The sequence below is a fragment of the Arachis stenosperma genome, chromosome 3 (assembly GCF_014773155.1).
Source record: "Arachis stenosperma cultivar V10309 chromosome 3, arast.V10309.gnm1.PFL2, whole genome shotgun sequence".
NCBI classification, from domain to species: Eukaryota; Viridiplantae; Streptophyta; class Magnoliopsida; order Fabales; family Fabaceae; genus Arachis; species Arachis stenosperma.
The window spans coordinates 57007322-57079410 of NC_080379.1; the positions used below are offsets into that span (position 1 = coordinate 57007322).

General features: G+C 36.0%; 3 protein-coding genes and 1 long non-coding RNA gene across 4 annotated transcripts in view; 2 read left to right on the forward strand and 2 right to left on the reverse strand.

Moving 5' to 3' along the window:
* Positions 1-908, forward strand: part of LOC130969338 (uncharacterized) — a 2638-nt gene extending 1730 nt beyond the window's left edge. The window contains exon 2 of the long non-coding RNA XR_009081848.1: positions 1-908. This exon is cut by the window's left edge and continues 527 nt beyond it. This is a non-coding gene — a long non-coding RNA (uncharacterized LOC130969338).
* A 15696-nt stretch (positions 909-16604) lies between these two features.
* Positions 16605-19409, forward strand: LOC130968889 (protein TIFY 10A-like). The gene is made up of 5 exons (XM_057894372.1): positions 16605-16990; positions 17444-17621; positions 18089-18408; positions 18516-18573; positions 18959-19409. Exons 1-5 carry the CDS (start codon positions 16825-16827, stop codon positions 19062-19064), a joined length of 828 nt encoding a protein of 275 aa, XP_057750355.1. The 5' UTR covers positions 16605-16824; the 3' UTR covers positions 19065-19409.
* A 22616-nt stretch (positions 19410-42025) lies between these two features.
* LOC130965478 (FCS-Like Zinc finger 13-like) lies at positions 42026-43337 on the reverse strand. Its single transcript, XM_057890238.1, is given in 3 exon segments — positions 42026-42178; positions 42181-42296; positions 42523-43337. Coding segments are annotated over 3 exon segments (816 nt in total). The 5' UTR covers positions 43149-43337; the 3' UTR covers positions 42026-42104.
* Positions 43338-49305: 5968 nt separating this feature from the next.
* On the reverse strand, positions 49306-50205 carry LOC130966157 (uncharacterized). The gene has a single exon (XM_057890925.1). The coding sequence runs from the start codon at positions 50203-50205 to the stop codon at positions 49306-49308; it is 900 nt and encodes a 299-aa protein (XP_057746908.1).
* Between the last annotated feature and the right edge of the window lie 21884 nt (positions 50206-72089).

A 72089-nucleotide genomic window follows, 5' to 3' on the forward strand; every position in this document is an offset into this window, starting at 1 on the left:
GCCCTATGCCGTTTATTCTAACAGTCTTGAAATAGCTCCCTATGAGTTGGGCATTGATAAACCACTATTTTATGATTCATATTGTGTTTAATTGTGTGGTTTTATCAAGTCTTTGCCCACTTATTCATATGATTTGCATGTAATTACAATTCCTTCCTAAAAATATTCTATGATTGAAAACATGCTTTTTTGGCTTTTATTTTCTTTTATTTAATCCTCTCTTATTACCATTAGATGCCTTGATATGTGTGTTAAGTGATTTCAGGAATTATAGGGCAGGAATGGCTTAAAGGATGGAAAGGAAGTATGTAAAAATGGAAGGAACACAAAGAATTGAGAAGATAACCAGCGAGAAGTCACGCGGTCACATAATTGACGCGACCACGCGAAAAGGAAGAAATCACAGTGACGCACTCGCGTGCCTGACGCAACCGCGCGGATTGGAAGCTGCATGAACGATGCGAATGCGTGGACGACGCACACGCGTGGTATGAGAAACGCTGAGTGACGCGAACGCGTGGACGACGTGGCTGCGTGACGTGTCCGATCTGCAGAATTTCAGAAGTCGCTGGCAGAGTTTCTGGGCCAGATTTCAACTCAGTTTTCGGCCCAGAAACACAGATTAGAGTCAGGGAACATGCAAAGACAGACGACAACATTCATTCCGCATAATTTTTAGTTTTTAGATCTGAAATTTACTCCTCCCCTAGGTTTTACTTACTTGAACATTCATAATTAGGATTTTGAAGATTTTGGCTTTAGCTTTTGAGAAGAGTCTACCTCCGGTACTAGTCACTATAGTCTGTTATTTACTTTTCATTTATTCTTCCATGTTCTTAATTCCTCCAGAGTTGACATTGGATTATTTTCACAAGTTATTAATATAGACTATTTTTATTTTCAATTAATCCCTTTCATTATTATTTATTATGTCTTCTTTCATTTTCCCCATTGATTCTGTGTAGTTCCATAACTTGATTGGGAGATGATTGAAAGGAAACCTTGAGTTGAATCACTCAAGAGAGAAATTATAATTGGATTTATTGTTGGATCACCCTCGAATCATTGACACTAGTACTTCCCAAGGGAGAGGATTAGGACTTGTGACTAGAAACAGCTTTCCAACTTGCTTGACTTTCCTTTACCTAGTAAGGGATAACTAAGTAGAGCAACTTCCAATTATTAATTAATCTTGAGAGTACTTCAACAAGAATAGGGCTTCCAACTAATCTACTCCCAGTCAAGGCTTTTATTTAAAATTAATTAAATTCTCTAAATTAATTTCCTGTTTATCAACTCAACCATTTTTGAAAACACCTGATTGATAAAATAGCACACCTTTCTGCAACTCGTTGGGAGACGACCTGGGATTCATACTTCCAGTATTTTAATTATTTCAATATTGTGACAACCCTTCTAAATTGATAAGCGGATTTTCGGCTGGTTAAGGACTGTACTTACAACGTATTTCTATTAATAATTTCTTAACTCGCCAATTTCCGCCACATCAATTTTTGGCGTCGTTGCCGGGGAGTTACAACAGTGTGCTAATTTATTGATTAGCATTTATTTAATTGCAATTTTTCTTTTTATTTTGTTACTATGAGCTGTACATTTCTTTCGTTAAATGACGCGTTCACTTCCTGATCCAAGCTTGCCATTATTTGACCCTGAGATTGAAAGAACTATTTCACGTATAAGGCAAGCTCGGCGTCGGCTAGTCCTCTCTGAGGACGAACCTGAAACGTCATCTAAGGAAGAAATAAGCTCCCTCTCTACTGATCCAGTTGATTTACGTGCAGGTGACATGGCAGCACCTAGGAGAGTCACTATCCAGGAGGAAGGAGCCCTTGATTTTACACTACAACCATTCCAGGCACACCACCCAACAGTGGCTGTGCATTTTGAAATAAAGTCTTCGCTACTCAACTTGATGCCCAAGTTTCGTGGCTTACCTGCTCAAGAGCCTATCAAGCACCTTAGGAATTTTCAGACTGCTTGTTCTACTGTTAAGCGTGATGGCACTGATGAAACTTTCATTCTGTTAAAAGCCTTCCCATTCTCTCTTGAGAGAAAGGCAAGAGAGTGGTACTACACTCAACCCGGAACAACTGTTTCCAACTGGGATACGCTTTGAAGAGAATTTTTGGAGAAATTCTTCCCAGCTGAGGTTGCCGATAAACTGAGGAAAGACATGTCCATGATCGTTCAAGATGAATTTGAGACTCTCTATGAATACTTGGAATGCTTCAATAATCTTCTAGAAGCATGTCCCCACCATATGATTGACAAGATAGTGTTGCTCGGCTACTTTACACAGGGCATGAAATCTCAAGATAGGATCATATTGGAAGGTGCTAGCAATGGGTCTATGAAAAAGTACAAGACTACGGAAGAATCATGGCAATTAATCAGCGACTTAGCTGAATCTACCAGGAATCACAGGCAGAAACAAAGTCGGTCAAGAGCTGTTGCAGAGGTACCCACTAGCAAAGAGACTGCTGCTATAGCTCAGAGCTTATGTGAAATGACTAACTTGCTGAAGCAGATGCAGCTAAGTCAACAACAGGCTCAGCAAGTTCAGCCTTCTCCACTACAGCACAGCCAGCAGTTGGTTCCACAAAGAGTATGCAGAATCTGTGTAGATTACAGTTATTATACTGATGAGTGTCCGCAACTCCAACCGAAAGACCACACTGTAGCAGCCACTCATAACTTCTATGACCGCCCCAATCAAGGGTACAATCAAGGTGGCAGCTATAACCATGGATGACAGGATAACTCTAACCAAGGCTGGAGAGATAATTCTAACCAGGGTTGGAGGGACAATCATAACAGAGGAGGCAGAGATAACAATAGAAATCAGAGGTGGAATAACAATAACAACTTCAGGCAGTAGAATCAGAATCAGGCCTACAGAGCACCTCATCTAAGACAGCCTCAAGCATCTCAGCAGACCTCTCAGATCACTTATCCCTCTTTATCTCCTAATAATGAGTTACTATAATCTATTGATCAGAGACAACAGGCCATGGAAAACAACCTTACTTCTACTCTGAATGGTTTAAATTCTACTTTGTAAGCCCTTGTCTCACAGATTGGATCACTGAACAACTCCAACAACCAGTCCTTAAGCTCTGGTGGACTCCCCTATCAACCATTACCCAATTCAAAGGGTGGCATTAATGCCATCACCCTAAGGTCTGGAACCACATTGCAAGAGAAAAATCAGGAAGAGCCAAACCCACCTAAACACGCCTCAGCTGAAGAGGTAGTGGAAATAGAAGATGTTGAGGAAGAAAAGGGTATACAGGACATGGCTGAGGAAGAAGACGCTAAATCACAGGAAGAAGCACCAAAGGGCACAGACATTGTAGAAAACGCCATTCCTATTCCATTTCCACAACTTGCAAGGAAGCCCAGGAAGCAATTGGAACCTAATCCCAAAATGGTAGAAATATTCAAGAAGGTTGAGGTAACTGTTCCCCTTTTTGATGTTATTCAACAGGTACCTAAATACGCATAGTTTCTAAAGGATTTATGCATACATAAAGACAAAATTAATGAATTAGAAACTATTCCTTTAGGTAGTTCTATATCTGCTTTAATGGGAAATATACCTGAAAAATGTAGTGACCCAGGCCCATGCATGGTTAACTGTACCATTGGAGGTGTGATATTTTATGACTGCATGTGTGATTTAGGAGCATGTGTTAGTATAATGCCTTTGTCTGTATATGATGTTTTGAGGCTCTCTCCCTTAAAAAGGTCGGCAACTCGTTTTGTGTTAGCAGATAGAAGTATTATTACAGTGGCTGGAGTTGCTGAAGATGTATTAGTGGGTATTAAAGGTCTCACTTTTCCCATTTATTTTTGCATCCTGGAGATGCCCCAAAATGACTCAGAGAAGCCATCATCAATCCTACTCGAAAGACCTTTCTTGAAGACCTCGAAGTTCAAATTAGATGCTTTTGCAGGAACATACTCTTTTGAAATAGACGGCCGAGTAGTAAGCTTCAATCTGAATGGAGTTATGAAGTATCCTCTAGAAGATCATTCTATCCTCCAGTGTGACATCATAGATGAAACCGTAGCTGAAGTTCACCAGGAGGAGTTTGAAGAGAAGTACATAGGACAAGGTCCGAGTGTGGGGAATTTTGAGGACAATGAAAGTACTCTACCACTGCCACCAGCTCTAGCCAATCCAGAGCCTGACCATGAACAGAAGTTAGAATTGAAACCCCTCCCTCCACACCTCAAATATGCTTACTTTGAGGACAAGCAGAAGTTTCCAGTTATCATTGCACGGGACCTCACTTCTCAACAGGAAGAGCAGTTACTTAGTGTGCTGAGGAGGCACAAGAAAGCAATTGGGTGGAGTTTGGCAGACATAGTAGGCATCGACCCTCAAGTTTGTGAGCATAGAATATTTTTAGAAGAAGGAGCAAGACCCGTTCGTCAACCCCAAAGAAGGCTGAACCCCACTATCTTAGAGGTTGTCAAGAAAGAAGTGACCAGACTATTAGAGGCAGATATTATCTACCCCATCTCAGACAGTGAATGGGTGAGCCCAGTACAAGTGGTGCCCAAGAAGTCTGGAGTCACTACAGTGAAGAATGAGCATGGAGAGCTCATAGCAACCAGAGTACAGAACGCCTGGAGGGTCTGCATTGATTACAGGCGTCTCAACCAAGCCACTCGTAAAGATCACTACCCTCTTCCATTCATTGATCAAATGCTGGATCGCCTGTCAGGTAAATCACATTATTGCTTTTTCGATGGTTACACATGCTATTTCCAGATTCATATAGCCCCTGAAGATCAGGAAAATACTACTTTTACATGTCCTTTTGGGACTTATGCCTATAAGAGAATGCCCTTTGGCTTGTGCAATGCACCAGTTACTTTCCAAAGGTGCATGATGAGTCTTTTCTCTGACCTTCTTGAGGACTGTATGGAGGTTTTTATGGATGATTTTAGCATTTATGATGATTCCTTTAGCCTTTGCTTGGATAGTTTATCTAGAGTACTAGATAGATGTGTCAGTACAAACCTTGTATTGAATTTTGAAAACAATCCCGCTACGTTACCAACAGCATTTCTGCCAACATCTGCCAATTCTTATATATAACTGTGTTTAATGGAAGTGTCTTTGTGGATGTGTCTAATAAAAATATATTTTTTATAGCTGTTTTTAATAGAAGTGTCTTTATAGATATATTTTTTAGATGTGTCTCTTTATATATGTGTTTAAAATATAATAATTAATCATTGTTGGCAATAAGTTGGCAGATAATATGTTGGTACCCTATACTTTTCCTTTTGAAAAATGTCATTTTATGGTAAGACAAGGAATTGTACAAGGACATGTTGTGTCTAATACTGGCATTTCTGTAGATCCGGCAAAGGTGGATGTTATTTCTAGTTTGCCTTTTACCCCTCCTCTGTGAGGGAAGGAAGTTCGTTCCTTGGCCATGCAGGATTTTACCGAAGATTCATTAAGGACTTTAGTAAGGTATCACTTCCCCTATCCAGGTTACTGCAGAAAGATATCGAGTTCGAGTTCAGCGAGGATTGCAAACAAGCGTTTGATAAGCTGAAGACCGCCCTGACTCAAGCTCTAATTGAGAGAGGACCTGACTAGAGCCAGCCATTCGAAATCATGTGCGATGCTTCCAACCATGCAGTAGGAGCAGCGCTGGCTCAACGTGAAGGTAAAGATCTTTTTGTCATTGCTTATGCGTCTAAGACTTTAGACACTGCTCAGTCTAACTACACTACTACTGAGAAAGAGCTTCTTGCTATTGTTTTTGCTCTGGATAAATTCCGAGCCTATTTACTTAGTGCTAAGGTAGTAGTGTATTCAGACCACGCAGCTCTGAAGTATTTATTAGCTAAAAAGGAATCCAAACCAAGGCTTATACGTTGGATACTGCTACTACAAGAATTTGATTTAGAAATAAAGGATAGGAGTGGTAACCAGAATCTAGTGGCAGACCACTTGAGTCGCCTTGAGCACATTAAAGATGACTCCACTCCTATAGCTGATAATTTTCCATTTGATAACCTACAAGCAGTATCTGAGGTAGTCCCTTGGTATGCACCTGTCGCTAATTATCTAGTTAGCCGCACTTTTCCTCCAAACTTTACTAAGCACCAAAGAGACAAGCTGAAAAATGAGTCTAAATATTATATATGGGATGACCCATATTTATGGAGATGTGGCGCTGACCAGGTAATTAGAAGGTGTGTGCCCCAATCAGAATTCCAGTCCATTTTAGAGGCCTGTCACTCATCTGAAAGTGGAGGACATTTTAGCCCTCAAAGAACAGCTAGAAAAATCTTAGACTGTGGATTCTGGTAGCCTACTCTTTTTAAAGACGCTGTTGAATTTTGTGAATTTTGTCCCCAATGCCAAAGGTTTGGTAATATATCCCAGAGGGATGAAATGCCTCAACAAATTATGCTTTTCTGTGAAATTTTTGATGTTTGGGGCATTGACTTCATGGGTCCATTTCCAAATTCTAATGGCCACTTTTATATACTGTTAGCTGTAGATTATGTTTCTAAATGGGTGGAAGCAATTCCTACCCGTACTGATGATGCTAACACTGTTGTTTCCTTTGTTAGAAACCATATTATTTGTCGCTTTGGATCACCACGAGCAATCGTGAGCGATCAAGGCACCCATTTTTGTAACAGAAGACTAACAGGATTACTGAAGAAGCATGTGATCATTCATAAAGTAGCAACAGCCTACCATCCTCAGACTAATGGGCAAGCCGAGGTGTCTAACAGAGAGATAAAGCGCATATTGTAGAAGATAGTAAAACCTCATAGAAGAGACTGGAGCACCAGGCTACAAGATGCACTCTGGACATACAGAACAGCATACAAGACACCCATTGGGATGAGTCCTTTTTGCTTAGTCTATGGAAAGGCCTGTCATCTTTCAATTGAAGTGGAGCACAAAGCTTTTTGGGCAGTAAAGAAATGCAACATGGGATTTGAGAAAGCCGGAGTTGAAAGGAAGTTGCAACTGTAAGAATTGGAGAGCCTTCGCCTAGAAGCTTATGAGAACTCAAGGTTGTACAAGGAAAAAATGAAAGTTGTACATGGTCAACACATCAAGAGGAAAGAGTTCCAACCTGGGGATTTAGTCCTCCTTTACAACTCTAGACTGAGGCTCATGCCAGGCAAGCTGCGATCAAGGTGGGGAAGGTCCATATAGAGTCGAGAAGGCTGAGCCGTACGGAGTTTTTCACCTAAGTCACCCTTCAAGCTCTGAACTCATCAAGGCTAATGGACATCATTTGAAGCTCTACCATGGTGAGAAGGTGACGAAAAACAAGGAGTTAGATATCTTCCTCTTGGAGGATCCACTCGCAACAGAAAACTGAGCTAATGAAGCGTCCAACTTAAGGACGTTAAAGCAAAGTGCTAGGTGGGAGACAACCCACCACGGTATGATCGTTCCTCTTCTTCTCCTTATCTTTCCTCATCTTTAACTCTTCTTCGTACTACTGCCTATATCTTGCACCTCATCTGCATACTGCATTTGCATAAAAAAATAAAAAAATAAAAAAATAAAAAAATAGAGAAATCACACGCGACGCGCCAGCGTCACCGACGCGTCCGCGTCGCATGAGCATTGGAAATAAAGAAGATTGGACAGAGAGTTGCGTCGAAATGTGGCTGGAGGCGTGCCTTTGGCACAATTTGATCCACGCAATCGCGTGGATGACGCAACCGCGTCATTTGTAAATTGGCCTCCACACGCGTCCGCGTTGACCACACGAACGCGTGGCCCTGCAATTCGACGTAACAAGGGTGAATGGCCGATAGTTGAGCTGGACTTGGGCTGCATTTGTGCTAGTCGCACAAGTCCTGCCACGCGAACGCGTGCCCTACGCATCCGCACCGTTATTTTCATCTGGCCATCCACGCGATCGCGTCAACTACGCGATCGCGTCACCCCAAATTCTGGCAAAACACAATTTAAACAGAGAGTTGTGGGAGTGCGAAGCTGCCCTCGCGCCACTAGCGCAAATCACGTCACGCGTCCGCGTCACCTCACTGAATGGCTTTCCACGCGACCGCATGCCCCACACGTCCGCGTCGTTTGCGCCGCCCAACTCATTCAAATCTACCAGCCTGTTTTATCTTTTCTTTCCCCCAATCTTATTTCTTTCTCCCCTTTTCCTTCTTCCTCCCCTCTTTCTCTCTTCCACCCCCTCTCTTCCACCACCATTATCAAGGTTTTTCTTCTCTCTTCTTCCCTCCTTACTTTTTCATTCTTCTTTTTCTTATCCTGTTTTCTTCTTCTTTCTCTTCTACTTTCCCTAACCATATTCTCTTTTTCTTTTCCTATTTCTCCTATTGGTGTTGGAATTTTATTTGGGTCATTATTTTTATATGTTGCTTATGGATTGTTTGGGATTTGTTTAAACAATTATTTATTATTTTTATAGGGTTACTTGCATGTTGTAATTATTATTTTCCATACCTTATTTAACATGCATGCTATGTGTTTGTGAAAACGCCCATATGGCATTTTGCACTATTTTTAGATTTCTTTTAAATCTACTACTCTGAATGCCTGCTTATCACAAAACCCCTTTTCTATTTTATTACTTAAATATAATTGTTTTTACAAACATATTATTAATTTGAGAGACTTGGTAATCTGATTTGGACATTGAATGCCTGATCTATGCTACTCGTGCCCTTTGCCGGCATGCCAATAAACACCTTGCATTCAATTTTCCTCACATGCACTTGCTATATTTCCATTGTTGATTTGTCACATGTAGTCATGACCATGTGTTCACATCATTATCCATACCTGTGTATTGATTACCACCTTTCCTATTCTTTTCCTTGCTATAACCCTTGAATGCTAATGTCTTTCCTCGTTTCCTTTCAAGATGGCCAACAAGAAAGGCAAAGAGAAAGCTACCCCCAAATCCACAGCAAGGAAAGAAAAAAAAAGAGCATTAGTGGCAGAGCCTTCTTCAACTGCAGTCAAGCCCTCAACAAAAAGAATTAAAAGGATTATAAAGGTTGATGAAAAGGAGAGAGCCTTCCCAGCAAAGGACACTGCACGATTTCCAAATCGCTACTGTAAGCAGATGTTTCCTATTCTGGCAGCTCGGAATTACAACAATGAACACCTTCTTATCCTTCCGCCTCGTATTGCCAAATTTGTTGAGCCGTAAATTGCACAAAGACATTGGGGATTCCTATAGAGACAGCCACAACAGGTCAATCTTTCTTGGGTAGTTGAGTTCTACTCCAACTTCCACCTGCCGACCCTGCAATTTGTTTATATACGTCAGAAGCAAGTCCCCATTACAGAAGAGGTCATTCAGCGAGCCTTAGATCTTTCCCTGCTCCGGAAGGATTGGACGCTTTTCAAGAAGCCGCACTCAAGCGCTAGGCGTACAACTTTGACTAGGACGCTGTTCTCAGAGTTATCGCTCAACCTGGCCCCAAATGGATCTTCAGATACCATCGTTCCGGTCCTAAGGGAATTTCGGCTTCCGCACTTACCTTAGAGGCTCACGTATGGGCACAGATTATGTCCCATTACGTCTTCCCGAGCACTCATGAGTCCTCCTTCACCGCAGACATGGTCGTTCTACTATGGTACATCCTCACAGACCAGCCTCCAAATTTATCGAGACATATCCGGAATGCTATGGGACACGTGAAAATCGCGGGCAATCTACCTTTCCCCGCCTTGGTCTCTGATCTTGTCTCAGCAGCCAAAGTCTCCTATAGAGCTGGAGACACCAAAACCATACTTCCACGTGATGATTAGTACGTCCTTAACGGGAGATATCTCAGGCCACCACTTACCACTACCAACCAGTCCACAGAGGATGCTGCAGTTCCTCCACCATCTACTAGTCAGCTGCTGCATCAAATACTGAAGCGGTTGGACCAACAAGACAAGAAAGCAAAGCTCCGAGAGCGCCGCAACCACCGCCGTTTCAATTACCTCAAGGAGCTACTCACAGGCAACCACAGACCTGACGAGGACCCAGACACTCTGGACTCCACTTTCTTTACCAGCACAGGGAGCCATGACGGTCCCGACTGTGGAGATACTGCCACCAGCCCACCATTGTTCCTGACAGATGGCACCGAAGACGGTGCAAAGCCTTAAGTGTGGCGAGGTCGGTCAGTACTTGACTTCCGGAGGTAATTCTTTTTCTCCTAACACCAATTTCTTCTTCTTTAGAATAGGATAGATTGCATATTAGTAGGTTAATTGCATGCATTTTCTACCTGATTGAAAAGATAATAAGTTTCTTTTAAGACCATATATTTTTCAAAATTTCACTAATTTAAATCAAAATATTTATGTTAAATTTGTTTGAAGTTGAAATTGGAACAGAATTGTTGAGCTAAAAAAAAAAAGAACACACAACCCGTGAGACCTTGAGCCTAAATACATGGTTACACTATTTAACCATAAATATTTTTTTCTTGTGTGTTTACTTCTCTATGATTGTAATCTGAATTTTGTTTTATACTATATGTCCAAAATTAATGTGTTATGTGCATGCATATGATTGAGGCCATTGTTTGTTTAATTCACATATCCCAAATAAGCCAACCCTTTTTAACTACCTTTGTTAACCACTTTGAGCTGTTTTTAATCCCATTCGTTCCATATTGTACCACATTATTAGCTTTAAGCGGAAAACAATTGAAAATCCCAATTGAATCTTTGGTTAGCTTAAGATAGAATTTGTGTGTTAATTGAGTATGGGAAAATTGTGGGAATAAAGGGTAATAGAAAATATATCATAATGGAATAAAGGGAATTTGGGTACCTATTCATGTGAAACTATAAAAGGAAATTACAAATCTATGTGCATTGGTAAGCTATACAAAAAAAATCCAAAAAAAAAATAAATAAATAAAATAAAATATTTTCTTTATTTTAGTGAATAAGGGGACAAAATCACCCCAATGATAAGTCAGAATTTAATAATCAATGCACATATGATAAAAATTAAAATAAAAGTTGATACATGAATATGGAATGTGAAAAGAAAATTCTAGGTAGCTAAGATGAATGTTGAAATTCTATAGAGTATATGTATGTTAGGTAGGAGCTTGGATTAATTAAAGATTCAATATATAAGCTCACTTAGCCATATGTGTATCCTCACATTTACCTTAGCCCCATTACAACCATGAAAAGATCTTATGATGTTTGCATTGGCATTTTAAAATTGTTGATTGATTAGGTGAAAAACAATTTTTTTTTGAAAGCATGATTAGAGAAGGATAGAGTGATTACCCCATATGCTAGAGATGATTAAAGTGCACATGCACCAACAGTAAGGGTTCAATGCTCAGTCCTGTATTCCCTGCTTTCACAAGCTATCTTCTTACAAATTTATCTGCTTTTACAATATGCTCTGAATTAGTGAAATCTGCCCCATATTTTGTCTTAGAGAACTTATCTATTTTTAATCATGTAGGCCAACTCATATAGTTGCATTCATATGCATATAGGTTGCATTGCATTACATGAGTCTTGCATGTTCCTGCTCATTCATATTTATCTCCTTCAACTTAGCATGAGGACATGCTAATGTTTAAGTGTGGGAAGGTTGATAAACCACTATTTTATGATTCATATTGTGTTTAATTGTGTGGTTTTATCAAGTCTTTGTCCACTTATTCATATGATTTGCATGTAATTACAATTCCTTCCTAAAAATATTCTATGATTGAAAACATGCTTTTTTGGCTTTTATTTTCTTTTATTTAATCCTTTCTTATTACCATTAGATGCCTTGATATGTGTGTTAAGTGATTTCAGGAATTACAGGGCAGGAATGGCTTAAAGGATGGAAAGGAAGCATGCAAAAATGGAAGGAACACAAAGAATTAAGGAGATAACCAGCGAGAAGTCACGTGGTCGCATGGCTGACGCAACCACGCAAAAAGGAAGAAATCACAGTGACGCGCTCGCGTGCCTGACGCAACCGCACGGATTGGAAGCTGCATGAACGACGCGAATGCGTGGACGACGCGAACGCGTGGTACGTGAAACGCTGAGTGACGCGAACGCGTGGACAACGCGGCCGCGTGACGTGCGCGATCTGAAGAATTTCAGAAGTTGCTGGCAGAGTTTCTGGGCCGGATTTCAACCCAGTTTTTGGCCCAGAAACACATATTAGAGCCAGAGAAAATGCAGAGACAGACGACAACATTCATTCTGCATAATTTTTAGTTTTTAGATCTGAAATTTACTCCTCTCCTAGGTTTTACTCACTTGAACATTCATAATTAGGATTTTGAAGATTTTGGCTTTAGCTTTTGAGAAGAGTCTACCTCCGGTACTAGTCACTATAGTCTGTTATTTACTTTTCATTTATTCTTCCATGTTCTTAATTCCTCCAGAGTTGACATTGGATTATTTTCACAAGTTATTAATATAGACTATTTTTATTTTCAATTAATCCCTTTCATTATTATTTATTATGTTTTCTTTTATTTTTCCCATTGATTATGTGAAGTTTATAATTATGATGAGTGAGTAGTTCCATAACTTGATTGAGAGATGATTGAAAGGAAACCTTGAGTTGAATCACTCAAGAGAGAAATTATAATTGGATTTATTGTTGGATCACCCTCTAATCATTGACACTAGTCCTTCCCAAGGGAGAGGATTAGGACTTGTGACTAGAAACAGCTTTCCAACTTGCTTGACTTTCTTTTACCTAGTAAGGGATAACTAAGCAGAGCAACTTCCAATTATTAATTAATCTTGAGAGTACTTCAACAAGAATAGGGCTTCCAACTAATCTACTCCCAGTCAAGGCTTCTATTTAAAATTAATTAAATTCTCTAAATTAATTTCCTCTTTATCAACTCAACCATTTTTTAAAACACCTGATTGATAAAATAGCACATCTTTCTGCAACTCGTTGGGAGACGACCTGGGATTCATACTCCCAATATTTTAATTTCAATATTGTGACAACCCTTCTAAATTGATAAGCAGATTTTCGGCTGGTTAAGGACTGTACTTGCAATGTATTTCTATTAATAATTTCTTAACTCGCCAATTTCCGCCACGTCAGGCATGCCTGTTTTTTTTGGCGAGTTAAGCAGGTCATCTCGACAGATTGTAGCTTATTTGCCACCACTAGTTGTGATTGATGGTGTTCTTTAACCTCAAGGCCTATAAAGGTTAGAGGTTTGCTTGGTGAGTTTTTGTAGAACTTACAACTTTAGGCTCACTTCTTTTGTGTTAATGTTAATAATATCATGAAGACAATGTATCAGAATAGAAAACTCTTTCCTCAAAGGACGATGGGACAACTTCATAGTAGGTCTCGTCCTTGGACCTATGGAATAAAGGATGACTCTCTTGAAGTTGAGTTAAGGATTGTGCATCCACTAATGACCTAGCTCTAAAACTTGGGGATCCACCCAGTCTAACCCAGCAGGGAACTCGGTTGGAAGTTCGAAAACCCCTATCTTTGCCATTTTTTTTTGAAAACCTATGAAAAAGAAAGAATAGGACCACTAAAAACTAACGACACAACAATCTATGATTTAACACTAGTTCAATATGACTAATTGAGAAATTATCTATGAACACAAATTGCTTTGTCAATGGTGGAACGGTTTTTGGAAAGGGCACCATAACCAGCAACATTGGTGGTGCCACTCAAAACCACTTCCATTGCCACTACTACATTACCAACAGAAAGCAAGCAATAGACAAATGCAAAATACAATATCAAAAAATGTATTTTTTTAGAAAAATCACTAAAGCTACAATAAACGTTGACAAAGAAAGAAAAGTAGAAAATGTAGGCAGTAAAATAGAGAGCAAAATGCAAATAAAGAGTAAAAAAGGTTAGGAAATAAAATCAATATGAAGGTGCTACAAAAACAAAATAGTGGTTATTCGAAGAAGCACAAGATCAGTGAACTAGAGAGAATGAGAACATGAAGAGAAAGAAGAAACAAAGAAGAAGAAGTCGCGTAAGTGTTATATATGGACCACTTAAAATAGGGGCATTCGGTTGTTCTATTCATATTTTAAATGATTTTAAATATCCTAAATATTACTTGAAGTAAACGGAGAAGACACGGGAAGCATTAAAGCGACGCATAGCTTTTTAGAATCACGTTGAGTTCCACCATGACTTACTCTTGTTTACAAGTCGCACTCACTTATGATTTACCTTCCAACTTAAAGAAACGAAGTGGGAACAAAAACGTCTGATCTACGACTTGTAATGTACATGATGAGCATTTACCTGAGATTTGACCTCTTGATCATAACTCGAGTAGGGGCACTGTTCATACTTGAACAGTTAAACCTGGGATAGTCCAACCCAAATACGATATGGTAATGCCTATCTCATGGATTAGACTGCCCCCACATAACGGCCCAACAACAATTATCCCTACCTTCTTTGGCCAAGTGTAAACAGGTCAGGCTAACCAAGGCACAGATCCCCTAACCCGTATCTGATCCGATTTGGGAAGCAAGTCAGATGATATCTCTCCTTATCTCAAACATAGAATGTAACTTCTCACTTTGTGCAAGAAATAACCATCCAATACTATCTGAAGTCATTTTCAACGAATAATTCGGTCTCATCTGTTACTGTATAAATACCTCAACACTCACGAATTTTTTTGAATCCAACACACACTTAACATGCTAAAACTCTTGCTAGCTTAAGCAATAAAGTTCCATACAGATATTCTCACTATTTTTCATGCAAAGACATTAAAAACTCTCCCCAAACATTTGAATCTACATCCAAATCTTAAAATCACCATCCTAACACTTCAAAACAAATACATTTTGTCAAAATAAAATCATATTTAGAAAATCAAGATATCATTTTTTTAACAAAAACTATTTTATAAAAATTGAAATTTTCAAGGATTGAAATAATAATTTTCTCTTTTTTCAAATATTTGTAGGTTTTATTGTCCAAATATTTACAGTGTTTGGTATTGTGGAAAATGAACCAAACAAAGTCACATTATTTTCTTGGAATCTTTTCTTTAAATGAACTACCTTACTCAACATAATTATTCTTTAATATGCCTGCCTGAAGACTTATTTTACAAAGATACCTTATAAAACACGTAAATAGGTTAATAATACAGAAAAAAGCATACAAAATGTCTTCAATATTTATACAAAATTAATCTCTAGTTTCCATCTTTAATCATATGTAACGGTGGTCTATGGTGGACCCAAACACTTTTATTTCACTTAATGAAATTCTTAACTTTAATAAGAAAAACATGTTAATAAAAAATTTTAATTTTGTCTAAATATTTAAAACATTTCAATTTTACGCTAAATGTTTTTAAAGACTTTCAATTTCAACCCTCCATTAAAATGATTAATATGAAAAAATTTCACCCCACATTTGTCTTTGTCCTATTGATCTAAAAACGTAAGGTTAAAACTGAAACAATAAAAAGAATTTATGATGAAATTAAAAATAATTTAGAGCGTGGTGATCTTGAGAATAAAAAGTGAGGATCAACCGATCAAGTACCTAATTTATTATTAACAGTAAATAGATGAAATGTTTTATGAATAGTCATCAGTCCAACTATCTAAAACATTGTTAGTATGTTGGTGCAACAATGTGGATATTTTAATTCACATCTTACTCTTAAACAACGAAAACATGTTATATATATTTATGTTATTTAATTTTATTATTTTCCTTTTCTTAAAGAGGGAAATGTGAGATTTTATACCTGATATTTGGTGTAATGTATGGAGCATGAGAGTAATTGAATATAGAATATTGGTAAAAACTTTAGCTAATTTTTTCTTTTAATAATTGATAAAAATACGGTCTCAAATGAACAATTTTTTAAACGGTAGAAATGTTATTAAATTATTTAAATTTCAAAGAATTAACTAAAAATTAAATAAAACTATAAGATGAAATGGAATAATTAAACTTAAATTTTGGTGAGAGAAAAAAAATAAAAGGAGAAAATAATAAAGTGAAAAATCAAATACTAAAATAATCAAATTACGTATTTGTCATAAAAAATTTAGAATTTAATTTTTAATTTAAATTTATTTATTTTTATTCTTTCTTCATTCTTCCATGTTGGAGGAAAAAAATAATCTTTTAACTAATTATTAAGTGAAAAAAATTGATTTATTAGTTGGATATTTTAGGTAATTAATTAGAGGAAACAAAAGTAAAAATGGGAAGGAAAGTAAGGCAGCCCCCTTACGGAATACGGATCAGTTGGCCGTTTCCGTTAATTTTAACTGACGCGGAAACAACACGTGGTGCAAAATAAAATTACGCAAACTAAGCCAAACAAATATAAAAATAAAAACAAAAATAAAAGATAATGATGATAATGGATTAAATTAAAGTAATGCGAGAGTGGGGTTGGAGAGACCAAATGAAACAGCATAATAATACAGTCGAGAACAGCGGCAAGAAAAGCAACCTCTAACTTTTTTTATTCATTTATTTTTTTTATAAAAGAAAAAGAAAACACTCACATATTCCTCGTGCTTCAATTTCCCACCTCCAACACCAAATATATTTATTTTTTATTGGGCCAATGAAAATTGGTCATAATTGTTTTCTCATTTATATCTCAAGTCCTTGGCGACGAAGATCATCAATACTTTAAACACAAATAGCGGTTCCTTCTTTGTTAGAATCCTCTTCAATATCTCCAACCGTTGATTAGGGATTTGTTAACGCTGCTTCAACTTTCTATACGGCCAAATATATTTGGGTGCTTTTAAGGTTGAATACTGCTACTATGTCTAGTTCGTCGGAATACTCGGAATTTTCCGGCCAGAAGCCGGCGAGGTCACCGGAAAAATCGAGCTTCTCTCAGACTTGCAGTTTGTTGAGTCAATACATCAAAGAAAAGGGCAACTTTGGAGATCTTACCCTCGGTATCACATGCAACATCGAACCAAGTGGTATGGATAATTAAATTCTCCCAATTATTATCACTATTATTATTTTCGAAAATTTAAGATGCTCTTAAATTATGTCGTTTTGAGTTATATATATATTTTTTGGTTAGTACTTTAAAGGAAAAAAAAAAGAAATTGAAAGTTTTTTTTTTTGTTACTAACTAATTCCTTTCTTAAGGGTTTGAAAGTTTCTTGTATGGGAAATTGATTTATTAATCTTTTTCAAACTCAAACTCACAGATCTAACACATGGCTTAATTAATTTTGCCCTTGATTTTGAAATAGGGAGAAAACAAATTTCATGAAAGGAAGCAATTCATTTCTTCTAATTTTATTTAGTTTTTGGGGATTTATGTATGCTACCTAAGTATCCAAAAAATTTCTCCTTAGTCCTTACAAAGTTAAGATTTTTTTTTGAATTCGAAAAAGAATTTATCTGAATCTGGAATTGTGCAGGGTCACCTGAAACATCGTGTCAGTCTGCAATAACTATGAACCTATTTCCTACCAAAGAAAACAACGTTGCACCAAAAAGCCTCACACTCACTGGCACAGCCATGGGTTTGCTCTCTCCACAAGGTGCTTATCGTGCCAATCTTCCCTCTGAAGAAATTCCAAACTTGATCAATTCCAGGTTTGTTTATTACTTCCCATTCCTTAACAATTTGATAATTGATATGGAAAAAAAGCTTATTATGTGTAACATACCTATTCATAATTGTTATAGATTTAATCACTAATTGAATTTCACATATCTAAATCCCAATTTGGGAACTACTTTTATTGCAATTTAATTTAAGGGTTCTAGTGGAAAAATTGAATCGAAGAAATAAAAGGTTAAGTTACTAATTCCATAACCTAGTTACATGAATTCACCAATTATGTAGGGTACCGGGTACCAATTTACGCGTACCGCATGCATATGGCGTACTGTGTATTGCGTACCCACTCCTGTATTTCATGTAACTATGACTAATACATTCAATTATGTTAGAAACTTTCCTGTTCTCGAATCCTTAACGGGTGTCATTACCAAAAACCCTCAATTGTATTAAAATTTTTGGTTAGGCTAATGTGTGATTATTTATTCATGACTTGCAGTGCAGTTAAGTCTGTGAGCAAGGGCCTGAAAACTGCACAATTGACAATCTTCTATAATGGTCAAGTTGTTGTGCTCGATGATTGTCCTGCTGAGAAGGCGAACGAGCTCATGGCTTTTGCCAAGAAAGGAGTCTCTCAAAGCCAGAACAACTCTGTCTACACCTACACTCAGAGCCAGCCTTCATTTCCTCCTAATTTGGCCAGAACATCTGCTGCTGATTCGAGTGCTCAAGCCTTTCCTAACGTGAATATCGTTGCAAGTTCCGGTAGCAGTTCGATCCACGAGCACTCAAAACCTCAGTCCAGACCTGTTGTTTGTGGTAAATTATTCTTTTGGATCTACTATTTGTAACTTGGCTGAAAAGAAAACCTTTTGTGTTGTTGTGGATCAAGTTTTTGCTGATCATAAATTTTCCTTTTGATGCAGATCTACCAATTGCAAGAAAAGCTTCGCTTCATCGGTTCCTGGAGAAGAGAAAGGATAGGTAGGCACTCTCAACCAAAAGTAAAGAACAATTTTAAAGATTGGTGTTTTGCTTGGTCTCTCAATGTTTTGTATGTCTTAACCTTTTTTAGAGCTGTGATCCTCCAATCAAATTAATTGATAAAAGGCTTCTCACATGTTTGGTCTTCTTTGGTTCATGTTTCATTTGGTTTCCTCTAAAAAAGAAAATCTCCTTTTTATCCTTTGACTGAAACAAACAAACTTGATTACTTAGGTACTTCAAAAATGAAATGAAATTAGTTTTTTTGAATTGATTTTTCCCCTTGCACAAAGTGAAGCTGCAATTCACATATAATTAAAGCTTTGACCTTTTAATCAAGTTGATTTTACCCAATTGACTTAATTTTTGTTCTTTGATTTTGCAGAATTGCATCAAAGGGTCCATATCAAGCAGCAAATCCCATTGGGAGCGCTAACAAGCCAGCTGAATCCATGTCATGGCTTGAGTTGGGTGCTAAATCTCAAGAATGATTGCAACTATATATATAGTATTATAAACTTTGTGCCTTTTTTTTGGGGGTTGTGTACCCATTGTTAAAAATCTTTTTTGGGCTATAGGGTTAGCCTTTCTGTCTGTCTGTCCATCTTAATTTTGGGCTCTGTTGCTGGGGCTTATATCATAGATCTAACTATACCTTAGTTTTTTTAGATGTGAAAATGGATCATCTTAATTTTTCTCCGTTGATGTTCTTAAGAAAAGGTTAAGATGATTCATTTCGTGTTACCTGTTCTAATTATTGTTAAGATTCTAAATTTCTTCTTATTACCTTAATCATTTTGGATTCAAATATATAAATACATATATATTATTATTAATTTGTAGTGCTGCCTTTATTCTTGTTTGAATTGTCTTTCATTCGCCCTATTTGCCTTGGCATAAGATGGCAAAAAAGATGGCAACGGACAGGGACATAATAATAATAAACACAAACAATAACATTAATAACAACAATAGGAGTTAGTTATATGGATTAAACGAGGTTATTGTGTCTTATTACGTGGAGGTCAAACTGACCTGAACTTCTACTGTTAGTAGCAGCCAAAAAGGCAACTTGAATCCTCAAAAAGATTTTCATTAATTAAGGTGAAAACATGCATCTAGATGAAGAGAAGCAAAGTTCAAGATTAACATGCGGAAAGTAACTAAGTTATGAAAGAAAGAAAAAAAATTTCTAGAACGTGTGCGCAATCCCTTGAGCAAGCGTCAGTGGGAATCTTTCTATGGTTACATTTTAGATAGAAACGATGATTAAAATTACATACAAACATTTGTGTGAGAGAATAAGAAAATTTATAAGAAAGAAATTATATCAACTAAACTAGAGTAGTTAAATTAACCAACTATTTAACTACCAGTGCCAGGGTGTCATACCATCTAACTAACTTCTCAGAACTGACTTAACTAACTAGATTAACTATATCACCTATCACAACTAGCTTCTCCAAATTCTTCAGCAACAGGTCTTTGATTTATTCTAAGTTGAGGTCTCCCAATATGGAGAAAACACTTGGTCTTATTACGATCTATAACTCAATTAATTGGACATGGTGCTGAGTAAGAAAGGGAAAGCAAATCAGTTGAATGCCAAAGTATGAATAGTAGATAAATGAGAATGCGTTCAAATTTTGAAATAATGTATACTAAAGTTACAAATTGAGAAGAATGGCACATACTCATTCCTTTCAAAACATGCTATAAGCTAAATGCACCTGACATGAATCGTGTCTAAACCCAACCTATTTATGCTTAAATCTCTTTTGATCCCTTTCGAGTAAATTACTTCAATTAAAGTACTCACAGGTTGCAATATTATCACAACATAAAAAAAATTCCATTTTGCAGATTAAACTTGTAGTGGTAATCGTAAGTAACAAAGAGATCATGCCTTAAGTGTCTCAATTGAGCAAACCACAGGTTTAATTAAGTGCCTACAAGAAAAACAAATCATGAAAATAAATAGACTCTCAGCATTTTTCCAAACTCATTAAACAAACAAACAAGTGACCGGAAATAGAAAGGGTCATGCTAGTATGACTGTAACACAGTAACTATGGTGATGATGATGTTTTAAAAAGTATGGTTAAAATTAAAATAATTTTTTTATTGTTAAACGACGCTTTTTAAAAAGTGTTACTAAGAAAAAAGTGTTACCAAAATATAAAAAAGTGTTACTAAGAAAAAAGTGTTATCAAAATATAAAAAACTATAACTTTAATTTTAACAACACTTACATATCCATAGCTTAAACATACTAGAATCCATCTAATAAAAAAAAAAGAGAAGGCAGTAAAGTAACAGTAACTGACTGCAGTGGAGGGAGTCGAAGAAGAAGATCCAAAGAAACTACAAAAAGGATTCATAATTTCAGAGAGCTATGGGTTTCACTTTGATCACAAAAAAAAAAAAAAAAAAGAAAAGGAAAGGTTTCTTCAGTTAACAAGTTACAATATCGGCTGAGGGTGCACCCTAAACAAATAATAAGAAGAAGGAGAAGCTGAAGGCTTCATTTTCCCTCTTTCGATTCCTTGATCTTCCCGTCCTTCACTTTTCTAGAGTTAGTTGTGCAGTGTAATTTGAATTGTTTTGAGCTAAAACTCATCCAATCCAATTTACAACGGTTTGGATTAGATTAGATTTGCGGATTTTAAAGAACAAAACATAAAATGAAACACAATGGCTAATGCAATCTCCAGCAACAAATTAGGTCAATATAAACTAATTAATAGCATCTCAATTATTCATCGAAACCCCTTTCTTTGCCATGAAGGAATTACGTCCTTCTCAGTTCTCAGCCACCTTATAGACACTTGGGTCACAGTTCAGATTGAAGAAATCAGTTTCAGGGCAAGTCCAAGATGATGAATATTCATGGCCGCCTTGAGGTCTGAAGACAGGACTAGTTAAGTTCTGTTGTTGAAAAAGTAGCCAGATGCGCCAAATGCTAGCAGTGAAAATGTCCCTATAGCAAAAGCCAAGCTTAATCCAAAACAAAGAAATTAGTTAGGGCTTTCAAACTTTGAATATTCAGTTTCTCTTTGAAATCAGTAAAAGTGTATGGAAAGGAGTTGAATCGTGATTTGAATTTTTTTCCAAAATCTAAAACAAGAATTTACAAGATTTTTAAGTTTTTATATTTGTATAGCGGAAATGTGTTAGCATGTTCAATTAAAAAGTTATTGTTTTTCAAGTTCTTTAAAATAGATGACCGGATTCAAGGCAAAGTATTTGATGGAGCTCTCAACAAAAGTTCCATTAGATAGAGCTCCTTAAAGTATTTATAATGTGGTTTAACTTATTATGATATATTTACTCATGACTAACAAGACTCTTTGTATTTGTAAAACAACTTCAAACATTTTTTTGTGATTAGCTACAAAAAGAAAAAGAAACAAAACAAGGAAAAGTGCAAAAAATAAAAACAAGACATCAAACAGAGAGAGCATTTGTACAAAATTAGATATTAACAGCTTATAATTTGTGGAAGTATTGACATTTGCTTAATTGCTCTGAAACATGATCATTAATAAGCTTCAATACTTGGAATTCATGTAATTTGTTTATGCTACTCGTTATTAACAGTCCATATATTTTGGCATAACTCATTACATTTTCTTATGATTTTGGTGGGAATTAATATTTAATATTCTATAGTTGGTGGAAGCTTTGACATTTGTCTATGCTATTTCATATTGACAGTGAATATTGAATATTTTGTGGAAGCAATTATACCTACTAATACGGAACCAGATCATTAAGGAATATGTATTTAGATGTGAGGATTATTTTACAAATATAAATAACCTTGTTACTTATAAGCAAATACACCCTAGTGAGTTGGGGCCATGCTGTAAATAATTTAGGCTCCATCAAATACTTTGCCTAATAGTTAAAAATACTTTCTGAGATAGAACCAGATATATATTTGCAAACTTCTACATGAAATAAAGTTATAAAATTTAAATGTAGAGAGATAAGTGTTCAGAATGTGTACACAAGAGATATATGTTGGTTCGGTCTAGTATACAAAAGATATTCTTTTCTCAAATTTTTTCAGACTGAGTCATAATTCATATTGGACCGCTATTCTAATACAAGAATCTTAGATGTTCTCTTAACCTTCTCATGTAAGACTCAAGTTGGATAGTCTACCAATTTAAGAATGTTAAATATTATTTTTTCAAGTATTTTTTAAGTTTACAAAATTACTCAAATTGTCTCTTCACCAATCTGAAACTCATAGATATTATTTTTTCAAGCTTTCTTAGTTATTAAAGAATTATTCAGATTAGTTATTTTATCAATTTAGGAATTTTAGATATTCTATTATCTTCCCAAAAAAAAATTCATAATGGATATATGAACTTTAGATATTTTTTTATTAGGCCTTCTCAAAATTAGATATGACTACTAGATCAGTTTACAAAAAAGATTTGCGAAGTTTAAAGATTCATAGTTTTTACTTAAGAGTATTGAAAAATTTAAAAACTTAACACAATTTTTTTAAAAATTTATCTTAATTTGAAATAATTTAAAGATGTTATCTAATAAACATGAATTATTTTTAAATTTACAAGAGTTTAATATGAACTAAAATAGGAAATAACAAGAACTTAGATTACAACTTTAAAATTTCTTTTAAACAAAAAGAGTTATAGAAGAGAATAAAAGCAAAAAAGAAAACTTGGAGAGAGAAATGCTACGTTTTTTTTGAAGATTTAGTTTATTAGACACATTCATTTTAAAACATGGGTAAAATTTGATATTTGACTTGATGTTCTAAGGAAAACGCTTTTGTACGTACTTTTAAGGCTTTCTCACTTATAGAACATGTGTATTGTTTTTGAGGTAATTTTATTAGTCAACTTGGATTTATGAGGTTCATTGACATTTGGATTCATGTTTTACATAATTTGCTTATATTATTTAAAAAAGATATTCCTTATCGTAATAATACACACTTGAAAAAACGTTAAATAGCAATTAATAAAATTATTGAATTATATTTAATTTGTTAATCATCAAAAATCAATCTAAAAAATTGTAAAGTGTAACATCCTACCACACAAAACTTTACGTTTAAACCGTAAAATAGAGATGGTGTGGTATTACGACTTCTAAAGATTAATATATATATATATATATATATATATATATATATATATATATATATATATATATATATATATATATATATTGAAAAGAATGCAGTATACGAGGAGTCTTGAAAAACGGGTAAAGAAAAAATCCGAAATTAAAAAATGCAACGCTCCGGAACAAGATTACTTACGTGCGCAAAAAACTGAAATTCATAAGTATAATTAAACAAAAGGTAGGAATAGAAGGTCAAGAGTACAAAATAACAAGCTCCTGACTCAGCCTGCGAAGGTAAGGCTGCTTGGAGAATATTTACATACATATATACATAACCCAAAACCCTAGGTCTCCATACACCTGTAAGAGGCACAAAAGTAAAACAAGTTATGCAGAGAGTTCTATACATATGAACATATATAAACTATACAAAATAAAGTCCCAGAATGCCCACTTTGCTGCAGAGCTCCAGATGCCTAACGAGATGTCTCCCAACCTGCATCTGAAAACAAAAAATGTCTGTATGGAATGAGAACCAGGGGTTCTCAACATGGTAAAAGTGCCATGCACATAAGATATAAGGTCCTGGGAATGCCAAAGGCAATCCTAGAACGCCGACACTCTGATTTTAAAATTTAAAGGGCTAAAAACAGAAACCATAAACGGGTGGTCTTCTAAAATTTTCTAAACCTAACTAAAACTTAACTTGAACTCTAAAACTTTCCACCTTTCCCCCGTACCTCCATCTCTGGTGAATTTGCACAGACAGACAAGCAAACAAAGGCAGATACAGGTAGAATACAAATAATACAAATAGCAAGTATAACAATTAGCATATTATAAACAATTGGGCATTCTCAATTAATACACAAGCAAGCAATGCAAACAATATGCACATGATGTATGCCTGTCCTATGGCTGTTGATATCAACTGTTAGTTACTTAGTCAGCCCGACATGTCCTGGTAGCTAACTATGGACAGAACATCAAACACGGAGCAAGTAGGATAACGGTGCAACCTTTGCATCTTACCCGCGTACCCAGAGCAGGGGACAACTTCACCCTGCCTCTTATCCAGGCAGTGTTACAGTTCTCGACCCGGAGCAAGTGGCGACAAAACACAGCCCTTGCGTCTTACCCGAAGCCTTGAACTTTCTCGGAGCAAGTGGATAATACCACTGCACCTCACCCGGCTTATTGACTCTTACCCGGAGCAAGTGGATAACACCACTGCATCTTACCTGGAGTCACATACAGAAAACACACTTTTATTATCATTACCACTCATTCATTTATCCATTCATTCTTAATTCATACCTGGAACAAGTGGATGACACCACTGCATCTTACTCGGCATTCTCGTCTCTTACTCGGAGGAAGTGGATAACACCATTGCGTCTTACCCGGAGGCATAATGCAATCACATTCAATCTCATCATCATTAAAATTCATTCAAATTAACCACCATCACACCTTAAGGTCATCATCATTTTCAACCCATCTTTCACTCAATTGAAATTCATTATTATCATCTTCATAATTATATAAGTTCAATTAACACTTCTCAAGCTTAAAATGATCCCTTTACAATCATTAGTTCATTACTCCACAACTTGCTTCACTCCCAAGTTACCTCCGATTCCTATTTTGAACTAGTTTTAAAGGAATGAAAATAGAGGTTTAGAAGTTCGAAATTTAGCTTTAAAACATCAAACCTTGATTTGTTGAAACAGGGGTCATGCGTACGTGTGGGCGTGCAAATTTCCATGCTCGCGTACACAAGCACCTTGCTCGCATACGCGAGATGCCCAACCCGGAAAGGTTGGTCACGTCGCATGCAGGTGGTCGCGTCGCGTGTAGGTGGTCGCGTACGTAACCCTCAAAAACCATTGTTCGCATACGCAAACACACTGCTTGCATATGTAAGATACCAAACCCGAAGAGTTTGGTCGCGTCGCGTGCAGTGGTCGCGTACACAAGCTGTGCAGAACAGCAAAAATGCTGAATGCTGCAGAATTTTCAATTTTGCCCTCCGAACTTCCGACCCGCATAACTTTTTCGTTTTAAAATATTTTTTGTCCGTTCTTCGAACTACGTAAACCTCACAGAACCAATTTTCATATGAAATAGGTTTGAAATAATTTAGGGGTCTGGAAGCCGAGTTATGGCTTGCCGAAGTTTGGCCAAAAATTTGTTTTACACAAAAACTTCAAACTTCAATTTTCACCAAAACAAGATTTTCACCCAACAATTCCAAGGTTCTACACAACATTAAAACAATCCAAATTACCTTCTCCATATCCTCATTCTTTCCATAGCATACAACACATCATTTCAACCACTCCAATTCAACAATCCATATCCAAAATAACATTATACATCAATGAAACAACAATAATAATTCATATTCATAAATTCTCACTACAACATCATCACCCACAAGCAATAACCATCAATCTATTCTCATACTCATTCAACATCCTTCATAATTTTTACTAAGCATTAAGCACAATCATGCATTCCAATCTATCCTTTGGTCATCTAGCCTAAGTTTTCACAAGACATTATATATTAAATACGAGAAACCTAAACCATACCTTGGCCGATTTTCACGTATTATCTAAGGCAACCCACTTAGGTGAAAAGCAAGCCCTCAACACCAAAAACTCAGCTCTAGCACCAACCCAAGCTTCCACTTAAGCTTCTAACACATCCAATAGCTTCATATCACATATACATACACACCTAACACATTTCATAACATTTATATACCCAAAATTTAAGACCAAACATACTCAATTAAGGAGAAAGCTAGGGTTCTCAAGTTCTTACCTTACCCAGGCATCAAATAAGCAAGAGTGAATGTTTTTCTCAAGCTAATCGGGATCTAATACATCAAAGAAGCAAAATCTCAACATCACTCTAAGAATTTTCAAAAATTTGGGGGAAGGAGAGGCTGAGAGTGAAAATGCAAGTTTCTTACCAAATTGTGTACCGGGCTTTGTATAGCTCAACACCGGAGACGCGTGATCGTAAACGGTGCGGTGATCGGAGCTCGGAGCGGAAAGATATGGGTGTTTGAAATCAAGGCAATGGTTTTGAGTTCTTCTTTCCTTGTCCAAAAATGTTTACATGCGTGAATGAAGAGAAGGAGAAAAGGAAGCTGTATTCATTCAAGTGTTATTGGGTTGAATTGGGCCTTGGGCCCATTTTGGGCTCGATTCGGCCCAATTTTGGGCTAAATTTTTTAAAATTAGTGTTAAAATTTTTATTTTAATTTGCTCAATCCACTTTTACTAAAAAAATTTACATTTCTAATTTTCTTCATTAAAATTTAATTTATTGGTTAATTATTCGCTAATTTTACGGGGTTTACATCCTACCCACCTAATTAAGAATTTTTTCCTCAAAATTCATATTTAGTTACTTGAAAAGAGGTGTGTGTAGTTGTTCCGCATATCCAATTAGAGCTCCCAAGTATAGTCTTCGATCTCAACCTAATTCCAAGCAACCTTTATTATCGTTACTACTCTTCTGCCTAGTTGCTTACACTGGTATTGTCAACCTCAACTGGAGTTACTCGATACGTCAAATCTCTTTTTCAATTAGATTAACTCAGACCGTAAAATGTGGTTTATCTCATACGCATACTGCCAGCGTGGTGGAATGTGGATCTGTCATGCAGGTTCAAAGGATACAGCGGGAAAGCTACTGGATACCTCACCGGTCCCTAATCTGTCTTAATACTCCAAACGGTTTAATACATCTCGGTTTTAATTCTTTAGTTTTGATGGCTCACCGATTCTAATTTGTTGAAGTAACTCTTAAGAATGCGTAACTTATTTGTGGGCTTTGCGCAGTTATAATCTTAACTCGAATTTGCTTAATCTTTTCTTCATTGCCTCGGCTCTCAACTTGGGACTCAGAATACCTAATACTCTCGGGTTGTTATAGCACAAGGGTGATCAATGCACCATGCAACCTTACAAATTCTTTGATAAATTAGTCTCCTCTGATAGGCGAAAAGTAGGTGAACTCGTCATTCGATTCATGATTACCTAATGGCATTACATCCTTTGATAATTACTCAGAGTCTTTTCTAGCGAGGCGTCGTCACGCTGTCATGAGTCACATCCGCTCACATCCTAAGCCCGTGAATAGTGCATGTGTAGAATTTTCAATTAGTTCTTCAAATTCAAGTGTCACGAATATCGATACAGAGGTTACCCTTTCTCTTAAGGTTTGAAAACTCGTGGCACTCAGACATCTAAGTCGACAGTACATCCTAACGTGTCAACTTAATCACAGACAATGTGGCCAATAAGAATTAAAGTTCTACAACTCTTCTTGAGACTGCATCATTACGCACTCCTTCTTCTGTGTCCTGGCATTTTGCTTTAAGGAACTAGTGTCTTGATGGTTATATCTAGGAATAGAACAAGGTGCTAACTAAGCTCGGGTTGATGTTTCGAAAGGATACTAAGTTCAAAGGCGATCAAAATATTCAAACAGTGTTTGCCAATAGATAAAAGGAGGTCTGGTATGGTGATTAGACTAAGTCCTAGAAAATAGAGAGGTGCACAAGAAAAATAATTAAGGTGCATACCAAAAAGAAATTTCGAAATCAAACCCTGATAGAAAAAGAACAAAGTGCATCAAATTAAATATATGTCAGCTGATACTCAAGAAGTGCAAGTTCGCGAAAGAGAGTAACTCCACCCGTATTAAGTCCCTAAATTTCAATGATTTGCACGATTATGCCAAGATAGGTTCAGGCTCATACCGGAAGAAACGAGATTCATGTCAATAAGGAATAAAATTACCAAGATGATCAACTCATTAATCAAGATGAAATTCAAAGTGAAAATCCCAATATGAGTCATGAAAGAAAAGCTAGGTCGAGTCGCAGGGGTTCGTCGATGCTTTCCCGTTCATATAAATCCTCCTATTGTTATCTTATTTTCCTCCAGACTTAACCGGTGCTTCTTACTGGGAATACCTGATTGAACGGATTTCATTTCTGTTACTCACTTCATCTAACTTCTAAGTTCTACCGGTTCTAATAGTGTCATCGTATGTAAGGCAATCGAAAATGATCTGATTTTCGGCACTAATTCTATCGCCAATTACTCCCTCTCTTGACACCTAACCAATTAGTAGTTAAAGGTTAAATTCGCGTCATACCTCATTGTCATAGTCCACTGTCACTGGGTTTTAAACAATAGTCTCGCACAACTCTCAACTTACTCCTACTGCATCACTCATATTTCATTTGTCCCGAAGAGTTCAATCATTCGCTCTATGTCACCCACTAACTTCCTTAAGCTCTGCAAGCTCCAATGGTATTACCCCATACGACGCAATTTAGGTCCAGTCTTAAGTTTTGACACATTAGCACTATTTTATTATTTCACTACAACAAATTCAGGCTGAGACAACCCTTTGAAAACGTTACCTATAATACGAAAAAGTGTTGCCTTTGATCAAAGGCAACACTTTTCGACAAAACGCAACGCTTTTTGGGGGGTTGGCTATAAGGCCGTTACCTTTAGTCTAAGGCAATGCTTTTATGTATCAAAGGGAACCCTTTTTATGGCAACCTTCAAAAAACGTTGCCTTTTCTACAAAAAAGCAACTCTACGAAAGGGTTGCCTTAGAGCACCCAAAGACAACGCTTTAGATAAGACTTTATGTCAACACTTTTTATGAGTTGTATTTTCTAATACATAAAGCAACATTTGTCCATATTTTTTTTAAGTTGCCTTTTTATATACCTAAAGCAACACTTGTCCATATTTTTTTAAGCTGCCTTTTTATAGACCTAAAGCAACACTTATCTAAGTTTATTTATAGTTGTCTTTTTCTAATACCTAAAGCAACACCTTATTGAGTTTTTCTTAGGTTCTCTTTTTTTTATATCTAAAGCAATATATTTTTAACTTTATTATATTTATATAAAATTTAAAGAGACAATATTTAAATATTTAAATTTAATTTAATCAATATAAGAAGAGAATGAGCTAATAAAAATATATTGCATATATATGGAAAGGTCTTCCAAATACCAATTAATAACATACTTGCTAAGTTACCAAGTCAAATAAATGATAAACATAAGTAAACAAAATACATGTTTTTCTCATGATGAAATTGAACAAAAATGAAACTAGTTTTTCCATTTGAAACCAAAAAGACTTTGTGCTTCACCATTGTGCCAAGAGTCGCCTTTATCTCTTTAGAAAACTTCATCCAGCCATAAGAAAGTCGCAGTCAAATCTAAATAGACAAAAAAATATAGTCAAAACATTAGCTTAACAACAACATGTGTATTCAAGTGTTACAACAATAGTAACAACTAAAACAACAACCACGACAGCCATAAGACAGCCACCATGACAGCCATTAAACAGCCATAAAATAGCAATCACGACAGCCACAATACAACCATAAAGTAGCAAATAAACCAGCAACCATGACAGCCATAAAACAACCATAAAACAACAACTAAAACAACAACCAAAACAACCATAAAACAACAACTAAAACAAGAAAATTATCGACTAACTTACAATCAATTATGGTTCAAAGTGTTTCTTCTTGATTCTTGTCTTGTATCGCTTCCATGCTCCTTGAACACCCGTCATCACCCATAGCTTTGAGGATTTTGGAAGAATGAACTTTGACTACAAACACATTGATTTCATATCATATGAATAAAAAGATTATAAACATATGACATAAACATAAAAATAAATGGAACTTACATTAATATACTTCCATATGCGTCTTTTGATTTGCTTAGGCACAGCTTTCCAATTAGCGTACATCAAAGTAATAAAATCAGTATTCCTTCCCATTGTTCCAATAAAATTGGTTAATTCCTTCACTCTCTGAGGAGTTAGCCCCACGGCTACTCCACGATCAAAAGTCACTTCCTCCCTTTCTTTCCAAGTTCTTGCATAAATCTTTAGGCATCTTATTTTTTCACGAGTCTTTTTAACCTTTGGTGTTTCTAAATTAAAAAATTGAGAAATAGTACAAACTAAAACAGAAAAACAACCACTATTCATATAGAAAGGGACAGCCATGAATCATATAGAAGTCTTTCGAAATTAAACAAGTATATGCACATGTTACTATTCATATAGAAAAGGAAGCTGTGAATCAAATATGGATTTGTAAACCAAATAATGATAATCAGAAAATGTAAAATAAATAGTAACAAACAAAAGGATATCACTTTCTACATGAACATCTTCCATAACTTGGTCTGCTTCCACATCAAAATTGTCATTTTCATGTTCACCAACATAATCTTTCTCAAGGAGGATATGAAAAATTTCCTCCATCATTTGGGAATGGCCTTGATCTATCATCCTTAGTAATTGAAACTTCAATATGCTTCTCTTCTCTTTCCAAATGAGCTTGATACCTTTTTTACTAGCCTTTTTCTCTTTGAAGTTGCTCCATTTTCTATTATGTTGCTGTATAAAAATATTAAACAGACATAAAACAGCACAATAAGGAGCAAATCAAGTGGTGAAACATAATCACTAATTTCACTTGATGGTAGGGGCTTCTTTAAAACAGTTACATGGGTAGAGACTGAAATAAAGGCCTTCTTACTGGTGGTTCATTGCATGAAGGCACTGGACAATTGTAAGTATAACGCCTGGTCTCATCAACCGCAAATTGCTTCTTTTCGTACCTTAACACAGCTTTTAGAACAGAAACTGCAAGAAAAATATAATAGTGAAAATTTGTTTAACCAGAGTCAAAAAGATGGAACTGAAAAAGCACCAGGAAGATGTTGATCCACATGAAAACTTCAGAAAAATTGAAAGCAATTCCCTAAATTCAGAATTATTGAGAAGCCTCAAAAAGACATCCATTCAGAAATTCAATTTACATACTAAAATTCAGAACAGTCCCAATTCTTCATAAATCAGTTTTGCAATATTTACTACTAATTTATTAATTCTCTCATATACTTTCACCATCACATATTACAAGGTCATATCAATTTCAATATATCTTTTCCAGATTTTCACAATATTTATTTACATAACCAAATTTAATGTTAATAACCTAGCCGCAAGCTATTAACCTAATGAGTTTAGAAGAGACTGTTAAACGTTTGGTTAAAATGAAGTAAAAGAAAATACCATTGTATCATTATATTTGATTCAGAACCATATATACAATCAAGAACACAACTACAGGCACAGCAATATGATTCAAAAGAATAAATAAGGTCTGAATTGTGATATATCTTTTCCTCCAACATGAAATTTGGCCATGAGTTGGAAAAAAGATAATATTATACCGACTTACGTTACATAAATCTTTAGAAGTCCAACAAATATAACAAGAACTATGGACATCAGCATATTTTGCAATTCTGCTAATGTTAGTAGAAATCATGGTTGTATTTTATAATATAAAATTGGATGAACCTTGGAATTTTCAGTCATATTCTAAATCAGGGTGATGATTGATGATATTAGCTGGCTACAATAACCCAAAAGTATGAAACTATAGCCATAGCATTCACCGCAGCAATTTAGAGAATTTTGATAAAAAGAAAAGAAATTGTGAAATCATATAGAGGATGTACCTTAACAGTTTTTGCAGATCCTCATCTTTTTCCCCAGGAAACAACTTTAGAAATCAGAATTAAGATGCACAAAAATTCAGAAAATCCTAAGAAGCAACAATCAGAACCATGAAAATTTCAGAAAATTGAAATAAAACCCTTAAAATCAGAATTATAAAGAAGCCCCAAAAATTAAGATTCAACGCATTCAGAATTCATAATCAAAATAAAATTCAGAACATTCCCAATCATCATTCACAATCAATGCATTCAGAAATTTCATTTCATAGTAAAATTTAGAAGCTTTCTTACCAACCTGATGTTGAAAAAAATCTAAGTAAGAAGCAAAAGATGACTCTATACTTGATATATGCTTTCAATTTTGTTTTATCTAGTTCACGAAGATAAGAAAAAGAGAAAAAGCAATAAGAAAAGTTCATACCAAGTAGTTGCTTGAATTCATCTTCAACTATAGTCAATACTGGTGGTTCATTGCATGAAGGCACTGGACAATTCTAAGTATCACGCCTGGTCTCATCAACCGCAAACTGCTTCTTTCCGTACCTTAACATAGCTTTTAGAATAGAAGCTGCAAGAAAAATATAATAGTGGGAATTTGTTTAACCAGGGTCAAAAAGATAGAACTGAAAAAGCACCAGGAAGATGTTGATCCACATGAAAACTTCAAAAAAATTGAAAGCAAACCCCTAAATTCAGAATTATTGAGAAGCCTCAAAAAGACATGCATTCAGAAATTCGATTTACATACTAAAATCCAGAACAGTCCCAATTCTTCATTCACAATCAATGCATTCAGAATATTCATTCCATAGTAAAATTAAGAAGCTTTCTTACCAATAAGCAGAGGAGGAGGAGGGGGGTTACAGCTGCGTGTAGTATTGCGAGACCTTGCAAAGAGGAGAAGGCGAGACAGGGGAAGAAGTAAAAGCGGGAGAAGGAGAGGGGTTTCTCAAACAAGACCCTGTACGTGGAGCCGAGATAGGAAGAGGGGGAGCCGTGGAGCAGCGTGCGTGGAGGACAGCACCGCGCCGATGCCCGTGGAGGAGAGCACCGCGCCAACACCCGTGGAGGAGAGCACCGCCCCAACACCCGTGGAGGAGAGCACCGCACAGGAGCCCGTGGATGAGAGCAACGTTCCGACGACCATGAAAGGGAGAACCGCGCCTTCGCTGTTTGGAGTGGACAACACTGCGATTGAGAGTTGCGGTCGATGAGGAGGAGAGTCGCGATCGGTGGTGTGATCGTCTGTGTGATAATGTTAGGGTTACAGTATCTGATGAAATGAGGAAGCTAAGTGATGAAGGAATGAAGTGATGAACTGATGAAGAGCATTGTGTCTTTTCTTTACTTTTTTTTTCAAGTTATTTGATTGGAAAATAATTGGTGGAAATATGGAAAATTTCCCTCTAAAATTTGTAACTGTGAATAATTTTAGGCAATTTTTTATAAATGTTATTTATTTAATTTTTTTATAACTTTTATAAAATGTTGTATTTTTATTTAAAAATGTTGTCTTAAATATTTTATATTGTAACATTTTTTTAGTGTTGTTTTAGATATCAAAGACAACAATTTTTGTGGGTGGCCAAAAAATTAGTTATCTTAGCCTTATTCAAAAGTAACACGTCAAAAATATTGTCTTTGCCTATCTAAGGCAACTTTTGTTAAATGTTGCTTCGAATAAGGGTTACCTTAGGCCAAAAATGTTGTAGTGTTTCCATTTTAACTATGCATAAACGCAATGTTTCAATGTTATAGAAGGTAATTAGGATTTAACTACCAATTTCACTGTTACCTCCCCCTTGTTACCTCCCCCTTGTTAAGACCGTCTGGCATCCTGAGTCTCCTTACGTGGACAGTTCCAAGACATATGCCCCAGAAGACCGCACTTGTAACATAAGCCCAAACAAAAACGACACGGCCTATTTGGGTGATAGCTTCCGCACCTCTGACAACTTGACTCACTTGAAGCCTGCCGGCGCCGTCCTCCCTCTTCCCCTCTCCTTTTCTCCCTCCCAGGTCGCAGCTCTCTTTTCCTTCTTCTTTCTCCCTTTTTCTTTCTTTCTTTTCTTTCTTTCTTTCTGAAAGGGGCGACTAGGGTTTCTTTGGGTAAGAAGAAATTGTGTGTGTTTTAGGGTTAGGATTTGTGTATGGAATTGGGAATTTTAGGTTAATTAGGATTTGGTAAATTCTAAATCAAATTAGATTATATTGTATTAATTTTAAAAGCTAATTTAATCCCTCAAAATTACTTTAAAAATATTATTTAATTATAAATTTGCTAATTAGCTTTTAGGTAAGTATTTTAATTTAAAATTAGAGATAATATAATAATTTTATTTGCTTATAAAAATCAAAGTATTAAATTCTAATATCTGAATTATTTAAACTAAATCATATAAAATTCTTATTCTTTTACAACTACTAAACTTTATAATTCAAGTATAGAAAATTATTTAATAATTATAAAATTAAGTAAAATTTCTATTTTAATTATCAAAACTTGATTTAGTTATTTTCAATAAAATAATTTCTAAAAATAAAATCTCTAATAAATAAATAAATTTAAAACCGGCTCATAATAAGATTTTTCAAAAGTTCTAGGTCTTACAGTGATCATGGAAAAGAATTTAAAAATCAAGATTTTGAATTTTTTTGTGATGAATTTGGTACCTCACACAATTTCTCTTGTCCAAAAACACCTCAACAAAATGGTGCTGTGAAAAGAAGAAATAGAAGCTTTCAAGAAATGGCAAGAGCAATGCTTTGTGAAAGTGATATACCAAAATTTTTTTGGGTCGAAACTATTAATACAACATGCTATGTCGTGAATAAAACCATTATTAGAAAATTTTTGAAGAAAACTCCTTATGAGATTTAGAAAGAAACTCCTCACAATCTTAAATAATTTCATGCTTTTTGATGCAAATGCTTCATTTTGAATATAAAAGATAATTTAAAAAATTTTGATCCAAAGAGTTATCAATGTATTTTTATCGGTTACTCTACAACTAGCAAAGCCTATAGAATGTATCACAAATACTCTAGAATTGTTGAAAAAATCATACATGTTACTTTTTGTGATGTTAACTTTGTTTCAAGTATTTGTGAAGATGATGATGTAGGAATTCATGCTGAGAATACCAGAACTGAAGTCCAAGATCATGAAAACTCATAATCATAGCAAGCTACTCTTGAGACTACTGTGATAGATAATTTTGTAGGAGACATTTCTATTTTATCTTCTGCAACTGTTAATCATCTTGGAAACAATAACAACTTTGACATAACTCCCTCTGAATCTATTTCTAAATCTCTCAAACCTCGAGAATAGAGATTTTTGAAGAATTATCTATAAGATTTTATTATTGGAGATTCATCACAAGATATCACAATAAAATCCTCTTGTAGAAGAAGGATGGAATAAAATAATTTAGCATTAATTTCTCAAATTGAGCCTCAAAATATGGATGAATCTCTTTAAGACTGATGCATGTGCATCATTAGTACTTTTCTTTGTTATTTCATATAGAAAGTCAATGAATCTTGCTTGATAATGAAGATCTTTAATATTTAATTTGAATATTAATTTGAGTGCGTTGGTTTCATTTTTTAGGAAAGTGTTAGAAAAGGAGAAGCAAAAGCACAATCAAATGAGCCAGCACAAAACACCCTCTAGAGAATTGGAATTTGGATATTAAAATGGCATTTTACATGTCCTCATTGGCATTCCAAACGCCAATGTTCAAGCACCCAAAGCAAGCATGAAGAGCAACAGTTCTATAAATTTGGATGCTTTTACCAGATTCTAATGGAAAGAAAGTGACTGAAACCAAGTGGATATTTCAAAACAAATTGGGAGAAAATGATAGCATAGCTAGGAACAAGGCCAGATTGGTAGCTCAAGATTATAATCAAGAAGAATGAATTAATTTTGATAAATCTTTTACGCCAATGGCTTGAATAGAAGCAATCAGATTACTCCTAGCCTATGCAGCTCATTGTGGTTTCAAACTCTTTCAAATGAATGTAAAATGTGTATTTTTAAATGGTATAATAGATTGAGAAGTATATGTAGTCCAATCTCCTGATTTTGAAAATAAAGACTTTCAAACTTTCTAAAACTCGTTATGCTTTGAGACAAGCTCCTAGAACTTGGTACGAAAGAATTAGTTCTTTCCATTTGAAAAATAACTTTCAAAAAGGCACATCTTATACTACTTTATTTATTAAAAATTTTAATGATAATTCCATCCTTGTATAATTGATGAAATTATATTTGGATCTGCTGATGAGTTTCTATGTGTTGATTTCAGCAAACTCATGACAAGTGAATTTGATATGAGTATGATGGAAGAACTCATATTCTTCCTTGATCTTCAAATCAAGCAAACTTCTAATGGCACTTTTGTACATCAAAAGAAGTCTGTCAAGGCGTTGGTGAAGAAATTCGGATTGGAAAATGCCAAGCCTACGGGCCACCCAATGCACTCAAATTTAAGGTTAGGAAAGGATGAAAATGAGGAAAATGGGAATGACATAAGATTTAGAGGAATGATTAGCTCTCCATATATCTTACCTCCTCTAGACCCTATATTCTGCAAAGTGTTAGTGTTTGTTCTAGATTCTAATCTCAACCAAAGGAGTCCCACCTTTCAGTATTAAAAAGAATAATTAGATATGTCCATGGTACATCCGATTATGGTTAATGGTATTCAAAGTCTGATGATTTTTTACAGTTGGTTATTGTGATGCAAATTTTGCGGGTCTGAAATTTGCTACTTCTTTGGGAGATCCGTCAATGTGTGGTCAAGTAAGAAGCAAGCCACAATGACTCTATCTACTACCGAGGTTGAGTATATCGCTGCATATTCTTGTTGTTCTCAATGGCTTTGGTTGAAAATTCAATTGGTCAATTATAAATTGAAAGTCAATAATATACCTTTTCTTTGTAATAATATGAGTGCTATAAATATTTTCAAAAATCCTGATTTGTACTCAAGAACAAAGTATATTGAAGTGAGATATCATTCGATTAGAGAGCATGTTCAAAAAGGTAATATTGATATTCAATTTATGAAATCGGAATATCAACTTACTGGTATATTCACTAAGCCATTAGCTGAGGACAAATTCTATAAATTAAGAACTGCTTTAGGAATCATTAGTTCTGAATCTTTGCATTAATTTTACCAATGTTCTTTTTTGAGAATTTTCACTCATAGGTTGTTACGAGATATTTCTGAGTAGATGATGAGTTTTTAAAAATTCGTTAAAGTTGTTATATGATTTTTTTCGAAAAGAGATATGATGTGAGCCAAGCTATTTTTTTATTTTTTGTGGACCCTTGTGTTTCCTTAAAATATTTTTCTGGCCTAAATAATAGTTTCTTTATATGTGTGGGCTTCATTGTTATTTTATCATATATCTATATCTCTTATTTTATCTTTTCTAAAAAACAAAAACAACTTTTTGGTGATTTTTGGTACACTTTTTTCGGATTTTGTCATATTTTTTTCAAACAAGTTCTTCAGGCTTTCTAGTCTTTTTTTTAATATTTATTTTTAAATTTTTTTCAAAACAAGACAAAAGTGCAACTTTTGGTTTTTCATCATACCTTTTACATATTTATTATTATTTTTTTGTTGTCTACGATATTTCTCTTGCGAATCAGAGCTCCATTTAAGGATTTGTCGCTGGCCAATTAATTACTGCATGTACAAAGCGGGATTCGAAGCGTACGAGTGAGTTGAGCACTCAACCAATCCAATGTGGTTACCTTTTACATATTTATTTGACTAACGTTTCACATTCCTCATCACACACTATTACACCATTTCTTTTTTGAAAACTACCACTAGAAGAGGATCATTTTCTTGTAACCCTTGAAATGTCCCAGAATACCTTCGAAAGCTTCCCTCTCATCAAGCACACATTCATATCCGTATACACTCACATTCATCATCTCCTTCTCCTCCAGAACCTAAACCAATGGCTCACATTAAGACCACTGCTCGCCGATCAACTGTTGCTTCTCAGGCTGCAGAGCCCTCTCGACCAAGTGTAGCTAAGGGAAAAAGGCCAATGATCAAAGAAGAACCTCTTTCATCTCCACCTCCTTGCTCCACCTCTCGCCAAACCCCTCATCCCGCCTTTTGTCCTCCCTCTACTCCCTCACAAAGAGGTTACCCTCATTACTTTCTTCGTTCTGTTAGGGAACTAAATTATTTTTATTCCATTGCCTTCAAGTTGCATTTTATTTACCTTTCTCACTCACACTATAAGCCTATCCATTTTTCTTTGTGCATGAACTATGAGTTTTATAAAGTTTTGGTTGTAAACCATTCTCTTTGTTCTTCTTATGTTGTTGATCTTGCTACATTAGCCTGAAACTTTTGTTGAAAATATAGAATTTCTTGACTGGAACCATCTTTTTAACATTAGAAAACTAGTTTATCCTAACTTTGTCGAGAATTTTATGCCAATATATTTTATCATGAAGAAAATGGTCATTCATAGGTCAAAGGCTGTGAAATTAATCTCAACAGAAACATTATAAGTGCAGCTCTTGGTTATGTAGATGTGGGTATCAATGCCTATATATTCAATCATTGGAACGATGATTTAGGTTTATCATATCAAGAAGTCCTAGCTTGTGTATGTGTGAACATTTCTTTGATTGATGGACTTACCCCCTACTCAAATTCTTTGGACCTGTTTATGCTCAATTACACTGTATTTCATGAAAATTAAAATTTTATTTGCTTATCTCATGATGTGTCACGTGTATGACTACATTAAGAGTGATAAAAAAATTCTACTCTTTCTTATGGCATACTTTTAACTTGCATATTTGAATACTTTGGTGTTGATTTGAATAATGAGACCTATAAAAATAAAAACTCTTACTTGAAAAGCTGGGGTGTAGATAAGCAACAAAAAAAAGAAACTACTCGATCTAAAAGAGTAGTAATTGATGAAGAAGATGATTTTAAAGATATTTCTACATCCTCAAGCCAAATGCATCTACTTACTGGTGTTGTAAAGGATGTGCTTCAAGAGTTCATCAACTTGTCCAAGCATCTAATCACCTCAAGCAAGCAAGAGAGAAAGCTTGTTGTCCAAAATGAAAATGCCTTGAGAAAATTCATGGATCGATTTGAGGTACTTCTTAACTATGTGGACAACATGACTGAAGATGAACACATGCCATCTGATCCTGAAGATGAAGAGCCTCTAGGAACTGAGGATGAAGGCTCGAATGTCTAGAGTGTCTCATACTGCTACATTTGTTTTATTTCAACTCCTGTTGACTGACTTTTATTGAGATTGTTTTGTTTTATCCCATGTTTTTCAAATTTTTAGATGACTATAATAACTGTTGTTACTTTGACATTTCTTTAACATTGCTTTATTTCTTAGCCTCTAACAAAATTTTGTGCAGATTTTTTACCTCACTTTTTACTCTCTTTAATGACCAAAGGAGGAGTAAAAGTGATAATAATGGTTATGAGGCTTGGGTTATTAGGATATTGATTTCAATTGATTTCAATTTGTCTTTCTCAATGATATGTTGAACTGATTTAGAAGCTCTAATGTTGCTCTATTGTTTAGTTGAATTGATTAGGTTGTGATCTGTTGCTCTATAAAGTATGGTCACACATTAAGGGGAGCTAGCAACCATCAAGAAAGAAAGTGCGTGCTCATCATGACATTTTGGAATTAAGAGCACATTATAAAGGAATGGTATCATAAAAAAGAAGTCCTCTAATTTTGATCTGTGTCAAATTTTTTAATTATCATCTTTTTAAAATGTTTTTCATCAAGGAAGAGATTGTTGAGTTTAAAAATAATAATTGTTATTGACGATGACAAACATATATATATTTGATTGGGTTAAAAGCCTAAAGATTAATTGATGTATGTTTTATTGTTGCAGGCCCTAGTCAATTTTTGTTTGTGTAGCCCAAATAGAAACAAAGTTTAGCAACATTGTTTATTACATAGATTAAAGCACTTGATGCAAATGGAGCTTTACCATTTTGGGTAAAGAAAATCAAGTTAAAGGTAGTTCACTTTTTATTGGCACCAAAACCATTCATCAAATAAGTATTGGAGGGAAAAGTCAAATAAGGGAGCTAAAGACAAAATCAAATACTAATTTGGTTTAAAAGAAAAGTATTGTAGCTATGTTAACCAAAATGGCAAACAAAATAGTTAATTGAAGCTACTTTGAGATGCTGCAACAATTCGAAAAAGAAGAAAGAAAAATGAATCTTTTTTCTCAGATCAAAATGATGGGTAAAAGATGAAATTTGGAGCCAAAGTTTAAAATCAAGGGTGGTGATGTTGCTAATCCTTAAAAGACATTATCAACTGCAAAAACAACTAGCAAAGACAACAAGAAGAACTCGAGCAACTATGATACTACTGCTGCTATTGCAACATTATCAATTTGCATCCATGCGCCTTTATTATCTCTGCGTATTTGCTCTGATTCTAGGAGAAGAAGATAAACTCTACAGTATCCTTGTACTTAGACCTTGTCCCAAGGACCACTTCAAGCTTTGGAAGCATCACTCCTGAATAAAAGGAGTAACCAGCCAAGAATTAAAGACCAAAGAGCGAGAACTGAAAATCAGAAATTTTCATAACTTTCAAGCTATTCACATCTTCTCCTTCATATTGCTTTATTGAATATTTTCTTTTCTCAGTTTATCTTTCTTTGATTTCTCATAGAAAAAGATATTAAGTGAGATATTTGAAAAAGTCATATGAGAAAAAAGATAAAGAGAATTGAACTTAGAGAAAAAGTCATTAAATATATCAATCTCTTTTGATATATTTTCTGTTTTGTATCATGATCCTGAAAGTTTCTACTTATTAAATTAGGTGAGCACTTAGTGTTTAGAGTTTAGGTTAGAGAATATAGTAGAAACAAGTTTGGTTTGAAGTTTGTGAGTTCCTTAAAAGAATTAGGAACAATTTTAGAAAAAAAATACATTTAGTTAAAAGCTTGCGAATTTTTTGATAGAATTAGAAAAAATCTTAAGGAATTAATGTTTGTAATCTTTAAAAAAAAAAAAAAAAATTCTACTATTGTTATGGTGGTAAGTGAATGTAGATTTTATTGTACAAAAAAACCAAACTAAGATATAATGGTGCAAGATTCTCTTTTCTTCTCTATTTTATTTTGTTCGTTATGAGATAAAATGAACTTATTTTTTGCATAATTGCTAACTCAGATACAGCAGTAACAAAATTTCAATCTATTTTGAAGTTCAAATTTCAAAAACACAAAAGGCGACTCTAGATTTAATCTTCCTTCTCTAGCCTATTGATATCTTCAAGTATTAAAGCATTTTTACCATGTCTATATAAAATAAAATGAAAAGATAAAAAAGAAAAACCCTTAGTTGATGAATGGCAAATTTTGTTTTGTGTCATTGAATGGCATATGCTCATCTGATTGATGAATAGTATGAATGGACGGAAACCTACGCAACAGGGCAGAGCAGTGTCGGGGGTATAAGGTCAAATACCCATAATAACGAAAGGAAAATTAAATTGAAAGATAGAATGAAACTCTGAAGTCTCAACTTGTTCATGCCTTCGACAAAACTCATGATGAGAAGAAGTGAAGACACCCAAATCTATGCAATTGAGATCTTAAGTTCATAGTTCTCTTTATACATCCTGGTCCCAAAAAAAAAAGTATGGCTATATTAGAAATCTCTATAACTATTCTTATTCCGATCAAAATTTTCCTTTTGGTTACAATTTATTATTACAACCAAGGTGTTTAAATTCTCATAAATATATATAGTCCTAAGGTTAAAGGGCAATAATCCCAGTTGAAAACATTTGGTCCCTTGTGTATGGTGAACTTGAGAGTTCCACAGATCTTGAAGCTTCTGATCTACAAAGCTCTTTCCTCTCATCAATCATTATCTGCCTTGAACGGCACTCTGGGCTACAAAATCCTTTCTCTCCTCTGCTCACAAAATAAATAAATAAATAATTAGTCCACCTCCCAAAATTTTATCAACTAATTTCAGTGAACAATAAAATAAAATTTCTGAGAATAAAATTGATTGCCTATTTAGTATTTCAAACCGAATATCTGTTATATATATATTTTTTAATTATTTTTTACAAAAATCTAAAAACAAAAAACACAAACCAAACACAACGTAAAGATTTGGATTCATGTTTTATACCTGTACATGTATATGTCTTTGCCATGGAGTTTCTTTCTGCAAAGGTGACATGAACTGAGAAAATCCGATGTGGGAAACGACGCTTCACCTTCAACAACCAAATTTTGTGTTGGTGGGGTGGTGGTGGTGGTTGTTGTTGTTCTACCAACGCCAAAGTAGTTGTTGTTGTTGTTGTTAATAATCCTGTAACCATGTCTTAGATTCGCACCTTCTTCACCGCCATCATAGTAAACCTTAGTGATGGTCTTGTTATTAGGTATATGATACGTCACATATGTGTAATCTTCGGAGTTTGGAACATCAGTCTCATGATGATCTTGGTGTTGTTTTTCGTTATGAACCGGGATTGGCCTAGACCGGTACCGGTTCATGTTGTTTGGTGTAGTACAAACAGAAACGGCATGTTTTGGCAAAATCTCACTACCTTCTTTGTTATAATTGGATTTGTCAAGTGCCACCACAATTGCTAGGCCAACACCACCAAGGTCATAGCTCTTTAAGCCCTTTGGTGATGATGATTGCATCTTCAAGTTCATGTCCAAAGGGCTTCTTGGACTCCCTATGGTGTCCAAAACTGCGGTGGCGCGGCCTCCGGCGACTAACAACTCCGACAACTTTCCGATCATAATTGGTCTTTTCTCTTCCCTAACATATGTAACAATAATTTCTTTCAATTTTGTAACAAGGATTGTGGGGAGTATGGAGAAGATTAGGGATACATGTGTTTGTGTTTGTGTTACTGTGTTAGTGTTGGTGTTTGTGCCAAAGATTATTATTGTGAAGGAGGAGATTCGTGTTGTCTTTTATAAGACTATGGACTATGGAAAAGCAACCAGAGGGGTCCAAAAATAATTGATGGAGTGGTTGGACTATAGCCCGTGGTTTCATTTGGAATTATGTGGGTGATGATTGCTAGAAAAATCGCTAACAAATTCATTTTTAATGGTTTAAGTGACTGTTTTTTATTTTTCATAATATCTTTTAAATGAAAATTTTATTTAAAAATTTATTATTAGTTAATAAATTATTATATGTACACAATAAAATTTAAAATTTAATATTTATTTAAATAAATGAACAAGCTAATTATTGGATAGAACAAGGTAGCTGTTACTAAAATGTATAAATAATATATGGCTTTTGATTAAAGAAATTGATTATAGCTTTAAACGGATTCATATGCCTTATTATTTTAGTATTTATTTTAGTATTAATGTTGTGTAAGGGTCACTTGTCAGTGGGCCAGTTTCTTGATAAAGTCATTTTCAATGATTGAGACATTGTATTGTAAAACTATTATTTCAAGCTTTAGTATAATATGGGTAAGTACGTAATTGGGTAGTTGGATACTTGATTATATATATAAATAAGCAAAAAAAAATTAAGTTAGACAAAGGAGGTTTCTCAACTGGTGAATATTGAAACAAGGTAAGGTTAACATATGCTAGATTTACCGTTTCATTCAACTCTTTTTTATTTTTTTAACCGGCAATACAAATGTGTCATATGAAAAGACCAAAAAAAAAAAAGAAGGAAATTCTAAGCTGCGAACACACTGTGAACCCGTCGCTTTAATTTTTTTCGGTAGGGGTCACTCTCTTTAATTTAAATTTAATTTATAATACAAACAAAAGTCAGATGTAATGGAAAGCAAATGATACTTTTAAAAAAGCAAAAAGGTAATTGATGAGTTCCTCTTATTTATAACATTACTGAACTATTTGACATCATTTTTATGAATATTTTATAGATGATAAAAAATTATTATATTTATATTTAAGCAGTTAATTAAATTATTTAGCTTCTACCAGAAAAAAAAAATAAAAAATAGCTAATTAAAATTTATACATCCAGATATTAGTAGTAAAACAACAAAAATCAACCAACAAAAAATTTTATATCTAAAAATTCATAAAGTATATATCCAAAATTTAAAAATTTTATCGGATTAAAAAATATTATGAACAACAACAAAAATTATGCATTTAAAATTTATTATATTGGTTGATTTTTATTTATTTATTTTTTCAAAAATAGATTTGTATCTTTTTAAAAAGAGAACACGATTATTTAGTCAAAAACTAAAAATAAAAAAATATTTTTTTTGAAATTAAAAAGTTTTATTTCTCAAAATAAATAAAATGAAAATTATTTTTCAAAATACATTTTTTTACAAGTCAGCAATACAAACTTTGAGGGACAAACAATTTTCTCTTCATGAAGTCACATAAAGATATAAACATATGGCAAAATCAGCAAATAGTAATCAAACCAGCTTAAGATAATAATCAAACATATTTTAAATCATATTATAAAATTTAGTTATAATTAAATATGTTCAAGATATAATTAAATTCATGGGTCTAAATTAAAGTTTAAACTCATGCTTATAATTAAATACTTTTTAAATCATATTTTAAAATTTAATTATAATCAAATATGTTCAAGACATATAATAACTAAACTCAATAATCAAAATCAAAATTTAAACTCATATTATAATCGAATATAATTATACACACTTCAAATCATATTTTAAAATTCAGTTATAATCAAATATTCTCAAAGTAAATAATCAAACTATAAAATTCAAAATAAAGTTTAATTTTCATGTTATAATCATATTATAATTAATAAAACCAAAAAAGTAAGTAAAGAGTACATAAAAATAATAAAATTGTAAAAGAATAATGAAAGAAAAAATGAAAAAATTTTATTGATTGTTGATTGATTGAAAAGTTATAAATTATGAAGCTAAAATTAAGTATACGCTTTTTTTCTTTTATTATTCTTTTATAATTTTATTATTTTTACGTACTCTTTAGATACTTCTGTTTTATTATGGTATCAGAGCTCTTTTTGAGCTACAGAGCTCTTTTTGAGCTATTGAGCTCTGCTGACATCCATGGATAAACCACCCAATTCAGATCTTAAAATCCCTTCAACCTTTTCTCCTACAATGGATCTTATCGGATACGGAAAGATTCAACAGCGAAGGAAGACACCACTCCAGAAGATTTTTTAGCTTTCATTCTCTTTTTTTGGTTTCTTTCATTTTCTTTTGTGATAGTATTGTCAAGAAAGTTTGTTACATCTATTATCGACATGGGTTAAAGTGGAAGAGTGGTTTAATAATAATTGAAAGCAGATATAAGATATAAGATATATAATTAAAAACTGATATATTTTTTTCTAATTTATTATTTTAAATTTAGTCTAATATAATTGTTTGTGATTTTTTACTTAAATTATATTTTTTTTACTAATCTAAAATGAGAAATTTAAAAATGTCAATTTGAAAAACACATTATTTTTTAGAAACCAACATATTTAAATTAGTACTAAAAAAAAGTACATAAAAAATTTAGATTAAATTATATATCGAATTAAACTGATTTAAATTAAAAAAGGAAGAAAAATGAGTTTGTACATGTTGAAATTCTATGATGAGAAAGAACACAATAATTATGCCAACTTCTAAAGATTGAAAAATGTATGGAGTTCATGGATCGGATCCAATCCGTGGTGTTTATCCGAATCCGATCCGAAAATGGCGGATATGGTCAAATCTACGCACTAATAGTCAGATTGTAGATTTTGTGTTGGTATCCGCGTATCTACAAAATAAAGAAATAAATAAGTAAATATTTTTTTATATTTTATTTCAACTAATAATTATCATATATGTTGTATTATTTTAATTTATTATTTAAGAAAAATATGTTTAATATTATTTTAAGAGTACACATATTTAAAAGAATAGAAAAATAAATTTTATTGATATTTTTTAATAAAAATAAGCTTTAAAAAGATTTTTGTATTTTGCGAATACATCTGATATGGGATCCGATGATTTAAGTGCTGATCGGATCGAAGTTTTAGTCATATCCGATCCGATCTGATCCGCGTTCACCCCTAGAAAAATGAGAAGTTACTAAATTGAAAGAAATGTGAGCTTGATGAGAGACATATAAAATAGAAAAAAATGGGGAGAGATAACTGTGATAATTTATAATTATTGGCACTCCTAGAAATTAAAAGATGAAAAGTTTTTTTTTTTGAAGGAAAAAGCTCAACACGACAAGGTGGAGTATATAAAATAATAAAGAACAACCCGACAACTCTAGTTGTGACAACCCCTAGTTATCTTCGGCATTGCCATCAACAACCATAGGGTTCACCACCACTCTACTCATCGGAGAGCAAGAAGGATCTACTAATAATATCCACCACACGTGAGCTTTGATTCCTGAAGATTTTATCATTCCGTTCTAGCCAAACTGTCCAGATAATAGCAAAGAAGCCAATCACCCACCTCCTCCTTTCACCTCTTCTTGCTGCAGCATCCGTCTAGCTTTCAAAGTATTATTCGAGTGTACCAAGAATGGTCCATTTTCTTCCAAGAGCAAATAGCCAAGCACACCACACCTGCCAGGAAATCTCACAACCAGCAAACAAATGAAAAGCAGACTCCACAGACTTACCACATAAGACACATGTACGATCATTTGGGTTAATTACACCTAGTCTACACAGTCTGTCCTTAGTATTCACCCTCCCCACCAACACAAACCAAGAGAATAACTCGATCCTTGGTGGAACAAAACCCTTCCAAATTGCACTTGTGAAGCTATAGCTTGTTATTTCCTCCAGGAGAACTGCTTCCTGCAACACCTGCACAAATGAGTTAGTCAAATAAATACCAGATCTATCCAATTTTCAGACCACTCTGTCCTCCCTCTCAGATGTTAGCTGAACAGACTGTAAAACCTAATGGAGTTGGTTTATTAGTGCCTACTCCCACTAAAAAAGCTCTCTTCTTCATTGAAAATTCCATATCCACTCTAGCCCATCCCAAAATCCGCAATCCCCAATAACAGAACCTTTGAGGTTTGAGACCGAGAAAAGCCTTGGAAACAACTCTTTAAGAACACCGTGAGGTAACCAGATATCCTCCCAGAACTGTACTGTTCTACCATTCCCTACATCCATATACAAACCCCTGATCATTTTTTCTCTCATATGTGGCTCACTGATTTGTAACTAGCAAATATCCTTCCAAGAACACCCTTGTAGGTACAGGCTGACCACACAACATCTCATTCGGATTCAAGTTATTACAGGAGCAGACGACTTTCTTCCACAGGGGACAATCCTCTTTCGAGAACCTCCACCACCACTTATAGAGCAAAGCTGTATTCCGAATTAATGCGTCTCCAATTCCCAAACCACCTGCCTTTTTGGAGCCATCACCACTTCCCATTTTACTAGTGGTATCCCATTTCTCCCATTCTCTTTACTCCACAAGAAGTGCCTTTGGAGTGAGATCAACTTCTCCGTTACCGCCTTCGGCATCTTGTATAGGCTAAGATAGCAGATAGGCAAACTATTCAGAACAGACTTAATAAAAACTAGCTTACCCGCTTTGTTTAGGGTCTTTGCTTTCCACAGACTTAACTTGTCTTCCACCTTATCAATCACCGGTTTCCAAGTCTTCACAAGCCTCGGGTTTGCTCCAAGAGAAATGCCAAGATATCGGACTGGTAAAGACTCCTCCTTGCATCCCAGCAACTGACACATCTTCCGCGCCCAATGCCGATCACTGTTAACTGGAATGAAGCTAGACTTCTCAAAATTGATACTCAACCTGGACATCAGCTCAAAGCAATATAACAATCGCTTGTAGTTCCTGATAGTCTCTTCCTCAGTAGGACAGAAGAGAATGGTATCATCTGCAAACTGTAAGTGCGACAGCTCAATGTTATCCCTTCCAACCAAAAGTGGATAGATGCTGCCGTTCCTCACTGCCTCCCTGATCATCCTATGTAGCACATCAACAACTAGCACAAACAGAAACGACGATAAAGGGTCTCCTTGTCGTAGTCCTCTTTCCATCTTGAAAGGCTTAGTGGGGGACCCATTTATCAGAACCGACATAGACACAGAGTAGACACACTCATTAATCCACCCCCTCCATATATGGTCGAAGCCCATCTTCTGCAAAAAAACAATATCCACAAAGCTCCATTTGACCCGGTCGTTTGCCTTTTGAAAATCAAGTTTAATAATCACGACACTCTTCTTCCTAGCCTTCAGCCACTACACAGTTTCACAGGGTATCAATGCCCCATCATGAATTTTTCTGCCCTTTACAAACGTACTCTGTGTCTCTCCTACTAACCCTGGCATGACCTTCCTCATTCTTTGAACCAATACATTAGATATGACCTTATACACACAACCCACCATACTAATCGGCCTGAGGTCTTTTATTTCTTTAGCCCCAACAAACTTCAGCGCCAGCGCCACCCAAGTGATATTCGAATCTCTAGGTAACCTCGAAGACCGAAAAAAATCCAAGACTGCTCCAATAAACTCCTACCCAACTTCTTCCCAACACTTCTTGATGAAATTCATATTATATCCGTCACTTCCTGGTGCTTTTGTTGACTCGCAATCCCATACTTCCTCTTTTATATCTTCAACAGATGGCATCAACTCCACTTCTATTGTCTCTTCCACATCTATCTGCATTACTAACCCATCCCGAAAGCCTATGTTAGGTGACACCTCCTGTTGGTACAAGTCCTTGTAGAAATCTCTTATAGCCACCTTATTCCTGGCTTGATTCCTCACTACTCTTCCATGAATCATTAAAGTATCAATCCAGTTGTTCCTCCTTCAAGCTGAGGCTAAATTATGAAAGTACCGAGTATTTTTGTTCATCTCCTTTGCATGCCTGGATCTTGACATCTGCTTCCAATGTACCTCCTTCCTGATATATCACCTCTTACAAGAGCTGACCAGTGCCTTCCTTCTTGCTTCCAAGGTTCCATCATGCACTCCATTACTGACCATATCATCTACTTTCTTGATCTCCTCCTCAAACTTTTTAATCCTCATGTTCATAGACCCAAAATTCTCTCTATGCCATCTGCCCAAAGGAATCGTCATGGCCTTTAACTTGTCCAGGAACCGCACCTCCCCTAGGCTTCTCCACTCCTCTTTCACCATCCTCAAGAACCCTTCATGAGTGAACCATGAATCAAGACTTCGAAAAGGTCTCGGCCCCCTTCCGACCCTTGCAGCTTCCATCACCACTGGGAAATGATCTGATAACCCTCTTGGACCACCTCGTAGCCTTGTATCAGGAAACTCTTCTAGCCATTCCAAAGTAACCAACATTCTATCAATGCGGCTACAAGATTGGCCCCTGAACCAGGTAAACAGGCGGTTAGATAAGTCTAAGTCCACTAGTTCCATATCCTGAATCCAAGATTTAAAGTCCGCTGCCGACCCCGTCAAAGTAGTAGCCCCTTTTCGTTCTTCCACTTTAACGACCTCATTAAAGTCTCCCATAAAGCAAAAAGGTACTTGACATAACCCAGATAAAAAACTCAGCTCTTCCCACACAACTAACTTTTCATTCCTAGTATGCGCACCATACACTAAACAAATAGCACAATGAAAACTACGATTGGTCAGCTCCCCTTCCACACACAACCATCTATCTCCTTTATAACAGTTGCCTATCTTAAAAATCGTTTCATCCCACATCAACAATAGACCGCCTGAAGCACCTTCCGCCCCGACATACTCCCATCCTACCGCATCATTTCCCCACAGTTGCACAACATCAAATTTAGTTACTACCTCTCTTTTAGTTTCTACCAGGCCTAGCATATGTATATTAAAATTTCGCCTAAAGGTTTTCACCATATTCAATTTTCCAACTCCCGCCAACCCTCTAACATTCCAAGAGCTAAAAATCATTTAAAACCAGCTATACACACCTTACTCCGATTTTTTGGGCGACTTCTTCTAGCTTTTTCCTTTTGCTTTGCTTGCCTTTTCTTCCGAGCTATTGCCTCATTCTGTGCCTACAGTACTGCCATAATATCATCTTCCTCGTTGTACTAAACCGCTCCAGATTCAACTGCCAGGTCCCAAGCCTTCCTGTTCTCTTGCATGTCATTCTCACGTTTATTTTCGGACTCTTCCGTGCCAGTATCACTGTCAGCATCCAGTGTTGCATCCCTCAGGTCCTCTGGCTCTCCCTTTGCACCATCCTCCTTTACCTCCGCCGTTACTGCCAAACCGTCCGGTCCTTTAACCGGTCGAACCCTTTTCGAACATTTTTTGTACGGACCGCACAACCTATCCTTATCCCCTCCCCTGCCAAATCACAACCCGTTCCCCCTTCTACATGTCGACGAGCTCAAGAGGACCCACCAACCCAGATGAGACCTCCCCTCTCAGCCTCGCCATCTCCAAGCCACCGTCAATACGTTGCGTCCCTACCATACTCGACCCATCAGATTCATCACCGTACCTTACTACGTCATTCAATTCGTGCCGCGCTCCATTCGCAGCTGTACTTTCCCTGTACATACTGCTGATCTCAGTCCCAGAAGCCCTACAATCACTTCCATAGTCCCAGGATAAGGTTCGACCCGAATCTTCTTCTGCAATATTAGGTAGCAATCCTACACCGGCAGCCGTTGTCTCTTTAAATCCCTTGATTGTTGTCTTTGCCGTTTTAGAATTCAAAAATTCGGTACTCCATTCATTCAAAATCTTTGGGGATATTACCATTCTGTCCTCATGCTGTTCTTCATCCCTTGTCATCATGACAACCATCTCCACCTCTACTTTCCGTCCCACTACCTGCACGTGACTACATTCCCAGCTTGCGCTGCCGAGCATGGGTCCACGATTGCCGGTCACGACCTCCTTCAACATACAACCCGGTAAGGCCCAAGCATTACTTTCCGCCCCCTTAATCACCACATCAAACCCAGTCGTGCTTACAACGAAATGGATTCTTTCACTAATGGCGTCAAGCCAAAACGTATCAATCAGCACACGCCCCACGCTAAATGACATAAGAGAAATTGTCGCAGCATCACATGACACCACCTCACCCCACTGTTCACCAATCATACGGAACGTAGCGTCTGACCAAACATGTAGAGGGACCCCAACGCACTCCAGCAAAATTCTTCTCTTATCACATCGTTCAGCCTCATTCCATCATCTAACACTACTGAAGAACGTTAAAAGGCCATCCAGTTTCAGAGCAAGAGCCTCTTCCATACTACGAAGGCTATCGAAAACTAATAAAGCTTTATACGTCACCATCTCGCAAATCTTTATCACGTTAGGCCAATTCATCCGAGCTGTTGCAGTCAACAAATAAAAATTTATGGCAGAAATTGTCATCCCAATAATACTCCTATTTAGCCAATCCAAATTAGTGGTATCCGCATAGACCCGAATTTCCTTTACTGATAAGTCCCCTACATGATTACAAGCATTAGCGTCGTTCACAAGATAATAATGTTTGCTACCAATAATTCCACGAGTAGCCTCCCTAATATCTACGCGCCTCCTTTCATATACTTGTTCTTCATTTTGTTCGAGAGATTTTCCATCATTAGCCTTACCCGCATTCCTCCTTGTACCTCTGGTGTCTACCGCAGTCTTCCCCTTGGAGGTATCCCTCCTGTACTTAGCCTTCCTTACAAAAATCCCCTTCCCTCGTAGCAGCATGGAATTCATTTCTAAGATCGTTTTCAGCGCCCCTCCCTTCATAGTGTATCTGATGAACGCAAAAAGGTATACATCATCATTTCTCATTTTTCTTGAGAGATAGATGTCATTGATCCTCCCCGTCCATGAAACAACTGAAACAATTCCTGCTTCGATATATACGGTGAAAGAATCTAGTTCCAATCTAACATACTCTTCTCGGTTCCAAACCCTAAGATCCTTGATTTGAGGTTGTAGTTGACGAGCCCTACTCCGGCCGGTGTTTCCCCAATTTCCTCTCTCGCTCTCTCTCATACTATGTACTATGTACTCTTTATGTACTCCTAAAACTAAACCATGTACTCTCTCTCTTTCAAATCCTTTCTCTTACCACAAATATTGTCTTCAGAATCATTAAGGTTGCGTTTGTTTAGCAGAGACAGGACACTGAGACAGAGACATTGAGACACATAATCGTATTTTGCAAAGAAGACATGGACAGAGACAATGTGTCCAAAGACACTGAATTAATGTATTTTGTGTCCATCATGACAGGAAGGATACGGAGACACTAACAAAGGATACAACTTATTTTTTATTTTTTCTTTCATTATTCTTGTTAATTTTTCATAATTATGTTTTTTATTGTTATATTTTTCATCTCAAATTTTTTTAATGAAAAAAATGAAAATAAATTAAATTTTCATAATTTGTTTTAGTTTATCACCAAATAAAATACAAGAACACAAAATTTTGTATATCTGTACATCAGTGTCTTGTCTTGTCCTGTTCTCCGTGTCTTGTCTTATCCTGTTGTTAGAAACAAACGTAACCTAAAAAATGAAAAGTTACTAGATTGAAAGAATCATGAGATTGATAGAGATAAATTGATACCGATCAATAAAACAAAAAAGAGTAAAGAGAGATACCGCTTATTTTAAAAAAAATGGAGATAAATAGAAATCACTTGTTTTTTAGTACTTATTGCTCAAATGTATTCTTTCATTTAATCTCTTTCACCAACTTTTTTTATTTTTTAGTACTAATTGGATTAAAACAATTCAAATTTGAAACGTTGCATAAAATTAAATTATATTAAATATGTAATATAATTATTTTAAGATATTAGTAATTGCATGTTAAAAAATTACATTAATTTAAAAAATAAAAATTAAATTGATATTATTTTAATTGTAATTTTTTTTATAATAATAAATATAGAGCAATGCTAGGGGCCAGCAACATTTGTGATTGGTAGCTATCAACTAGCTATCAATGATAATTTGATGGTGTGAGATTTCATACAATGACTCACATTTTTCTGCTGGTTACATGCTGGCCAAAATGCAATAAAATTGCTGGCCCCCTAGACTTTTCCATAAATATATCTTGTTTACACAGTAAACGAAATATATATTTTTTAAGGGTAAGCTACAAAAAATGCATCCAAATTTCGAATAATTTTGTCGCTAACAAAAATGCACTCAAATTTTGTTATCGACAAAATTCAAATTTTGTTATTAAAAAAAATGGTTTCAAATAATTTAAAAACGCGACAAAAATGTCTAATATTAAATATGTATTTTCAAAAAATGCTTTAGAAATTGAATTTTAATACGATTTTTTGCAAGCATAATAAGATATTTTTATCTTTATTTGATAATTTTTTTACTAAATATATATTTTTTGTTAACAACCAATAATACTTTTAAAAAATCACACAAAAATATATTACGCTATAAAGCCAAATAAAATTGTGACTTATTTTATTTACATTTTAAAGGAAATACATTCATAATTATTTCATTTTCACTATAAACGAGATAAATAATATTACATAAATTAATAAATACCTCCCAAATTATATATATTAATAAATAAAATATTTAATTTATTTATATAAAAAAATTAGCCTCTGGATTAGTTATATCTTATTATATATTTTTCTTGAATTATTGTAACTTAGTTATCAAATATTCTAAATAAATGTAATATGAAAAATGTTGAAGGTAAGTAAATTTAAAAAATCAGTTGGAATTATAAATGAAATCATTTAAGAAAAATATATTATCAAATCATACAAATTTATAAAAATCACTAATAAAAGTGAGTTGACATAATTTGTAAAGGATGAACTTATTTTACAAAAACATAATTCAAAATATTTTGGTCTACAAATAGAGTACTTTAATACTTCGTGTGCATATTAGGTGAGATAACTAACTCGGAATTTTAAAATTTTTAATGTTTAAAGTAAGAATCGAACATTTGATAAATTAGTAAATGGTGGACGAATTCCTCTTAACCACTCTTCAAATTTCTCATAATATACTTTAAAAAGAAAAATTCATTTTTTACTGTTTTTTAATATTTTTCCTCTTTAATTTGTTACGCAAACTTTTTTATTTTTGTAAAAAAGTAAAAAAAAAAAGAAAAAAGAGCACATTCTGGGTATGTATTCATTGTAGCCTTGTAGGGCCTGGTTGTCTCCAAAGAAAGATTCCTGGAATTGTGAATCGTTGGATGAAGAAAACGTGTCATAGGTCTAAGTAATTTGGATTGGCAATGATTGATTTATGAGCCACGAAACAAACACAAAACATAGAGCCCACTGAATTGGAGACTGCATTACCATAGCCTTCGTTTTTCCATGAAAATGACGTCGTTCATAGCCCCACTCCCATATCTATTTGTCGTTACACTACCAGATTGCAATTATATGCCTCAAGTTATTAATTTTATGACAAGATGTACTCATTTATCATTTTCTTTTATTTTTTCTTTTTCATTTTACGAGAAAAAAAAACCATTTCGATTAGCTGGATCTATCTGAGCTTTTCATTTTAGGTTTATTGCACAATTATAAACAATTATAAATTATTAGTCCTCTAGCTCTCTATTCATCCTAATAATGAGAATAATAATAATAATAATTCTCTATTTCCCACCGCTATTTCACTTTTGCTTTTCTGCTAAAGATAGTTGTTCGAACTAAATTGGGTGATCGAATATTGCAAGTACCACAATATGTATGAACATTCTATAAATGATTGTTAAATAAAAAATATATTAATTTATTGATTTATTTACTTATTAATTGAACTGATAAAATTAATTTTATATAAATAAAAAATATAAAATAATTAAAAATTTAAAATTAAAATTAAAAATATATTTTTATTAATATTTTAAAAATAATTAAATTTTAACAAATTATAATTAACAAGTTATTATCTAATTATTATTACATAAGTATATAAAATTATAATTTTTTTATAATAAAAATTTTTTAATTTTATTTTTATATTGAAGTATTTTATATTTATTATATTATTATATACTATAGTATTTATTAAAAAATAATATTAATAAATAACATATAATCATATCTTAAAAGAATAATTATATTGTAATTAATAAAAATATTTGATATTTTTTATTTATATATATTTAATAATATTTTTATTAATAATTATGAATAATAAAAAATATAATTTATTTAAATATAAGTGAGTATAAAATTAAAATAATATCTAAAAAGTTATTGTGCAATTTTACTATACAATTCGGAAAAGTCTCGAAGATACTACAACTACACTCCATTCTGAATTTTTCTTGTCGATGTTTACAGTGAGATATGTCACACTGAAAAGCTTTCACCTCCTAAGCCCATCAAACACAAAAAGGTTGGAAGTCAGACAAAATATTGCAAGTACCACAAGATGTATGGGCATTCTATAAATGATTATTATGACTTAAAGAATGTCATAGAAAAACTGACCACGGAAGGTCAGCTAGAAAGGTACCTGGTTGAGGGGTCGGACAACCAAAAAAAGAGAAAAAAAAAGATGATGATGACGGAGGACGGCAAGATCGATCCCCACAAACTCCTGAAAGGCACATACACATGATAAATGAAACTAAATTCTCACGTAAAAGACATCTTAAAGAAGTATACCAAATTGGAAAAGACAACAGAGTTTTCGATTTACCCACAATTTCGTTCACCAAAGAAGATGCACAAGGGGTGACATCTGGTCACAATGAACCAGTAGTAATAACAATGATCCTTACTAATGTAAATCTGCATAGAACTTTGGTGGACCAAGGAGAGTTCGGCGGACATACTATTTAAGCCCGCTTTTGACAAGCTCGAGCTGGAAGAAAAGGATTTGAAGGCGTATTCGGACAACCTTTTTGGTTTGGAGGACACACCAACCTGACCTCTTGGATTCATCTCATTAAACACCACCTTTGGTAAAGGCACGAGGTCAAGAACGCTAAGCATTGATTACATTGTGGTCGACGTCATGTCCGCTTATAATGCCTTAATAGGTCGGACCACTTTAAACCGACTAGCTACGGTTGTCTCTACACCCCACCTATGCATGATGGCAAACCCATAAAATTAGTGAATAATTAGCTAATAAATTAATTATTAATCAAATAAATTAGAAAATATAATTTTATGGTTTAGTAAGGTAGAACTAATTAAAATAAGAATTTTGACACTAATTTTAACAAATTTGGCTCAAGATTGGGCCGAACGGGCCAAATCGAAACCGTATGGGCCCAAAGCCCAAACTAATCCATTAAATTTCCAAGAGCTCAGTTCTCTTTCCCTTTTCCAAATGAGAATCACGCTGGGAAACTTTGGGGATGAAGGAGAAAAAACCTAACCCTTGTTTTGATTTCAAATTGTCATAACTTTTAATTCGGATCTCCGATTATCGCATCGTTTGCAGCCATGTGACCACCGCAACAAGCTCTACAAAACCCGCTAAACAATTTAGTCGGTAGGTCACATTGTATCACTCAGATGCTTCTCTTATAATTTCAAAAATTCTTGAGCCTTGGTGTTGAAATTTCGTTAAATCATTATCTTTAGGAGCAAATTAATCTTAAGATATTGTTGGGTCTTGCTCTAATTTCACGTTGGTAAGGTGAGACAACTCCAACTCTTGTGAAAATATTTGATATAGTGAAACCCATATTAATTGAGTGATGTTTAGTTAGAATTAGATTGAGTTGTGGGTTATTTGAAGCATGTTGTTGGAGTTTGTGATGTTAAAAGCTTGAGGTTGGATTATTGTTGCTAAAAATTTTGTTTGGAGTACATTTTTGGAGCTTTGGGTATTAGAGAGAAATTGGGCAAGGTATGGTCTTGGTTTTTCGTATTTAATATATAATGTCTCGTGAAAACATAGGCTAGATGACCATAGGATAGGTTGGAATGTATGTTTATGCTAATGATAGTGGCCTTGATGAAAATTGATAAATTGTGATGATTTATTATGGATAATTGTGAATACGAATGTTGATAAGTTGAGAATTGATGTTTGATGACAAATTATTTGAATTTGAAGGAAAAAATGGTATTTGAGTGGTTAGTTATGATATAAGGGTAGATATGTATATTATTGAATGTTTGATGTTGGATTATTGACAGAAAAAAGTGAATTGAATTGTGAATGTTGATTGTTGAAGTTGAAGTGTGATGTTTATAATGATATATATAATGAGCTAAGTATATGTTGATTGGGATGTGGAAGGTTGACTTGATTGAGAAGGTTGAGGTAAGGGTGTGATAGATTTTGGAGCTATGATATGGTATGTGTTGATGTTGATTATGAGCATAGAAAGTTGGTTTTGAATGATGAGTTGATGAAAAAAGAGGTTAGAGCATTTTTGTGAAAATCTAATTTTCTGCCAAACTTCGGCAAGCCATAACTCGGCTTCTGAACCCCCAAATTGTTTCAATTTCATATGAAAATTGGGTTCGTGAATTTTACGCCGTTCGAAGAACAGATAAAAAATGTTTTAAAAGGAGAAAGTTATGCGCGTCGAAAGTTCGGTATGTAAAACTGAAATTCTGCAGACTTAGCCACTTTTTATAGATCTGCAATGCATGCGTATGCAAACCCCTCCAAAATCGGATGGACGTTTCTATTTGGCATTCATGCATACGCGGACGAGGTAATGCGTACGTGTTATGGCAAATTGCACTCCCACGCGTACGCGTGACCCCTGTGTTTCAGCAAAGTAAATTTTATGTTTAAAATTTAATTTTGAACTTCTAAACCTCTATTTTTACTTATTTAGACCCTAAATATTATTTTTAAGAAAAGAAAAGAAATTAAGTTGTGAAGAGGGAGTACTCGGAGGTGAGGAAAAGCTTAGGACATTTTAAGTTATGAATGTGGAGTGTTAACTAAACGAAAGAAGGATTGATAATGATAATGACATTGAGTAGGGAGGATGATTGAATTTGAATGAATTAAACGATAATGAGGTATATAGAAGGACGAGGAAGAGGGATTGATATTGAGGTATGATATATGAATGAATTGGAATGATAATGAAAATGAACCTGAATTTGATTGTGATATGCCTCCGGATAAGATGCAATGGTGTTATCCATTTGATCCGGATAAGAGGAGAGAAGACCGGGTAAGAGGCGGTGGCGTTGTCCACTCGCTCCGGGTATAAGTTGAGACACCGGGTAAGATGTAGTAGAGTTATCCACTTGCTCCAGGTAAGAGTTAATAAGCTGGGTAAGATGCAGTGGTGTTATTCACTTGCTCTGGAAAAATTTGAGGTTTCAGGTAAGATGCAAGGGCTGTGTTCTGTCGCTGCTTACTCCGGGTCGAAAACTGTAACACCACCTGGGTAAGAGGCAGGGTGAAGTTGTCCCCTGCTTCAGGTACGCGGGTAAGATGCAAGGGTTGCGACGTTGTCCCACTTACTCCGTGTTTGGTGTTCTATCCAATGTTAGCTACCGGACATGTCGAGTTTGGCTTTATAACCGACATATGAGACTCATCAGTAGTAGGACAGGTATGCATCATGTGCACATGTTTGATTTGCTTGTTTGTGCATTGTCTTGGCTTGCTTAATTGTTTATTCATGTTAATTGCTAACTGCCTACTTGTTATATGAGCTTTCTGTATGTGCTTAACTTGTTTGTTTGTTTGCCTGTGGTTTCACCAGAGTTGGAGGATTGGAGGAAAGGTGGAGGAGTGAGGGTTTTGATTAGGTTTTGATCAAGTTTAGCACCTTAGAGAAGTACCCCCCAGTTATGGCTTTCGTCTTTAAATCTTTAACTTTTATAATCTGGGTATCAGCATTCTAGGATTGTCTCTGGCTTTTCTGGGACCTTATTTATTATATATGTGGGTACCTTAACCATACTGAGAACCCCGGTTCTCATCCCATACAATATTGTTATTTTTCAGATGTAGGTTGACAAGCACCACTCTGTATTCTGGAGACTCTAATGAAGCGAATAACTCTTAGGACTCAGGGGCGTATTTTGTTTATATTTATATATGTATATAGATTCTCCACCTTGTATTTTATTTTTGTCCCTCTTAGAGATGACTCGGAGAAACAGGTTATCATTTTTTCCGCTTTGGGTCATTTTTGGATTCTCATGTATATATATATATAGGTTTGTATGCTCTGTCCAGTTTTAACTCTGTGTGGTAGGGTGTACACATGAAGTTTCCAACTGCAGAAGAAATCGCTACCATAAAGGGAAACCAGAAGCTAGCAAGAAAGTGTTACAATGAAAGCCTTAATTTAATAGGCAGTACAAGTGGTAAAGAAGTCAATACTATTGATCTCGGCGGTGTCTGAATTTAGGAAGAGCTACGTGCCCAACCTGAAGGAAAGACAAAAAAAGTACAATACTATTGGTTCGACAGCTTGCCACCAAGGTCGATCACATGCTTCAATGACCTTGCTAAGAAGTTCCTAGCGATGTTCTCCATCCAGAAGGACAAAATCAAGCACGCTCCAAGCTTGCTAGGGATTAAACAAGGAAATCGGAAAAACCACCGCAGTTACATAGAAAGATTCAATAAAGCATGCCTGGACATGCAAAGTCTTCCAACAGAAGCAGCCATCATGGGTCTCATCAATGGCTGCTTACAAGAAAATAAACTCAGAGCATATCCTAATAGCCTATTCGGGCTCGGAGATGCCCCAATCCAACCACTTGGGTACATCCCGCTGCACACAACCTTCAGGAAAGGAACACGGTCTAGAACGTTAGGTATAGACTACATTGCAGTCGAGGTGAGCACTGCATATAATGCCTTCATAGGTCGGACAACGCTAAATCAGCTCGCTGCGATGGTCTCCACTCCACACCTATACATGAAGTTCCCCACTCCAGAAGGGATCGCCACCATAAAAGGAGACCAAAAACTCGTGCGACGCTATTACAACGAAAGTCTGAACCTTAAAGGCGACTCCAGAGGAAGAGAAACTAACACTATTGAACTCGGGGGAATCAGAGCTCGTGAAATATTTCGACCTCAGCCAGAAGGTGAGACCGAAGAAGTTCAGATCGGGGATACTCAAGACAAAATAACAAACATAGGAGCAAACCTAAACAAAGACTTAAAGAAACTACTGACAGAGTTTTTAAGAAAGAACTCCGACCTGTTCGCATGGAAGGCCACAGACATGCCCAGTATTGATCCCGGACTAATGTGCCATAGATTGTCAGTATATCCCAGATCTCGACCAGTACAACAGAAGCGTAGGAAGCTCGGCCTAGAGAGATCACAAGCAGTAGAGGAACAGGTACAAGCTTTGCTAAAGGCTGGGTTCATAAGGGAGGTAAAGTACCCATTATGGCTAGCCAATGTAGTATTGGTCAAGAAGTCAAATGGGAAGTGGCAAATGTGCACTAATTACACCGACTTCAACAAAGCCTGCCAAAAAGATCCCTACCCACTCCCGAACATAGACACACTAGTCGACACTTCATCGGGATATAAGTACCTCTTCTTTATGGACGCTTTCTCGGGATACAATCAAATCCCGATGTATCAAACCGACCAGGAGAAAACTTCGTTCCTAACCCTAAGAGAAAACTACTGCTACGTAGTCATGCCCTTTGGACTCAAGAACGCAAGGGCTACATACCAAAGATTGATGAACAAAGTTTTCGCCAATCACGTCGGGAAGCTGATGGAGGTTTATGTAGATGACATGCTGGTAAAGACACAAAGAGAGGAAACGTTATTATCCGACCTCACTGAAGTGTTCAACACCATAAGAAAGCATGGGATGAGACTTAACCCCGCAAAGTGCACTTTTGCAGTAGAAGATGGCAAATTTTTGGGCTGCATGCTCACCCAAAGGGGAATTGAAGCAAACCCGGATAAATGCCAGGCCATACTTAGCATGAAAAGCCCGACCTGTGTCAAAGAGGTCCAGCAGCTCAACGGAAGACTAGCGGCTCTGTCTAGATTCCTAGCTGGATCGACCTTAAGATCTCTTCCTTTCTACGCAACACTAAGAAAAGGAAAGAGGTTTGAATGGACCCCATAATGTGAACAAGAGCTAATCCTATACCTCGCTGTAGAAAGTCGGGCGATAGCATCAGCACTAGTCAGAGAAGATGAAAATGGGCAACAACCTATCTACTTCTTCAGTAAGGCTCTACAAGGGATTGAACTAAACTATCAAAAGATAGAAAAGTTCACCTATGCCTTTATACTTACTTCCCGACGACTCTGACTATACTTTCAGGCCCATACCATCAAAATACAGACCAACCAACCTATAAAAAGTATTCTACAGAAAACAGACTTGGCAGGAAGAATCCTACAATGGGTAGTCGAGTTGTTCGAGTTTGATCTCAAGTATGAAGCTCAGACAACCATCAAGTCCCAATACCTGGCCGACTTCATTGCAGAATACACTGACACTCCAGACACTCCCCACTAGTTGGAACCTCTACATTGACGGTTCATCAAATAAAGCCGGAAGTAGAGCCAGAGTAATCCTAGAAAGTAATCAAGGAACTCAACTCGAGCTCTCCTTAAATTTTGAGTTTCCTGCCTCAAATAACCAAGCCAAGTACGAAGCCCTACTGGCAGGTTTGAAGCTGGCTAGGGAGGTCGGCGCATAAAACCTTACCATTTTTAGTGACTCACAGGTAGTCACCTTGCAAATAGAAGGGAGCTACCAGGCTAAGGATCCCACCATGAAGAAATACCTAGACAAGACCAGATATCAACTCGGAAAATTCATGGGATATGAGATTCGACATATACCTCGGGAACAAAATGCCCGAGCTAATGTACTTTCGAAACTAGCCAGCACCAAACTCGGGAGCGGAGCAACAATAGAAGCCTCATCCAAGAAACACTACAAAATTTGTCAACCTCGGAAGAAAAAAAGGTCTTAAGCATATCAGACCAGGACCAAGGGTGGATGACTTCCATAATCAGCTATCTCAAGTCTGAAACACTCCCCGCAGATAAAAAGAAGGTAAAAAGGCTAGTACGAGAAGCTCAGTACTACACCATAGTGCACGACGTCCTATATAGGAGAGGAATCTCTATACCCCTCCTAAAATGCGTCCCGACCTCCCCTACAAGGGAAGTTTGAGAGAAAATCCATAGTGGCATGTGCGGCAACCATCTCGGGACACGAGTTCTTTCCAAAAAGGTACTCCGAGCTATTTTTACTGGCCGACCTTGCAAAAGGACGCAACAGAGTTCGTCAAAACATGTGCCCCCTGCCAGAAGCATGCCAACTTTCATATCGCACCACCCGAGGAACTCATCTGCGTCACTTCACCCTGGCCATTTGCAAAGTGGGGGCTCGACCTCCTCGGACCATTCCCGCCAGGGATCATGGCAAGTTAAGTTCCTCATTGTAGGAATAGACTATTTCACAAAATAGAATGAGGCAGAACCATTAGCCACTGCCACCGCCCAGAGAAGTCAGAAGTTCCTATATAGAAACATTATCACAAGGTTTGGGGCCTCATGCTCCATCACCTCAAACAATGGCACTCAATTCACCGACACGGGCTTCAAAAACCTGGTAGCTAATTTAAAAATCAAACACTAGTTCACCTCTGTAGAACATCCACAAGCTAATGGACAGGCGGAAGCCGCCAACAAAGTCATATTAGCCAGGATAAAACGGAGACTACAGGATGTTAAGGGATCTTGGGCCGAAGAGCTCCCTCAAGTCCTATGGGCATATCGGACGACGGCACATTCCACTACTGGAGGGTCGCCCTTCCGACTTGCCTATAGAATGAAGGCAACGATCCCCGTAGAGATGGAAGAAGGATCCTCCAGAGTGATCCTCTACAATGAATATACCAACTTCCAAGCTCAAAGGGAAGAGCTTGACCTACTTCCAGAAGTCCGAGAAAGAGTTCGGATTAGAGAGGAAGTGCTAAAACATGGAATGGCTTTAAGGTATAATCAGAAGGTAATCTGGTGCGGTATTTTACAACCCACAAACTAACCGGCAAGTGCACCGGGTCGTACCAAGTAATACCTTACGTGAGTAAGGGTCGATCCCATGAGGATTGATGGATTAAGCAACACTAGTGTTTGATAGGCTTAGTTAGACAAACAGAAAATAGTGTTTGGAAGTTTAAAAGCATTAACAGTAAATTTGGAATATTAAAGACAGACAGATAAATAAGTTGGGAATAAAATATGGAGAAAATAGTTAAGGCTTCAGAGTTATCTATTTTTCCGGATTAATTTTCTTACTAACTATTTTAATCATGCAAGATTTAATTCATGGCAAACTATATGTGACTAGACCCTAATTCCTTAGACCTTCCTAGTCTCCTCTAAAATTCATTAACTGCCAATTCCTTGGTCAATTAATTCCAATTAGAGGGTGATAATTAATTTATAGTTTATATGCCACAAAAATCCTAATTATCAAAAAATAAGGGGATTATATGTTACGTATTCTGTTACATACAAACAATTAGAAATTTAAGATAATATGTTTTCAAGCTGTTGTTCAAGTAAAGAGCTTTTCCAAGTTTTACAAGAACTCAATTAGAACATGGGTCATACTTCCGTTCAACCCAAATTCATAAAATAAAGAATGAAAACAAATTATTGAAATATAAATCAAAACATGGATTAAATTAGAAAGATCAAACGAATCAATCCATACAAATAGACAGAGCTCCTAACCTTAACAATGAAGGATTAGTTGCTCATGGTTCAGAGAAAAAAACTAGGATTCTGGTAAAATGTCCTGTGTTCCTATCTGATGGCATATAAATTCCTATTTATAACTAATCCTAATAAATTTAAAATCTAATTATATAAAATTAAAAATAATATCTTTTCCTAAAAATAAGATTTGAATTTAAATTCGAATTAATTAACAAGTCTTCAGCTGATGGGTGGAGACCACTTGATTTGTCCATTCTGTAGCTTCTAATATGTGTTTTCTGGGCTGGAAACTGGGTCAAAACAGCCCAGAAATCGCCCCCAGCATTTTTCTGCACGTGGCGCATGTCACGCGTACGCGTCGCTGGTTTTCTTCGCAAGTCACGCGGACGCGTCAATCACACGGACGTGTCGCTGAGCAAATCTTCAATTCACGCGTGCGCGTCAGTCACGCGCACGCGTCGTCATGGATACCTCCAATTCACGCGCACACGTCAGGCACGCGTGCGCGTCGCTCCTCGCAGCCATCTCCTTTGATTCTTGTGCTGCAGAAACTCCATCAAATCTAGCCGAATGCTACCTAAAATAAACAGTATTGCACAAAACTCAAAATAGCATCCATAGTGGCTAAAATATAATTAATTCTTGATTAAACTCAACAAATTAGATGCAAATTCACTAGGAAAAGATAGAAATGATGCTCATGCATCACAACACCAAACTTGAACTGTTGCTTGTCCTCAAGCAACCAAAACTATCATAGGCTTAGGATGTGAATTTGCATGAGAATGAGAGTTCGATTAAGCTCATGTCTCTTTTTATAGTGGGGTTTATAACTGTAATCCTGGATAGGTTTGGTATCTCACTCTCCTTTGAATCAGGAGGATGTCAATTATTCGGAATTAGAATCCGGATAATATTATGAATTCTCTAATCTTTACATTTCAGTTTAATCCTTGAGCACAACAAAATTTACTTTAATTTATTTTTCTTTGGTGCTTTGCACCTTGAGCCTAGCCGTGACTTTAAATGTTTTGTCTCAAGTTTTTCTTGACACAGAAACACCACAAGCACTTAACTGGGGAACTCTCTTTGAGTTCTGATTTTTCTTTCAGTTACTCCCAGACAGTGGTGCTCAAAGCCTTTGGCATACTCTGTTAAACGCACTTGGTCTCGACTCTAAGTGTTCTGTCTCAATGATTACTTGACACACTCACACCACAAGCATATGACTAGGAAAATAACTCTTTGAGCTCTTAATCGTGTCTGACCTCTCTAATCATTGATGCTCAAAGCCTTGGACCTTGCTTTTATTATTATTTATTTATTTATATATTTTTTTCTTTTGCTGTTTCTTTTACTTCAAGGATTAAATTTTTGTTTATTTCAGAGAAGTCATAATAATTATCTAAATTCCTGTTCCTTATACATCAACATCCCTTGATTCAAATTCAAATACGCACTGTTCATATCATGCATTCAGAATTATAGAAAATACCACCACATCTAAGTAAATAAGACTATTCTTCAATATAAACTCACTTTCTCATGCAATACATCACTTCTATTTTTATTTGAATTCAAGCTCAGTGGGTAATACATGAGACATCTTTTTAGAATTAAAGCAATTAAGAGAAAGCTAAACTAGTCCTAGGATTCTAACTAATAAAGGATCATGCAACAAACAAAGCAAAATAGCAGAAAACCGGAACATAACAAAGAAAAAGAGGGGAGGAATAAAAATGAAAGGAACTCAACCACCTTAGTTATCCTAGCGGTCGCTTTATTCTTCAGGTTGTGCTCCTTAGTAAAGATGATTCGCCTCCCTTTTGGTGCCATGGGAATAAGCAAAAAATCCTTAAGCGAAGCATCAACACCAAACTTAAAGGTTTGCTTGTCCTCAAGCAAAGAAGAACTGAAAATAAAAACAAATAGTAAGAGGAAAGAAGAATATAAAGATAAAAGAACAAGAGAGAATTAGGATTGGGAGAGAAAGAAAGAAAAGTGAAAACTGTGCGGTGAAGGCGACGCGTACGCGTGCAGCACGCGTACGCGTGGGTCACAAATTTTCTTAATGATGCGTTAGCATCAGGCACGCATTCGCGTGCCTTGGGTTTTGTGCGATTAGCACGAAGCTAGCCGCGCACACGCACAACTCTCTGTTCGCGTCACTTGGGAACCAAGAATTTAATACCACGCGTGCGCGTCATGCACGCGAACGCATGAGGGACCATTTTTGCAAATGACGCGCACGCGTCAGGGATGCGTACGCGTGAGTAAATTTGTGCCTCTAGCACGCTTCCAGTCCCAAGCCAGCATAACTCTCTGCCCAAACACTCATTTACGTCGATTTTGCAAGTCACGTGTACGCGCCAATGACGCGCACGTGTGGATGGCGATAAGTGCAAACGACACGCACGCATGGAGTACGCGTACGCGCGGTCATGTTAGTGCGCCAAGCATGGGTTCAGCGCCACTCCAGCGCAACTCTCTATTAATTTTGTTTTTCACACACACATGATTGACGCGTTCGCGTCAGTGACGCTTGCGCGTCGTGTGCGCTTTTTTTTAGCTTGAGGTGGTCGGTTCCTGGAATAACATAGCTACATGATCAGAAAATTAGTAAAAACTTAATAAATATAAAATAAATAAGAAAACTACTACAATGAAAAAAATAGCTAAGGTTACAAAATTATCAGGTTGCCTCCCGACAAGCGCTTCTTTATCGTCACTAGCTTGAGAGTCAGCTCCTCTAAGGAGGAGGATCATACGGGCTCAGCTCTTCACCCCTTACTTTGAACTTCTTTCCTGTGTCTCCATAACGTAGCTCAAATGCTCCAGAGAGAGGATTCTAATTACTGTATAAACCCATGTTGGATTGCTAGTCAACACCACCTTCATTCCTGGGGAGAAACCTTCAGTGGGGATCTTTTTGTTTCTCCATCCTCTGGGTACTTTCTTCTTTTTGGGAACCTCCTCCTTGGTAGATGATGCATTCCCAACACCAAACTTAGGTTTGATGTCAGGAGGAATTTTATTGATTGTTACCAAGGGAGATTTGAGCTGCAAATTCTACTGTGTATCATTAGGAGGTTTTTGAAGGGTTGGATCAATAAGCTCAGTCTGCATGCACCTCTCTTCTTCACCTGCTGAATGTACATCCTTGAAAACATGGAAAACTAGTTGCTCATCATGCACTCTAAGCAGTAATTCACCCACTTCTACATCAATCAGAGCTCTTCCAGTGGCTAGGAATGGTCTTCTTATAATTATAGAGGAATTCTCATCCTCCCCCGTGTCAAGAATCACAAAGTCTGCTCAGAGGAAGAACTTACCCACTTTAACCAAGATATTCTCCACTAATCCGTATGCAGGCTTCATAGATTTGTCTTCCATCTGTAATGCTATCTTTGTGGGTTGTGCCTCTTGAATTTGCAGCTTCTTCATCACAGATAAGGGCATTAGATTTATGCTTCCCCCCAGATTACATAGGGCTTTCTCAAAGGTTGTGCTCCCAATGGTGCATGGAATTTGAAAGCTCCCTAGATCTGGCATCTTCCTTGACAAGTTATTCTGAATTACAACACTACATTCCTTAGTCAGGACTACTGTCTCATCTCCTTTTAAACGCTTTTTCTTTGACAACAGCTCCTTCATGAACTTGACATAGATAGGCATTTGCTCCAAAACCTCAGCAAAAGAAATATTGATTTGTAACTTTCTAAAGACTTCCAAGAACTTTGAAAACTGCTTGTCCTTAGTATCCTTTTGAAGTCTCTGAGAATACGACATCTTAGGCTTGTACTCAGGAGCCTTTGGCAGTGTAGGATAAGTGTCAAGAGAGTCTGGGAATGGGTTGTCCACACGCTTTGGAGGGGCGTGCTCTACTTCTTCCTTCTTCTCCTTTGGAGCTTCTTTTACAACTAACTCTTCATTGACCTTGGTCTTAGAGCCAACTACTTTACCACTTCTCAGTTGAATAACCTTGCAATCTTTTTCAACTGGCTCCTCATCAACTTGTGATTCCATACTTGCCACTTGTCCACTTATCAAGGTGATAGCCTTGCATTCCTCTCTTGGATTTGGAATTGTGTTACCAGGAAGGCTATTAGTGGTCCTCTGATCAATTTCATTAACTCTGGTGGCTATTTGACCCATCCGAGTCTCCAAATTCTTGATTGATACTCTGGTTTCCTATGCAAAACTCTTAATCATTTCCCAATTAGAATTTTCTTGGGATTTATAATTTTCTTGTGGAGGTGGTTGTTGTTGATGAGATTGAAATTGGCGGTTATTGTAATTATTCTGTTGGAAGCCGTCCTGAGAATTATTGTTGAAGTTTGAGGTCTCTGAGGTTGGTCTCTCCACCCAAAATTTGGGTGATTTCTCCATCCTTGGTTGTAGGTCTGAGAATAGGGATCATTATTGGGATTTCTAGGAACACTCCCCATGTAATTGACCTGTTCAGAAGAGGGTTGAGCATAATCATAATTATCATTTTGCATAAAGTTACCTGCCATGTCATAAGAGACCTCTTGAGATGGATTTTGGGTGTTGATAGCTGAGAATTGCATGCCACCCATGTGTTGAGTAAGTAGATTTATTTGCTGAGACATAAGCTTGTTCTGAGCAAGAATAGCATTAAGAGCTTCTACTTCTATGACACCCTTCTTCTGAGGAGCCTTAGAGTTCACAGAATTCCTGTTAGAGGAGTATAAATATTGGTTGCTAGCAACCAATTCAATAAGCTCAATAGTCTCCTCCGGTGTATTCTTATTGTGCAATGAACCTCCTGCAGAATTATCTAAGCACATCTTGGATATTTCACCCAAGCCTTCATAAAAGATATCTAGTTAAGTCCATTTGGAGAACATGTCTGGAGTGCATTACCTAATCAGTAGCTTGTATCTCTCCCGAGCTTCATACAGAGTCTCACCATCCTTCTGCCTGAAGGTCTGAACCTCCACCCTAAGCTTAGTCAGCTTCTTTGGTGGGAAAAATTTAGTGAGAAACTCAGTAACCACCTTGTTCCAAGTATCCAAACTCTCCTTGGATTAAGAGTCTAGCCATAGCTTTGCTCCATCCCTCAAAGCAAACGGGAAGAGCATGAGTTTGTACACATCTGGGTTTACTCCATTTGTCTTCACAGTATCACAAATTTACAGAAAACTAGAAATAAATTGATTTGGGTCTTCGTGGGGAAGACCGTGATACTGGCAGTTTTATTGTACCAAGGTGACTAATTGTGGCTTCAACTCAAAGTTGTTCGCAGCTATAGGAGGCACCACGATGCTTTTTCTGTACAGATCTGTAGTGGGAGCAGAGAAAGAGCCAAGTACTCTCCTTTGTTGTTCATTCTCATTCGGGTTTGCAGCATTGGAATTATCAGTATTATTCGGATCCATAGTGGATTATGTAGCCTTGTAAAGTCTTGCTTGTTGTAAACGCCGCCTGAAAGTCCTTTTAGGTTCAGGATCAAAGTCTAAGAGATGTTCTTTGTCTCTGTTCCTGCGCATAAACAAACAGAAAACAAGAAAGGATGGGAATCTCTACGTCAGAGTGCAGAGAATTCCCAGTGAGGTAACCTGTGTAAATAGATAAAAATATTGAATAAAATAAATAAATAAATAGAAAAAAATAATAAATAGGTAACACCAAACTTAATTTCAGAAATTAAGAAAAATATTCGGACAAAGGCACATTCCACTACCGGAGAGTCGCCCTTCCGACTTGCCTATGGAAAGAAGGCAATGATCCCCGTAGAGATGGAAGAAGGATCCTCCAGAGTGATCCTCTACAACGAAGATACCAACTCCCAAGCTCAAAGAAAAGAGCTTGACCTACTTCCAGAAGTCTGAGAAAGAGTTCGGATTAGAGAGGAAGTGCTAAAACGTCGAATGGCTTTAAGGTATAATCAGAAGGTAATCTGGTACGGTATTTTACAACCCACAAACTAACCGGCAAGTGCACCGGATCGTACCAAGTAATACCTTACGTGAGTAAGGGTTGATCCCACGAGGATTGATGGATTAAGCAACAATAGTGTTTGATAGGCTTAGTTAGACAAACAAAAAATAGTGTTTGAAAGTTTAAAAGCATTAACAGTAAATTTGGAATATTAAAAACAGGCAGATAAATAAGTTGGGTATAAAATATAGAGAAAATAGTTAAGGCTTCAGAGTTATCTATTTTTCCGGATTAATTTTTCTTACTAACTATTTTAATCATGCAAGATTTAATTCATGGCAAACTATATGTGACTAGACCCTGATTCCTTAGACCTTCCTAGTCTCCTCTAAAATTCATTAACTGCCAATTCCTTGGTCAATTAATTCCAATTAGAGGGTGATAATCAATTTCTAGTTTATATGCCACAAAAATCCTAATTATCCAAAAATAAGGGGATTATATGTCACGTATCCTGTTAAATACAAACAATTAGAAATTTAGGATAATATGTTTTCAAGCTGTTGTTCAAGTAAAGAGATTTTCCAAGTTTTACAAGAACTCAATTAGAACATGGGTCATACTTCCGTTCCACCCAAATTCAAAAAATAAAGAATGAAAACAAATTATTGAAATATAAATCAAAACATGGATTAAATTAGAAAGATCAAACGAATCAATCCATACAAATAGACAGAGCTCCTAACCTTAACAATGAAGGATTAGTTGCTCATGGTTCAGAGAAGAAAACTAGGATTCTGGTAAAATGTACTGTGTTTCTATCTGATGGCATCTAAATTCCTATTTATAACTAATCCTAATAAATTTAAAATCTAATTATCTAAAATTAAAAATAATATCTTTGCCTAAAAATTAGATTTGAATTTAAATTCGAATTAATTAACAAGTCTTCAGCTGATGGGTGGGGACCACTTGATTTGTTCATTCTGCAGCTTCTAATCTGTGTTTTCTGGGTTGGAAACTAGGTTAAAACAGCCCAGAAATCGCCCCCAACGTTTTTCTGCACGTGGCGCATGTCACGCGTACGCGTCAGTCACGCGTACACGTCGCTGGTCTTCTTCGCAAGTCACGCGGACGCGTCGGTCACGCGGATGCGTCGCTGAGCAAATCTTCAATTCAAGCGTGCGCGTGAGCGATACGTCCAATTCACGCGCACGCGTCAGGCACGCGTGCGCGTCGCTCCTCGCTGCCATCTCCTTTGATTTTTGTGCTGCAGAAACTCCATCAAATCTAGCGGAATGTTACCTAAAATAAACAGTATTGCACAAAACTCAAAATAGCATCCATAGTAGCTAAAATATAATTAATTCTTGATTAAACTCAACAAATTAGATGCAAATTCACTAGGAAAATATAGAAAAGATGCTCACGCATCATAATCCAGCGAAGCTTTGCCACCAACGATATCATCTTAATCCGAAATGATATCGGAGCAGGTCGGTCAGGAGAAGGAAAGCTAGCAGCCATCTGGAAAGGGCCATACCGAGTTACAGAAGTACTAGGAAAAAGCTATTATAGGGTGTCCGACCTCGAAGGGCGGGAGCTACCTAGGTCATGGCATGCCTGTAACCTAAGAAGGTACTATAGCTAGAAAATAGTAAAGATCTTAGGTCAAGGCGCACTCTTTTTCCTAAAAAGATTTTTTAATGAGGCGCCAGGCCGAGATCCAAAAAACTACCCGACCTAGAAGGGTAAGCACTCACATGTACACACTTTTATTTATATTTTTATCTTATTATTATTTGAATGAAAGTTATCGATTCTCTAAAAGTTTCCTACCAAGACGCATTAATTTACTCTCATAAAACACAAAATTCATCGCCCGATTAAAAGAGGTTGGCAAGGTGAAGCGATAGAAGCAAGTTAATGCAAGAAGTTATAAAAAGTAACCCAGAAAAAGTGACCTGACGAGGTCTAACTGAAAATGGAATTTCTAAAAATAACTTAAGAAGGCCCGACAGAGAAGTCAGACCAATGAAAGGATCACTGAAAAGGGACAAAAACATCTCACAAAGGCCAAAGAAAGGTTAAAAAACAAGGGCCCGAAGTGCTCAGCTAAAAAGGTACAAGCCCTGAAAAAGATTTTACTTAAAGCAAGAGCACGAT

Excerpts from the sequence above, each read along its gene's own strand:
- LOC130966157 (XM_057890925.1), bottom strand. The coding sequence starts at position 50,205 with ATGCTAGGCCTGGTAGAAACTAAAAGAGAGGTAGTAACTAAATTTGAT.
- LOC130968889 (XM_057894372.1), top strand. The coding sequence starts at position 16,825 with ATGTCTAGTTCGTCGGAATACTCGGAATTTTCCGGCCAGAAGCCGGCG. Across the intron at positions 16,991-17,443 it reads ATGCAACATCGAACCAAGTG|GGTCACCTGAAACATCGTGT; the intron begins GTATGGATAATT and ends GGAATTGTGCAG. Across the intron at positions 17,622-18,088 it reads CCAAACTTGATCAATTCCAG|TGCAGTTAAGTCTGTGAGCA; the intron begins GTTTGTTTATTA and ends CATGACTTGCAG.